At 50.9% G+C, this 71,276-nt stretch overlaps 1 protein-coding gene across 1 annotated transcript; it reads right to left on the reverse strand.

Moving 5' to 3' along the window:
• Positions 1-6,898: 6,898 nt before the first annotated feature.
• On the reverse strand, positions 6,899-58,177 carry C2CD2 (C2 calcium dependent domain containing 2). Its single transcript, XM_033125117.1, has 15 exons — positions 57,867-58,177; positions 57,082-57,781; positions 48,433-48,531; positions 37,823-37,942; positions 35,040-35,144; positions 31,331-31,453; positions 28,318-28,441; positions 25,368-25,476; positions 24,448-24,512; positions 22,229-22,353; positions 21,630-21,804; positions 20,727-20,840; positions 19,969-20,096; positions 17,825-18,143; positions 6,899-10,701 (listed from the first exon to the last, which is right to left on the reverse strand). The coding sequence occupies exons 1-15, from the start codon at positions 58,175-58,177 to the stop codon at positions 10,490-10,492; spliced, it is 2,829 nt and encodes a 942-aa protein (XP_032981008.1). The 3' UTR covers positions 6,899-10,489.
• Between the last annotated feature and the right edge of the window lie 13,099 nt (positions 58,178-71,276).

Below are 71,276 nucleotides of genomic sequence, written 5' to 3' on the forward strand. Positions count from 1 at the left end.
ACTGTCTACCTGACAGTGTCTTATGGTTTTGTCTATACCCTCCTTCTAGACCATTAGGTCCACCAGGCAGGGCCTTCTCTCTCGTTCTCGGCAGTGCCTGGCACATAACAGCTGCCTGCTGAATAAACACTTGTTGAATGAGCGGCCAAACGAATGAACACTCACACTCACGAACTGTTTGGGGTGAGGTGGGCAGGGATCATCCATACTTTACAAATGTGACAGGGAGGCTGAGAAAGCATTCAACTCATTGCCATCTCAACCTCTGAAATTATGTGCGTCGAAAAGAGTTGTCTTAAATCTCCAGTAAATTTGCCAAAGAGGAGGGGTGTTCTCTTCCTGGCCTTCGACACACATGATGATATCGAAGGAAGGAGAGGTATACCCCACGCAAACACAGTTCCCTCTTAAAAATAAGTAACCCAAGAAAACCTATTAGCCTGGAAATTGGGATTTTAAAATTTGTCTTCTGGAAAAAAAAAAAGTCCCTTCTGCTTCCAAAATCAAACATATTATTATATTCTTTGTTGGCAACTTTTCTGCAAAAGTATGAATCAAAGATATCAGGGAGGAAAAAAAAAAACCTCCATAAATGATACATTTTACTGTTTTCCCCTTTCCAAATCCAAACTATAGTTGTCCTATTTCTCAACCATTCACCATAAGGCAGTGATGTCAAGGAAATGCAGAGAAGCTGAGTGGAGCAATGAAAATGTGGAGAATGTGAAAATGTCCAGGTTTGAAACAAAATACGGTATGGTGTGTGTGAACTGGGGGAAGCACCTCACTTACAAAGCCAAGAGTCTGCATGGCCGCTCTCTCTACGAGGAGTTCTCATCCTTGCCTTTTAAGGTTTATCACAAAACCAGTTGCCCATTTACTTAAAAATACCTTCCGGAACCAAGCTGAGTTCTCCGAATTTATCTGGTAGGTCTGGATTTTATGAGAGTGGCTTAAGCAAGCGTGGTTTTGTGCTTCGGCAGCTTTACATACACACACAGCCACCTGTCTCTGGTCACACACTTGTTTCTACCATTTTAATCTGCCCTTTGGGGGTGGGGGTAGGGGGGTAGACAATTCCTGAGCATTAGTGGGGTAAACACCTCATCCACTACATTAAGAGCTTAACAAAGGTAAGCACATAACTATCAGGTAGATCGGTATTTCCATACTGAGTTCTCACTTCTGTCTACTCCAAACTGACCCTTACGGCGAGTATCTGTTCCTCTCGCCAAAGGCCACAGGGCCAGCACCTCCACCTGGCCGAGCCAGGGCGGGCCGAACCTCACCTGTGCGGCCGGCACGCCCCTTCGCAGCCCAGCCACCCACCCGAGGGCGGGCACATGTCACCTGTCCACGGATTCGACTACCTTCCCCATGGCCACCCAGGCGTTTTCGGAAACAAAACGCAGGGTGCTCTTGGGGGGGGGGGGGCTGGGAAGCCTCATCGCCCGCACTCCTGCTTTTCTAACCGCGAGGGCCGAGGCCCAGGGACCTTCCCAGTGCGTCCCCGGGGTCTGTGCCTGGGTATGGGGAGAGTGACATCATGGGGGGCCGAGGGCGACGAAGGCACCCGGGGGAGGGGACCGCAGGTCAGGGGCGGATGAGCCCCCCGCGCCGCGCCCACGGGCGAGCGCGGCCTCGCGCCCCGCGCCGGCGGGTAACGGGTGGGCGCCGGCCGGTGGGCGGCGGGCCCGAAGCGCCCCGGCGGCTGGGCTGGCGGCGGGCGGCGCGCAGGGCGATCCCGGAGCGGCTCCGGGAAATCCAGCCGGGTTTTGACTCCGATCGCCCACGGTGCCCGCAGCCGGCGAATGTAACAAAGAACAGTCGGCATGGCGGCTGGACCGGGGCGGCGGCTGCGGGCCGGGCGGGGCCCGGGCGGCGGGCGGGCGGGCGCGCGGGGGTGACGGGCGCGGGCCGGGCGGGGGCGGCGCGCGCGGGGGCGGCCGGCGGGCGCGGGGCCCCGGGCTTTACCTGCCTTTGGAATGTGCAGAGCGGGATCGGATCCGGACTCCGGGTTGCAATCCGCTCCGGAAACTGCGCAGCACCGGAAGCCGGGGGGCGGTGGCGGGGCATTGTGGGAGTTGTAGTTCGAGGCGGGGCGAGGGCGCGGGCGGCCTGGACCCGGGGTAGCAGGAGAGCGGACAGGGCGGACTGGGGAGACGGCGCGGGCGTCGTGGACTCGGGGCACGCACAGTGTGGACCCTTAGCAGGCAACGTGGACGGGGGCGTGGGGTGAGCTGGCGGCGTGGCTCCGGATCCGCGGGGAGAACAGGGTCGGGTTCCACTGCCCTTTCCCCAGAGCGGGAGGGGGTGTCTGGCAGCCACGCGCTGCCCCTTCCCGCGTGGCGCGGCCGGTTCCCGTGACCGCGACAGCGACGCGCGCGGACAGCCCCCTTTACCTGTCTTCTGGTGGCTACGTCGAGCTTTGATTTCTTTTGGGGGGTTAATTGGGGGAAGGGGGCAAATTTTTCTTTAAATCGTACCTGAGATTTGCTGCCCAGTCATAATTTCTGAATTCAGCCGATGGGCCGCTGCCATTCTTGGCTATGTGTCTAGTTCATCAGTAAACACAAAAGCGCTTGCTCTGCCCCCAACAAGCTCATGAAGGGGGCTGCTGGCGAGTGGCAGAGCCGGGCATTGGAATGCTGGCGGGGTCCGCTGCTAAGTGGACGGTCCGAGGATCGCACCCGCGTCTGAGCAGGGTTGAGGCCAGACGGCTCCGCGGCCCTGAGTGTTTCTATATCTACCCACTACCCCTACTAAGCTTGGGGGTTTTTGTGAACTCTTGACCCCTCCATCAAATGTACCTGTGGAAACAAAATATTAGAAACAGAAGGGACAAGTCCTGGCCTCCCAGATTCATCAAAGAAGTTGTCTTGCTCATTTCTGCCTGGCAAACACCTCCATTAATAAAGCCAAAGAGAGGTGCAAAGCTCTTACGAATGAATAAACAAAAAAGGTAACTAACCCAATAGAAAAACGAACAAAGTCTATGGACAGTTCACATAGAAAATACAGTGGCTCTTAAGCATATGAGAAACGATTCACCTGTACTGTAATGAGAGAAAAAGCAAATTGCAGCGAGATCATTTTTATCTATTACGTTAGCAATAAACAGTTTAATAGCATTATTTTGAGGAGACCGTAGAAAACCAGCTATCTCATGCTTTCCTGGCGGGAGAATAAATTGGTGTATAGTGGGAATTAATCCGACAGCCAGACCCACTTGTACGAGTTGGTGTATGTATAAGGTCAGTTGTAAGTCCTCATTGGAAGGGCGCGTCCATAGGTGGAAGGCTGAGGGAGGTGTGGAGTGTTGGCTGCTAGGGGCTCATTTCTCTGCCCTCCCAGACAGCCTGCAGTGGCTTCCCAGTGGTGCTTACCGTAGGTCTGGAGCACAACCTCCCACAACTTTCTTGGCGATCTCACCTCTGCCCTGCTCATACTCGCCCAGCCTGCTCTGGTCTTCAAACACCTTCTTGGAGCTTTTGTTGTCATTCCCTCTACCCAAGGTTTTCCACCATCATCTCTACATCATTCAGGTCTTTGCCCAAATGCTCCCCAACCCCTAAGAGCCCCAAACTGACCATTACAGCTGATGTGCACCACCCCCTTTCTACATACACACCCACCTTTCTAGTGACATCACTCACAACTCCCAAATGCCCAGATGGCCAGTTCTCTGGGCCTCTGCACACTAAATAGGTACTGGCATACATGAACAAAAGCAGGTCGTTTACAAACAGAATGGACAGGTCACAGCAAGAGCGAAAAACTGAACGTAGGCAAGAACTCAACCCACCTAAAGCCATTTCTCAGCAACACACACAGCATAAGGCTGCAGTTCCCATCACTGCACCTTCCAAAGAACGCTCAGCGTATTCAGTATTTTCCTTCTGTGAACACTGGATGGTCAAGTATTGTTGCTCAACGTGTCAAAATTTTGTCGTTTACAACTAATGCAATGTACAGTCTTTGAACCACAGGCAGGAAAAAGAGAAAAACCAGCTATAAAGAATGTTACTGGGGAAATTTGAATACGGACTTGGTACTGGATAATAGTGTTGCAGCAATGATAAATTTCCCAAGCATGAAAACTTAAATGTATGATATGGGGATGCCGTTCTTAGAAAATGTATTCTAAAGAATTTAGGATGAAACATATCTTCAAATGTGATAAAATGTAACAAAATTGGAGAATCTAGGTGAAGGGTGTATAAGTTATTCTGTAGATTTGAAATTTTAAAAAATAAGTTACAGAATGAAAAAATTAATGCAAAAAACCAAAGAGCTTCCATCGTTATCAGTGGGTTTTCTTGAGAACACTGTATTCTTCCCTCGCAGAGACTAGCTGTGGCGTTAAGATGTAATCACTCTACTGTTGGCCCCAGATTGGGGAGTGATGCTTTCAGCCCTAATATCGGCCTGTACTTTCCCACTGACACGTCTCAGCAGCTCTGGTCCTTTGTTAATTTAAATATAAATCTCCTTTAGTACTAGACGGTACGGAAGTACATATCGTAAGCTACTTCTCTGCACTCCCTCTAGCTTTCAGTTTTTAATCTGGCTAATTTTCCCCATGGAGAGAAGTCATCAGCAGATAATTTAATTCCTACTATGTGCAAAGCATTGCATCTCACTTTATATTATTCTCACCCATAATGGAGCGTTACACTTAACATTCAGAAAAGACCACATGAGGCTTTGAGTCCTTGGTCTCTCCACTTGACACAAGTAGAGACTCATGGCTTTGAGCATGGGTTTTTCAGCCAGACAGCCTGGCCTCAAATTCTGGTTCTGCCACTTACCAGCTGTATGATCTTGGTCAAGTTATCTAATCTCTGTGTGCCTCCATTTCCCAGTCTGTGGCGCTGGGGTAGATTATAACTCATGGGGTTATCTCAACGAGTACAGAAGTCACTATATGTAAAACGCTCGGAAAAATCCCTGGCACATAGTACGCGCTCAGTGTTAGCTGGTATCACTGTGATCTCAAGTCTTTCTCTAGACTTTGTACGAAATACCAAGTAGCTCAAGACACCTAAGCATCTCACTTGACCTTATCAATATCAATGACATCAACAATCAATAGCTTTGAATGCCTGGCAACTGCAGGGCACAGCTTGGCAGTTTGCGTTATGGACAGTCAGGGTACAGAGCCGAGGTAAGCTGGGTCTCTGTGTAAAAGTTGATGCTTCTAGGTCACCGTGGGAAGAGGGTCTGGCCTGGAACTTTCTCTCCAGGGAGGGCACTGCACTAGCTCTTCTGTCTGGTATCCAGCTCTCTGTGGTGAGATATCTGCCTCTTCTTTTCAATAAATGGTTTACTGACAAACACACAGAACCTTGCATTTGTAAAGGTGATCGAGGTCAAACACAGCACGTTTTTTTGGTCACTGCACCTCCTCTATGTCGGGCTCCAACCCTGGCCCTGGGCCCCACGATGGGCTAGGATGGGCGTACGCTGCATGTGCTTATATAATGCCATCAGCTGACATCGGTCAGGTGGGCACCATCCTAAGCCCAGGGGATATGGGCGCTTACATTCTCACCGGGGAGCGAACATAGGCGAGAGTGATAAGGGGCCAAGTTATCAACCTGAAGCGTGCTGACAGAAGTGCCCTGGGTCCTCCTCGGTGGCCAAAACCACTTCATGGAGAAGGCAGGGCTTGAGTTTGGTTAGATCATTAGAAAAGTGAGGGGTGTGTGCTGGGGATGAGGGGAACATTCCAGAATGTCCGCAGGTGGCTGAAGTAGACTACTTTGGGCAGTGTAGATAGAACTGGCAAGAAGACAGTGTCCGCCTAGAGGTGACCAGGAGATCAGGTTAGGGAAGCTGATAAATTGGGACAAGTTTGGTCTTCTAGTAGTCCATCCAGTCTCCTCTTGGAGTGGCAGCACAAAGTGGACCCCAGGTCGCACAGGAAGCTGTTCAATCCCAGGTCCGGGACACCTCAATCCTGAACAAGACACAGTGCCATCGTCACCTTGCCATCACCTCAGCTTGAGAATCCGAATCCGAGCCCCTCGCTTGGCTGGGGCTTTCCCTGGAGGTACTCGTCCCCGGAAATGCAAAGCTGTGAATCAGTCTGGGGAGCAGAGTGACCCAGCATGGTCAGGAAAGCTGAGAGGAAGGTGGGGGGATCTGGTAATTCCCCCAGTGCTTCAGTTCTCCAGATGCTTCCACGCTTGGGCACAGCAACAAGAATGCAGCTGAAGGAAACAGAAACCGATGAGCAGGAAGTGGGGGTGCCGGCAGGGGCAGGGGCTGTGCGGGACGTGGCTGTGTGTGCACAGCTCCAGACCCAGCTGCTCCACGCCACCCAGGAACTGCTATGAGGCCCATGCAAGTGCAGACACATGCCATCCTTCCCACAGCCCCACTGGACGTCCGTTCCTGACCCCGCGCTACACTCACCCATGGGCCACCGCCGGCTGGGATGTTGACAACAGGCATCAGTGGATGGATAAAAGCTTCCACCCCCAAGGGGACCTCGCCCCTCAGACGGTCCTTGGGGGTCACCAGGAGTCCCATGGCCACCTTGTGCCAGGTTTTGCAACTGGAGACCAGACCAAGCAGACCGACTGGTAAGCACACACGATGCACCACGACCCGGAAGCTCACAGCAAACGCTGACTTCCTAGTAAACGGTTCAGCCGCCCCAGGCATAAAACAGTGCTAAGTGGCTTAAAAAGATGTAAGGAGAACATTAGGAGGAAGGTCCTTGGCCAAGAACGGAGTAAGTTGGAAGCCCATCCCATTAGGCCAGCTCACCAAGCTAGTCACATGCAGTGACCGGTGAGGCACGTGAAAGGAGAAAGACCGTGGTTCTGAGACCCTCAGAGAAATTTGGGACCTTCGGGCCAGCGCGGGATTCAGCAAAAACAACTCGGTGTTTAGTGTTCCATGTGCACATTTATTTCTTTAAAGATCGTTCGCGTTCCAGCCACATCATGTCTAAATGAACCCCAACACACAGGGCTGACGGGGGACTGGAATCGGTGTTTAAAGTGCTACTGAGAAATACAATCATTGTCATGTCAATTCATCACCACACTGGATCACAAGCCAAACCTTCCCACATCCCTAGGAAACCTTTTATTTTCTTTTTTAAAAATGTAGCTTTGATGTGACATTGGGCAATAAAAACTACAAGCCTAAATTATAAGCGGTACATTCCTGACCCGTGGGAAGCTGGGTGAACTGGGCGGGTTAATGCCTCGTCACACATACAGTAGGAACGCTGAAGACAGGGAATCAGAGGTAACCTGAGTTTGCTTTGCAGGATGTCGCAGTGCATTGTCCCTGTGTCGCTTGCTTTGGTAATCACAACGTGGCAGGTTTGGGGCAGGGGACAGAGGGCCCGGCATCAGGGTCTCCGCCAACGCCGGGACTGTTTTCTATCCGGTAGAGACAAGTGTCCTGACCTCAAAGGTCCACGAACTTGTATTGAGGTTCCAAGAGCCGTGGGATCGTTACCCAGCAAACACCTGCGTTCAGTGGCAGCAGTATAAATTCATCTTTCCCTTTGTGCTCAAAAAGGAACTTTGCAACTTTCTTCTATCTGTGTGGCCAGTAGAACCAATCAAAAATCCAGACAGGCACCTAATTTGTGACTGGTTGGCAGCGACTGGCCCGATAGCCATCACCAGGAATCAAGGGCTGGTTTTGAACTTAAACTTGAGACGTGGTTATATAAAGTGCTCTATGCCTTCGTCCTCACAGCAGGCTTTCAGTGCGGCGGACAATGACATGGATTCTTTTGTTAATGCTGCATTAAATGCACTCACACTTAAAGCTCTTTTCACTCCTGCACAAACATAAGCACATCCGCACACAAAGCGGATGACAGAGCATTGCCAGCTCATTAAAACCAACGTGCGCTCCTGGTTCCAGACAGACAGACACGTGTTAACATTAGTGCTCAGGAGGAATCACTTTTCAAATACCACTGCAAAAATTTCATCAAGACCAGAAAACAAAACCAGAATCCCTCAAGCCACTAAAGTGTCTGGGAAAGACAAGGGAGGAGGTGATTTACAAATTAGCGGGTTTTGCATTTGGTGCATAATCTTAATTGATATTTAACTACCCTAACGAGATTGACTTTACCATAAATACCCTACACCATTAAAAAACAAAGCTGGATAAACAGCTTGGAAAAGACACATTCACAGTATTGATACAGCCCAGTCTCACGGTGCTTCCTGGTCCTTTGTAACTTCAGAAAAAGCCATTATGGAGACAGGGTGTGTGCCTCTGGAGGAAGGGCTCCGGGGTCTCACTCCAGTACACAGGGGCTCATGTGTACCCAACAGACACAAAGAACAGGGAGCTCCGTGACAACACTCTGCTTCCCTTCACTCACTGGCTTCACACGCGAGGAGAGACACAGCCCACTGGCGCTTTCCCAGGACCCTGAAGAGGTTTCAAGTCGCGAAGAAGTTGAGAAAGCAGAACCCTTGACGAAGGTATTAAACAGTGATGCTCTGGAAACGGCTGAAAACCAAATTTTTTTTTTTGAAAGAGAAAACGCAATCCAAAACTGATACTTTCACACTGGGATAAACTGAGTCCATCTGAATTTCAAAATTAAACGAACAAAAACTACTAAAAACTTCTGGTCAGTGCTTGATGTTCTGACACACAATGTCTTCTTGGAATTCATCCTTCCATGTCACACGTTCTGCCGACTGCATGAGAAAGCACAGCAATCCTTCAAGTAAAACACAACGTTCAAGTGACCGTCCATCCCCAAAAGATTAGCAGAGGACTACCAACCTGTGGGGACTAACGTGGTATGAATGGATGTTGTAATGCCAGATGCTATTTCACAATGATTAAAATGAGAATATAAGCTTTAAAAACAAAGGATGGTGAAGAAGTCATTTTACAGTCACTTGATAATTCCTGGGACACCTAAGACTGTTTTAATGCATGTTTTACATAGAATTCCTAATGTCATCTTCTAAATTCTCCCTCCATATAAAGGAAAAAAAATTCTATAATTTTGGTTTTTATAAAACTTTTTTGTTCACAATTAGTGGCTCTATTACCCCTGAAATACACATTTAAGGATTAACGAAAGCACCTGTAGGAAGGTGTGCACCCAAGTTCACATCTGTGACAAGGGTCAAGTTTTCGTAATAGCCTTTTAAATCTTGTTGGAGGAAAATGAATCTCGTAAAACCGTCAGAACCTTTCCCCCGAATGACAACTGCTTTTTAACAAGCACATGTCCTAAAAGTGGCACACACAGGAGTGGACCAACGTGACAGTTGTGAATGAACCTAAGTGGCGTGCTACTGTGGAAAGCGGGTTGAAAGACACGAAGGGATATTAAAATCATGTATCAAGTTTATCATTTTTTCCACTGGAAACCAAAACATGGCCATGCCAAAGTGTGTGAAGCATTCACAGTAGAATCTGAAGAGCTTCTGTAAGGAAGGGGCTTTGTCCTTCAACTTCCGTTCCTAAGGCTCACACCTGAGACATAAAAAGAATTTCCTCTTTTGACCTAAAAGTACTTTAAGTGTTTCCACTATTGGCAATATTTGGCAAACCAACCTTGGACCAAAGAAAATTCAGGCGTGTGTGGGTACCACGTTCTCTTAGCTGTCACTTATTGCTCCCAAGTTCACTGGACAGGCTTGCTGCACTCTCGTTTCGCAAGTGTGCCACACGGGGGGAAAAATCCGTGTGTGGACTGCTCCACTGGTATTATTAGAGTTTTTGACAACATAGAGAAAAATGTTAAAAACCACATAAGAATTCACGTATCTCCCACTTGCAAATAGGCTCAAAGTAAATTTAGAAAAGTGTTCAGCATACTATGCATGGGGTATATTCAGTATTTGCATAATTTTTCATGTCCTATGACTAAGAACAAAGGTAAGTGTCTTCTACGTTTGTCACAGTGTTTCCATTCCTATGTGATTTCTCTATTTACCGAAACCACCGACACCCCACCTCTCCGTGCTCAGGGCCAGCTGCACCATTTTTCCTGGAGCAGCCACTTCAGAGAGGTGACCTATGCATTCCGTTCACGGTGACAGCACAGAGGTTCGCCGGCTCCTTGTGACACGGCCCAGGCATAGACTCAAAATCCTACCCGTTGGAGCACAGAATGGGTGAGTCTGTCCCCAAACCTGCCCCATCCACAGCCCCTGTAGTATGTCCTTTAGTTCGTAATGCCAATCTCCTTCTGATAGGAAATGTCAGCTCTCCAATCTGAGCACAGCCCACGTGCAGGAGCTGTGGGGTCTCCTGTGCCTCTAGTGGCCGGCTGGGCGTTGTCAGTTCTCTCGGGGGGAACCTCCCAGCAGACACCCAGTTTTCCTTCCCCTTTAGAAGATGACACTGCTAGGAAAACCGCAGCTAGACAAGGCGGGCGTCCCACGGCTCGCTGGCACGCGCGCCGGTCCTGATGGGTGGTGACGCGGCCCACGCCTCCAGCGCAGCCGTGAAGGAGGCTGCCAACCCCGGCCTACGCACAGGGGTCCCCGTTCATGGCACTCTTGCTTCTGTGCCTGGACAGCAGCTTCCGGTTGAGGATCCTGGAGAGTGTCACCCCCTTCCTCCGGGCCCCCTCCGGCTGCTGCAGGAACACGAGGTCGTTGTGCGACTGGCTCAGGCCGGGGTCCTTCTGGTGATGCGTCCGGCGGAAGAACAGCTTGGCGCCTTTCCTTAAGAGGCCTCCTGGAAGAGCACAGCACAGGGGGCTGGTCAGGGGGGCTGCGGGCGAAACGCCGGGACGACTAAGGCACGTTGAAAAAGAAAAGGAAGTGGGAATGACTGTGATAAGAAGCCGTCGCTATCCCCATGCGACAGCTGCTGGACCCTGGCTGGCCTGGGCACAACAGCCGAGTTTCCAAGATGAAATGAAGACTAGGAGAGCAGAAGCGGGGAGCCGGACTACCATTCCCCTCCCAGGGCGGGTATTTAGGCCACTGACCTTCTCATCACACCAGATGCTGGCAGGCTGTCCTCGCCCGGGCCCTCAGGACCCCCAGACCCCCACTCCTCCCCCCCCACTCCCTTTCCTTAGGGAGGTGAAAACAGCAAAGCGGTACTGTATGCCTCCCAAAAGGCTGCTCAAGCTCCTCACACCAAATTAAGGGCCCTGGGAAGAATGGTATTCACTTAGGAAAGTTAAATAACATTTATTCTTTGTGGGAGTAAGACTTTTTTTTTTCATAACTCCAGATCCTATTGTAAATACGGAGGGTGCCAGAAAAATGCACACACATTTTAAGACAGTAAAAAACTATTAAAATTATAATACTCAATATAGACCGATAACAAAAGATGAATACAAGTCACGTTTGACTCTGCAATTATAAGAGGTGCTCCAAGTGGTGACCATCAGCGTCCCGACACGTCTGATTACGGCGAAGCACTTCCTGAGCAACGCTGACCAGTGTCCACTTGCATCCATGTTTTTGGCACCCCCGGTGTATCAGGCTACATCATACGCAATGTCAGCCACTTGATCAGTGTTGACCTACCAAGCCTCAATTTCATATGGTTTGAGCAACGTGTGTGTGAGGTCAAGTAGTGGAACATGGACTAGGAAAACTATTAGCAGCAGCAGCAACAATAATTTCAACAGCAGGGATCCCTCAAAGATCAAATGGAAGCTACTACAGTAAGGGGTCTGGGAGGGAGGAACCCACTAACCTGCTCACCCTTTCTCAGATTCGCTTAACACTCACCAAGGCAGCGAGGTCAGGAAGCCTTTCCAGCTAGCCTGTGAAACTCATTACCGCTTGCGTGTAGGTGTTAATGACTTTGAAAGAAGATAGACCTGAGAATCACAGGGGAGCTTTAGAGCTAATCAGGCAATTCATGCTTTCCTGATAGACAGATGCCACAAATAGTTCAGCAGCCATGACACACACAACCCCCCCGCCTCGGGGTGGGGGAGGGGGAGCGAGGGGGTGAATGGAAAGCAGCAGTTTGTCCTTCCGTCCCTGCCTTGTCTGCAGACCTCTGGGTCATCAGCACTCACTGGGCAAAGCCGCACGCCCGTGCCTTTCACTCCTTGGCCGTGCAGTTAAGGGTGAGCCCTGCGTCCTGTATGCTGTGCCCAGGCTAAGCAGCAGAGCGGGCCAGCTCGAGAGCCCCAAGGAATGGACCGATTTAATTGCTCAAAGCTGCTGAGAAGACTGTAACATTTTTTTTCCTCTCTGGATCCAATCAAATAACCTATTCTGAAGGATTACTAGGACATTTTTTACACTGAGCTAAAGTCGGGAGCTGTGTGCAGAGTTAAAGGATGGCTGGGAAGGGCATGGAGTAGGAGGGTGAGTACAGACGGGTACGTAAGTGGCCTTGCTCTTGTCTGTGGGCCTGACGTGTGACATCTGTGGGCCTGACGTGTCCATTCCTGCAGCTCTCCAAACCCCTATAAGAGGCAGCGTGTCACCGAAGCCCACCGGTGGGGATGCGTTAGGACACGGATCACTACCGCCACGTGCACTTGACTTTGGCCAGTGGGTGCAGGCAGGGGTGCTCTCTGTTGAATGACCTGGCGTGATCAAATGCTTGCGCGCAGTGAGGGGCTCCCAGCCTGACCAGGTAACCTCAGGTTGGGGGCCTGGGAGGCCCATCTGATCTGTAGGCACCTGCTTTTGGTTAAGCTTGGGGTCCCCAAAGAACACAACGTGGGGTTCTCACTGGAATAGAGGAGAGGTGGGAGGGGCTGAGGGCTCACTTAGCGAACCTGGACCCTTCTAACCCCACGTCCCACCCCGATCTCCCCAGGGGGAATGGAGTCTCCATTTCCGAGGCCCATTTCACGTATGTCCCTGCACTGAAACCACTCTGGGGTCTGGAGCCAGGGTCCAAGGTGTGAGCAGGGCAGGGTTATGGATTGGATTACGTCCCTGCAAAATTCCTGTGTTGGGGTCCTAACCTCTGGCCCCTCAGGAACCTCTGACCTTGTTTAGAGACAGAATCAGCACAGAGGTGACTAAGTTGCAGTGAGGTGACTGTGGGGGGCCCTAATCCAATCTGACTGGTGTCCTTATAGACAGGACATTTGGACCCAGACACACACAGGGGACACCATATGAAGGTACAGACAGAGATGGGGGAAGGCCTCTACAAGCCAAGGAGCATCCAAGAGGGACAGCCACCGCCAGAAGCTGAGAGAGACCTGTGACAGTTTCCCCCTCACGGCCTCAGGAGGAACTGACGACTCACCGGGCCTGTGTTCCCCTAACTTGACGTGACTTGTCATGGCTGCCATGGGGACAATATCGGCTTCTTGGATAGAGGACAGTCACATGAGGGGAGGTTTGCAATTCTACAGGCTGGAGCCCTGGATGTGCCATCTCCCACTGCCTCTGAGGGAGACCTTAGCCCTGGCTGACAAGTGAGGACGCCGAGGCTCGGACAGGTGATATGCTCTGCCCGACTGGCGTGGCCGGAGCAGGACGCCTGTGTTCCCATGCCCGCTGGTCTGTGCTGTTAAGGATGGCATCCATGCTGGGAGGGTTGGGACCCGCTCCTGAGAAGTGGCCAGCAGGTGTGTAAAGGGCACTTCTTTGGGCAGTCAGTGGAAAGGCCTCCGGGAGAGCGGGGTGAATGGCACCTGTCAGTCAGCGGATGTCACAGAGCAGAGCCCCGCACCCACGGGAACTCAGACAGGCTTTCTGGAACGACAGAACTCTCGAGAGGCCTGCTGGTGACAGGTAAGACAGGGCAGTCTAGTGATGCAAACCCACCTCGGGCCCACCGTTTAACTCATCAAACAAGAAAAGTAACTGGCATAAACAGATGTCCTTGTCATTTCCAAATTTAAAAACATTAAAATGTGTTTAAACTTGTCCATGGGGGGTGTAGGGCGAAGGGCCAATGAAGACAGGCAAGCATGCTCTGTCTCTGTCGTCAGCAGGGAAATAATCCTAACGGGAGCTGCCTGGACGGACAACGGCTGTGTGGTCACTTGTCGGTGTGAACTTGGCTGGAGCGCCTGGCCCTGAGCTCAAGGAGATGACCCTGGGTAATTAGAGGGGCTTCCTCCAGTCAACCAAATGCCTAAAGAACAAAGGCCAAGGTCTCCTGGAAAAGACGACATTCTGCCTCGAGGCTGCAGTGTCAGCTCGGCCTGGAGGGCTGCCCTGCAGACTCCACACTTGTCAGCCCAGAGTCATGTGAGCCAATCCTTTGAAAGATGGAGCCTATTGGTTCTGCTTCTGTGGAGAACCCTGACTAGACAATATCTACGTCTGGTGTGCCACACCCAACTTGGGGCCCACAGCATCTGTCACCTGTGCTGATAGGGAAATTCATGTCACCGGGGCAAGAGGACCTGAGGCCGCCTGGGCTTTATAAGCCTGACTCCTCTACCCCAGGCCATCTTATCCACACCAACAGGCAAGAAGCAAGATTCAGACCTCACCCACAACCTGAAGGATTCCTTCAGGTAAAACTGGGAGACAGGTTGTGTGAAATTTGAGGCAAACAGCCAAAGTCTTAAATGGGGGACAGGCACGAGGAAAAAAATCTTTCCTTGGTTCTAGCACAGTGAAAAAAATCATGAGAAGGCTGAAGAATAAACAATATATGAAGGAATTAAAAATAATTATTCTAAATTACAGCCTTCATGCCTTTATTCCTTTGTCTCCGTAGAGTCTCACAGACGTAGAAAGCTCCTTGAAGAATCTGAAATCTGCTAGGTAGGAAAACAGCGACCGAAAGCAACCTTATCAGTTGTACTTTGCTGCCCAAAGTCCACCTGGAGATTTCAAGTCGAACCATAGACGGTCCGTTTAGGAAAGTGACTACTCTTTAGCACTGGAGGACCAGTCTGTGTGTGTGTCACCGCGACGTTTTGTCCCATCACGTAACAGAGCCGTGCCCTCCGCTGACCAGCCGAGATGAAGGTGCTATTCTAACCTGACCAGTGCATTTTCAGGAGGAAAATGGGGACATTAGCACCCTGGGAAGGGAAAACTAGAAAGGGAAAGGAAAACAAGGGAGGGAAGGGGAGCAATTCCTGCTTTGTAATAATCTATGCTTTTCTCATAGCAAGGCTACACTTAATTTTCTAAAAAAATATGAGACAAAAATAACTTACTGTGTAGGCAATTAATTGTGGTTGGCATAGCGGTCCTCTTAGGTTAAAAGGAATGAGCAGGAGATGAAGAGAAGGAAGAGGTAAGAAGTACGTGAGCGCAAAATAAGAACGAAAGACAGTGAGAGTTTGGAAGCATTGACGTTAATCAAACATGAAATCCCTGTGCAGGACATTCGGCAAGGTTGTTGGGTTTTTTTTTTGTTAACTTATTAATCTTTTTCCATCAATATTTTTGTCCTTAATTGCGGTAAAATACATGTAACATAAAATTTACCATCTTAACCATTCCTAAGTGTACATTTAGTCATGTGAAGCGCGTTCACTGCACCATATTAGCACTTTATTAAGCTAAAAAATAACCCTAAATTTGGGGAGCAGATATCCTGTATTGGCTGCAGCATCATGACACATACTTTTACAAATGGCACAATCCCAGAATTCTACCTATGCAGCCACTCTCAGAAACCTAGTACAAAACTCCTTGCTATAGTAGGAAGTACTCTTGCTACAACAGAGGGCTCTTCGGCCAATAAAATAAGCGTTAGTTTAAAAATGAGAGAAGACTCCACTGAGCTACTCCCTATATCACCAGTTTTTAAAAAAAAAATTTGGGGTAGAAAACGAAAACTACTCATATTTGTCACCCATAACACATAATCATCGAAGGTTCTGATGATGCTGAGAACAAATCTCTCTGCAAACACTGGAACGAAGAAGCAACTTTAAAACAGTGTCGCATCTGCCCCTCTAACAGCCTGGAGCCCATGGAGCGTGAGGAATGGAAGGCACAGCAGACGTGACATCCTCTTGGCGACCCCAAGCGCCACGCCTCAGAGTGTGAGCTGGAGGTGGCCCCCACCACACCTGCCCAGCACCTTGGTCCCCCAAAGTGCCTTTTTGAGGGATGTCACCCACCTGGTCGGTGATAGGAAAGGAGCAAGATGGCCATGGCACAGCAAGGAGGGAAACCCAAGGGTAGAACTGTCTCCAGAAGGAAAGCAGAGGGAGGAAGGAGGAAGCAACGGGATGAATGAACAGTGGTCCCTGAGTGGACCCGGGGTCAGCGAGCGTGGCCTTCAGAATGAACCAGGAGGGAGGGTTGGGAGGTCTGGGGTCCGTGAGGAGAAGAGGAAACGCACCGTTGGTGGCAGAAGGGAGGCAAAGGGTGCCCCACCTGCACCTCCTTGTTTTCTACCTTTCCTGGTGCCCACCTGCCTTCCTCAGGTCCAGGTGAGCTCCTTTGGGCTGCCCTAGCCCCCAAAAGAAGACCAGACCAGAGGGGGGTGTGCTGACCTGCGGGCTGGCAGCCAGGCCGCCTCTTCCATAACCTTGGCCGAGCCTTATGGACAGAAGCGAGGGAGTGCCACAGAGGTCACTGCACAGGTTACAGCTTCCCACGCGGCCCCAAGTCACCAGACTCTGTCCACAGTGTAACACACGCCAGACCCCACAGCAAGTGGGCAGACGGCGGCCCATGGTCCCATCCTCATCACGTGATCTGGAAGCCACACCCAGGAACTCTTCTCCTTTCTCTCTTTCCTTCTTCTAACTTACAGCTCCTCACTCCTCTGTCCCTGCTCACTCCGGCCATGGGGTGGGCCAGGGGGCGGAACACAAAGCACACAGGACAGAAGTGGGTGAGGACGAATGCAGACCCTCTACAGTGGGGCTCCAGCCTTGGCCCCACAGACACGGGACCATGTGATACTATGTGGGGCACTGAGCAGCACCCCAGCTCTACCTGCCGGGTCCAGCAGCACCCCCACTCTCAGCTGTGACACTGTAACCGGTCTCCAGACACTGCCAATGTCCCCTGTGGCACAATCGCCCTGTCTGAGAACCACTGGTCTCGGCACCAAGAACAAAGGAGCAGAGAGGCCATGGCAGAACAGCTGACCAAGGATCCCGACCAACGGGGGTGGCCTGCACTCTCGGGGAGCCAGGACTTAGCGCCAGTCACAGCTGCCACTCCTGGCGGGGCTCAGGGTCCGCGCGCGGCTCCCATTCTGTCTTCTGCACTGGGGACTCCTCCCTGCCTGGCGGGTGGGTGCACACTCGGAGGCACATCCCCGTTTATGGAGGAGGGAGCTGAGGCCCAGTGAGTCTTGAAGTCTCACATCTGGAGGTGACCCCCAGTCCCTAGACTCCAGGTGTCTTCAGGTCACTCGCATTCAAAGGGCTGACACAGTGAAAAAATTCACAAATTTGAAGCACTGATTTAGAACTAATGAAAACAAGGGATTATTCTAGTAAAAAGATCACCTCATCACTACACACATACTAAGTCAATTGGTTAACTTTCGGGGCAGCGTACCTCCCCGTGGATCCCATTAGGTCCCAGCGGGGAGGTGTGGTTTGCTTTTACGATAGTTGGCACAGGAGAGTCTGAGGCACAAACGAGCAGAGGTGCCAATCTCTGAGCTGAGGGGAACCCAGCCACTGCCCAGCTTTGTGGGGGAGTGCTCAGACAGAGGAGGGCGCCCTAGGCATGCCCCCAAATGCAGAGAGACGACCCGGCCACTCACTCAGAAGGACTCTGGTGTGCCCACCGCATGCTGCCCAGGCTCTAAACAGGCTCAGCCCTTCAGCACAGGTGTTTGTGTTGGGGATGCTGAGAGTAGGACAGGGTGAAGAGAAGGAACAGGAAGCAGATGGGAACGAAGCTTGGAAAGCAGCCGGAGAGCAAAGCAGCCGGAGAGCAAAGCCATCGGGTGGGGGCGGGGAGGGGGTGCGTACCTTTATGCTTTCTGGCAGCGCCTGGCTCCGAGACACTCAGGGAACTCTCTGACAACTCATCCCCATCGGGGACCCGCGGGCCTTGGCCGTCCCACACCTCAGCCTGCGACTCCTTCTCCAAGTCCAAGGAGACCAGCTCGCCATCCTGGACCAGCTCGGGCTCCAGGACCAACGGAGCCCGTGCGGAGGCTTCCTCCTCGGACCGGGCAGAGGACACGGCTGCCGCCGGCTGGGACAGGGCATCGTCCTCGCGGGTGTTGTCCATGGAGGCCGCGTAGTCCAGCATCAGGGCAGCGTCACTGTCCTGACATAGCGAGGTCTGTCCAGGGACAGAGAGAGACGTGTCAGTAGGAGGGAAGATGACCTGGACACATGGACATTGGTGTGGAAAAGCCCGTCCTAACCCCTGACTGGTGATTTCCAAGTGTAGAAGAGGCCGGGCCCCCAAGGAGGCAGCTCATGGAACAGGCAGCTGCACAGAAGGGGCTGGAAACAGCACCAGGTCTCCACTCAGACCAGAGGGTGGGGCTACCTGGCAGCGAGGGGGAGGCCGAGTTCGCAGTGTGAGGGTGTCGCAGAAACAGGTGACATCCCTCCCCCAGCAGATGGCCTGGCTGGAAGAGTTGTGGGGAGGCCCAGAGGTGAGATGGAAGAATGAGCACAGGGTGAGCGAGGACGTGAGCTCAAAGCTCCAGGTTCAGGTCATTTGTGAAGCTTTGTGCCCACGGCCAGTAGGAACTAATCGGTACACACTTTGTATCCCAAGGATTATACTTGTGTGCAAAACATGTAGGTGCTAAAGTAACCCACAGGGTGGGAGTCAGGAAAGGGGCTCCCTTGACGGTGGGAGAGTGACAGCAGGGGACATGGAGCCAGTCTGCTGTTGTGGATCTGGGGGCAGTCGCACAGGAGTGCCTGCTTAGTGACAACTGACAACTGCACTTTTCTGACTTAAGTGCCAGCTTGCAGAAGTCCCCACTGACTCCGATGGGGCAATTTCAGCATCAGTAGAAATAATAAACTGCAGTGGGTTGGGAACATTACATGTTAAGATCTACGCATTACTAATGATTCTAAAACAAAACCTTAGAGAAAGCTTAGGGGAGACTGGTCATAAGTGTAATCCTTATTTCATTCACATTCATTTAGAACTAAAAAAACAAAACCACCCTTCAGTCCTTGGGCCTGGGCACTTCCAGAGACGCCATCGCCGCCTGCTGGCTGCTGCTGGAAGTGCATACAGGAAACCCAGAGGCACCACCTGGCTCCTCCGTGATGATGCTCAAGGCCACCTGCCCGCTGTGCCTGTTGGGACTTGAGCACTGGCCACCCACACCCTGAATATAACATTGGTGACACACCTCTGGCACCTCCTGTAACCCATTCTGGCCCTTCTCCCAGCAGCTGAGAGGTTGATTTTCAGTGTGCCCTCCTGTCTTATTCTCTGGGTGCCCTCAAAGTATCAATGCGCCCTCAGGGTTCAACAATTCTTCCTCTCGGCCCCTCCCTCCATCAAATCTCCCAGCCGTCCCTCCATTGCTCACACTCTCCTTGTTCATTCTGACATGTTAAAAAGGAGTAAGGGACTGTCACGTGGCCCCTTGCCCTGGGGCTGGCCTCTCCAGCACCCTGGCCTGCTTGGCACCCCCAGGGATGGCCTCGCACCCACCACCTGCTCTGGACAAACATCACAGAGCAGGAGAAAGAAGGAATGAGGGTCGGGATATGTTCAAAGCTAACTGGGCTTCTCTCTGATTGCAAAACGCATAAACATTCATAGCAAAAAATTGAAATGGTTTGGAAATGTGTAATGTGGAAAGTGAAAGTTCCCCATAATCGGGTGGTGAGAAGGTGGAGGTTTTATCGCAACGGGGAGTCTTATATCAGGTCGGTCTTTCTCTTTCAGTAACTTTCCTTCAAATGATTCACCAACTTCCCAACCTCCAAAGCACCCCCCGGTCATAAATGTTCAAGTTTCCTTCATAAACAGGATAAGCTGTGTGAATAAATTCCAGGGACCGCCCCCTGCTGGGTGAGGGGGAGGAACTGACATTTGTAAATGGAACTTTCTGGATGTAGATCAAGAGCTACAAGGGGAGGGGCAGCAGGCCACTGACAGCTGCCGGCGCCCCCTGTGGCCGCACCTTGGAGACCCCTGATATGATGATGGTGCTTTTCTTCCGTGGCGACTTCAGCTTCAGCTTCGAAGATTCACTGAGCTGTCGAATGGCGACTTCAGCCACTGGATCCGAGCCATTGAGCACCAACAGTTCTGCCGGGGGAACGCAGTGTGGACACATTAGCAAAAGTTGAAAACTCTATGGAACCTCACTCTACAGCTGCTGGTCTGTGTGGTCACATGATACGCATTGACATGTATATTTAAGATCAGTGCATGTCTGTGTAAGTTATACCCTGATCGAGGTGATGAAAAACAACTATTGCAACTAAACAAACAAATCTCTAACCTTTGGGGAGATTCTGAACTTTGAAAGGCAATACAGTCATTCCTTTCCCCTGGCCAGAGTGGTTAACCACCTACGATGGTGTTTCCTGGGACAGTAGAAACACAAATAAGGTCATCTTTATGAGTCCTAGTTGCTTTATGGTATTCATGTAACTGGCACATTGAACAAAATGGGCAGAAATTTTATAAAGTGAGGCGTAAGCTGGGTTTTATGTTTATTTTTTGTTGAAGCGCCCGCTGTCACTCAGGCAGGGCCCCTAACGCCACCCCTGGTCTTCAATCAACTTCGATTTCCATTTTCTGCTTCTGGTTCTTCAATTACTCAAAAGAGCTTCCCAAAATCCCACGGGAAATGCACACTTCTCATCAGACAAGACGCTGTGTGTGAGAGGAGCCCAAAAGAGGGGGCGACGGCGACAGCGTGCTTTCCGTTACCTGTGTCTGAAGAAGACAGTGTTTTACTGACAGGAGCGCCGTGGCAGGCGACGGCTTGGACGGAGATGTCCTTCTCAATCACCTTCACCTTGACAGGCGTCCTCAGGGGAGACTCTGCCAGGGAAAAGCCCTGATTACAATGGCCTCCACACGTGGCCTGAATCTACAGCTACGGGGAGGTGAAATGGCACCTCACTTCAACTCTACTTCACACCATTGGAAAAGGCACAGGCCCCTCCTTCAGAACAACCTCTCTTCTTCTTTTTTCGGGAAGGGAGAAGCAAAAAAGGGTGTTGAAGCTTAGGTTTAAATACAATTTCAGAAACGTTTTAATTAAGCCAGAATTTCACTTTCTGTTTTGCGTTCAAGAACTGTGCCAAGCCATTTATTTTGGGAAGATAATACTTCTGTACAAGCAGAGACAGTATATATAAAATAATGAATCATACACTGATACAGAAGTCACGTCCAAGGTGTTATTAGCTATGGGCACAGGTACCAGTTTCAGCTGGATCTGAAACGACTGCTCGTCAAGCCTTCTAATAAATGATGTTTAACATAAGAAACTCTGTGTTTCAAGACAGTATGCTATCCTCACGTACACATAATGGAGTCCTTAATTTAACTGTGTCATCTAATATCTACATTTTAGCTTCAGAATATACTACAGGGTTGAACCTTGCTTCGGCGTGTCACGTATTCATTTGACAAAATTGAAAGGTAATTTTTAAAAAAAAAAAAAAAAGAAAAAAGCTACACAAAAATCTTGCCAATGACCACTCTCCCTGTGCCATGAGATTTTCTTAAAACAACGGCCCACGGCCTGCAGTTCAGAGACAAGACCTTATAGGGAGAGAGAGGGGCTTTCGAGCTCCGGCGGGGAGCCGGTTTCCATTCTCTCACCAGAGCTCAGCGGGGACGCCCTCCCTGCGTCGAAGCGAGGCTTGGTTTTCACGGCAGTGACAGTAGTGACGACTGTCCCACATGGCATCACCGTGCGGTCTTTTTCTATCTTGGCAGCAGGAACAGGCGGAGGCGTCTGCCAGGATTTCGCTTCCGTGGGCTCTACATAACAGAACTGCAGAAAAGGCCGGTTACGTTTCCTAGTCGGTGCACTAATTTCCCCAGTTAGGGCTCCTTCGTATTATCACGAACCCAGATCGTGAACCCACAATTGACAGAGGGCGATGGAACCCGAGCTCCCACCCAGCGACACGGAATGACGGGAGCAAACCGGGAAGGAGCAAACGACATAAAACTGCCCTTTCTGGGTTTGGCCCGTGTGAACCAGCCTCACGGAGGTCACATCACATGGCAGACAGACTGCCCGACAGGGTCCCGGGCAGGAAGTGTCCGGTCCAGTCTGGAAATGCAGGGTATGAAATAGCAGCTCTTCTCCGATGAGCTTCGTGCTTCACATTGAAGCCAGAGCAAGACTCTGACAGGGAGAAACAAAGATGCCCTTCATCTTAAGTGGGTCGAGCTGGGACTTGGCCACGTACCTCTGCAGTGACGGACCCCAACACCGGGCTGCTCGCCGAGGGCCCGCCGGTCAGCGTAAAGCTTTGTAGCCCGGAAGGCTGCTTCTTAAACAAATCTAACGGAACAGTTGTCATCGCCAGCGGAGCTAAAAAGACAGGAGACAAGCAGTGAGCACCGCGGACATTTCCATGGGGCTCCACGGGGTCCCACGAGCGCCAAAAGGGCGGCGTGAGCTGCTGCAACCCAAACAAACTCCAGATTACATCCTGTTCACTTGAAAACATCTGACAAATGTCAGTCATAAAAGACAAAGAAGGCTAAGAGATGTGAAGATTACGGGCAATGTCTGAACCTGTACTACAGTGGAAAATATACACAAAACGGGGGTTCTACAGAAAGTAACCTCACAGGGTGATCTGATCACGAATTCCTAGCAGGGCAGGCAGGTCGTGGTGGCCAATAGTCAGGCGCCTGGCATGACTTCTTTAGTAAAAGGCTTATCGGCCTTAAGCCAGCCCCGTCCATTGTTTCTGTGCATCCAGGTTCACATGCCTTTGACGTGCCTCTTTCAGACCCCCTCCTTCTAACACCTGACCCTTCAAGAGGCCACATAACCACCCTGGAATCCGATCCCCACCTTGCTTTCCCACCTCCATGTAATCTTCCCTTCTTAACCTCAAATGCATAAAAGAAGCTGCAGAACTGCCCGTTTTGGGAGCATCTTGCTTCCTGGCACACATCGTCAGTAGCTCAAATAAACGCTTATAAGAATTCTCTACAGGTTTGGATGTTTCTTACATTGACCAAAACAACTGCTATGAAGGACATCAGTGGGCCAACTGATGAAAATTGGAATATGGGCGGTGGATGGAAGACTGTATCATTGTAAATTCAGGAAGCTGATATGGTACCGTGGACACACGAGAATATCCTAATTTGTGGGCACCAAAGAATGTAGGGGTAAGAAGCCATGCTGCATGGAATTACCCTCAAATGTCCACACATCTATGTGCGTGTGTGTGTGTGTGTGTGTGTGTGTGTGTGGGTATGGGTGTGGGTGTGTGTGCGTAGAGAGAGAAAACGCACAAGCAAGAGTGACCAAGTGTGAGCACAAATAATAAAGGAAAGGGGCACATGTTAAAAATAAGTGAGTCTGAGTAAAGGTTATGTGGTTCTTTGGTTTGCTTTTTAAGTTTGATATTTCACAGATCCCATCAGGCTAGACAGGAACGAAATTCCAGTGGAGCCAGCAGGAGTGGGGCCCCAGCGATGGACCAGGCAGCTTCTCCCCAAGCAAACCCCGGCCCCGCCCTGTGTTCCCACACCTGCTGGCTCTGGGAATGTCAGATCTATCTCAGGAGCAGCCCAGGTAGGTATCTCAAGGTCGCAGATCAAGGAAGTTGCCTCAGAATTCTTGCTAATAACCAGAACCTCGAATGGCTTTTTGCTGTGTCTTTCTAACGTTAGGAGAAAACCGAACGACTTGGAGGTAAGGGTTCCCCCCTCCATTTTGGTTTGTTTATGGGGATTTTTTTAAAAACCTAATAAATGTTGGAACGACTGACTTCCACGCAGGCACACGTACGGTCCACATTCACCTCAGTGAATTTCCCTCTCATGATTGCTTTCTTGTACCTAAAGCATGTATCCAACTTAAGCCACTATGGCTTATTTTACAAGAACAAGCCAGTTAAAATCCACAGAGACAGAAAGTAGGATGGTGGTGCCAGGGGCTGGGGGAGGAGGAAATGGGAGGTGTTTAGTGGGGACAGAGTCTCAGGGTAGCAAGATGAAAAGCGTTCTGGACATGATGGTGGTGATGGTTGTGAATGTTCTCAACGCTGCTGAGTTACACTCAAAAATAGTTAAGATGGCACACGTCATGTTACAAACATTTCATCACAGTTTTTTTAAAAAAGGTCTATTGAGGCTAAGAGATTTGAGAACTGCTTCCCTAAGCCAAGAATTGTTTAATAAAAGATTTTGGATATTTGCTAAAAAAACAAACAAACCAAAAAAACCAGTTGAATATACTCTTTCCCAAAAATGTGTATGACCTTGTTAACAACTGAAATGGACTTTCAACCAAACATTCCCTTGGGGAGACCAGGAGCGGTTTGGGGGGAGGGCCCGGCCTCCTCTGGGTCTCCTGCTCTCCCCAGCTTCCCAAGGTCATGCTCCCAGAAGATGAATGACACTCCCAGAGAACAGGGTCTCTGTCCACCTGCTCACCACCCACCTTCTGAGGGGCACCCGTCCTCTTCAATCTGTAGGTGCAATTCCTTCGACTTGGCATTCAGCTCACTGTGGAAAGGAAAAAGAGCAGTGAATCCTTCAAAATGCTTTATTCGTTTTTGAAATAGTATTATTATCTGATTATAAAAAGGAACAAAAAGTCATCATCAATATTCTTAAAAACTAGAGAGACATATATCCAAAACTATAAAAATTGTGTGCAACCTCACTATCTGGAACTGGTTGATTATTACTTGGTGATTAGTTTCCCAGGATTATTGGATAGAACTTTCTGGATGATGATGGAAATAGTCTATATTGAGGCTACCAAATACGGTGGCTCCTAACCACATATGGCTTTTGAGAACTTGAAATGTAGCCAGTGCAAACTGCGGGGCTGGATTTAATTTTAATTTCAGTTACTTGAAATTTAAAGAGCCACACGTGGCTATTAGTTACTTTATCGAGAAGGCTAGTGATGTAATTTCTAAAAACAAAATAGAGAACATAACATCCCTCCTTCCATCTTTGTAACCTATTCTTTTCACCTGAGATATCATGGACATCTTTCCATGTTAATACCTACAGAGCAACACCATTTTTCATAGGCATCTAGTATCCGCTTACCTGGCCTTAAGAGATTTTATTTAGCCAATTCCTTACAAACCAACCTAATAACAGTTCTCTCTTTTCACGACAGGGCATGGGATAGAGGTGAGGAGGAAACTGATACTAAGAGCTGCCTTCAAAAAGAAATCCATGTTTGACTTAAAGCGACCGCAGATAGTCAATATGCTTTAAAAAAAATTTTTTTTTAACTTTTTTTTTTGGTCTGAACAATGCGACAAAATGATCTCAGGATTTGGCAGTCTTGAATAGGTGTGGCTGTGGAAACCCAAGCCTATGGTAACAGGCTGTACGCACAAGGTGAATTCTTCTTCCCAGCTGAGGTCACTAGTGTTTTTCGGGAGGGTGCTGGACAGCTTCTGAACAGGGTCGTTCAGCTGAACTGCACACAGTAGGTTCACGTTGCCTGTAATCAGAGGGCCAAGGATAAGCTTCTATTTTTGTTTCTTAATTGCTGCAAGACATTTTTACATATAAAAGGAAGGCTGACTAAAATGCCTAAGGTCTCGGCTCATCCTTCTGAGGGGTGATTCTTTCTTTCACGTGCCATTTACAAACTCAAAGCACCTCACTCATTTGGGGTTAAAGATTGTCTACCCTCAATGATGGCCAGAGCCCCAGACTGACCCCAAGTACCCCTGCTGCCTCCTCAGTTCTGTCTGCAGGCACGGCCTCTGGGTGGAAGCTTGTATTACTACAGCAGAGACGTGGCCACCCCACTCCTGGACAAGACTAACGACTTGCCAAAGAAGGGTATCTGGGGGTGCCTCACAGAGAACCCACTTCCTTATGTGCAACAACTGGGTGTTTTTATACCTGACTCAGCTCGGTTATAACCTTTTCTGGGGCGCTTGATCCAGATAACAGGACATGTCCCTATCGAGTGGTTGTCTCTGCTTTCAGACCATGTTTGCCCCTTGGCATAACGCGTGACTACACTGTGTGCTCAACAATCTTTGCAATTTATTGGCCCTTTACCGTGTACCAGGTGGTATTAGGTGCTACACACAGAATCTGCACAGTCACCTTCCAGGGAGACGCGAAACCAGGTGGGGACCTGCCAGAAGAGGCAAGGAACGGGGACCCTGACCCTGGCGAAGGAGTCCAGGGAGCCGGCTCCCAACCGCGAAGCATGGGCCTTCAGAGGGTCCCCAAAACTGTCACCTACAACTAGCTTTGCAGAGGCTTGGTTGTTAAATGCGGCCTGTCTGCACATTCAGAGCCGGAAGAAACTCCGTGCAAACAAACGTAAGAAACCCCTAACACTGTCAGACACCAGGAAAGAACTCATTCCCATTCTCGACAAAGCCGAGTGCAAGTGGAGAGCTGGGTCCTGTCCCATGTCCAGGCTGCTGCATCTGAGGTCTCGGCAGACTCGGAGCCCCCTGAGAAGTCACCCGTTCTGGGGGTACCTTTTGTCATCGCGCAGCAGCATCTCCTTGCACTGAAGGGTCCCCAACGGGCCTGAACCCACAAACCACCAACCTGGCACCTCTCATTCTAGGAAAGCAGGTCAGTTGGGGAGGCTTAACATGTATGTACAGGTTCAATAGGAAAGAAAAGGGAAGGGAAGGAAAGGGAAGGGAAGGGAAGGGAAGGGAAGGGAAGGGAAGGGAAGGGAAGGAAAGGGAAGGGAAGAAAAGGGAACGAAAGGGAAGGGAAGGAAAGGGAAGGGAAGGGAAGGGAAGGAAAGGAAAGGAAAGGGAAGGAAAGGGAAGGAAAGGGAAGGGAAAGGAAGGAAAGGGAAGGGAAGGGAAGGAAAGGAAAGGAAAGGAAAGGGAAGGAAAGGGAAGGAAAGGGGAGGAAAGGGAAGGGAAAGGAAGGAAAGGGAAGGGAAGGGAAGGGAAGGGAAGGGAAGGGAAGGGAAGGGAAGGGAAAGGAAGGAAAGGGAAGGGAAGGGAAGGGAAGGAAAGGGAAGGAAAGGGAAGGAAAGGGAAGGGAAAGGAAGGAAAGGGAAGGGAAGGGAAGGAAAGGAAAGGAAAGGGAAGGAAAGGAAGGAAGGGAAGAAAGGGGAGGAAAGGGAAGGGAAGGAAGGGAAGGGAAGGGAAGGGAAGGGAAGGGAAGAAAAGGGAAGGAAAGGGGAGGAAAGGGAAGGGAAAGGAAGGAAAGGGAAGGGAGGGAAGGGAAGGGAAGGGAAGGGAAGGGAAGGGAAAGGAAGGAAAGGGAAGGGAAGGGAAGGGAAGGAAAGGGAAGGAAAGGGAAGGAAAGGGAAGGAAAGGGAAGGAAAGGAAGGGAAAGGAAGGGAAGGGAAGGGAAGGGAAGGGAAGGGAAGGAAAGGAAAGGGAAGGAAAGGGAAGGAAAGGGGAGGAAAGGGGAGGAAAGGGAAGGGAAAGGAAGGAAAGGGAAGGAAAGGGAAGGGAAGGAAGGAAAGGGAAGGGAAGGGAAGGAAAGGGAAGGAAAGGGAAGGAAAGGGAAGGAAAGGGGAGGAAAGGGAAGGGAAGGAAGGAAGGAAGGGAGGAAGGGAAGGGAAGGGAAGGGAAGGGAAGGAAAGGGAAGGAAGGAAGGAAAGGAAGAAAGGGAAGGAAAGGAAGGAAAGGGAAGGAAGGAAAGGAAAGGAAAGGGAAGGGAAAGGAAGGAAAGGGAAGGGAAGGAAAGGAAAGGAAAGGGAAGGAAAGGGAAGGAAAGGGAAGGGAAAGGAAGGAAAGGGAAGGAAGGGAAGGGAAGGGAAGGGAAGGGAAAGGAAGGAAAGGGAAGGGAAGGGAAGGGAAGGAAAGGGAAGGAAAGGGAAGGAAAGGGAAGGAAAGGGAAAGAAAGGGAAGGGAAAGGAAGGAAAGGGAAGGGAAGGAAAGGAAAGGAAAGGGAAGGAAAGGGAAGGAAAGGGAAGGAAAGGGGAGGAAAGGGAAGGGAAAGGAAGGAAAGGGAAGGGAAGGGAAGGGAAGGGAAGGGAAGGGAAGGGAAAGGAAGGAAAGGAAAAAGAAGAGAGGGAGGGAACAAGGGAGGGAGGGAAGAAGTGCCTTCCACACTAGAGAAAAAAGGCAAAGCTGCAACTGTGTTCCTTTCCTCCTTCAGCCTCCACAAATGCGAAACCTGGGTTGTACTCTCCGGGTCTCGCAGTACTATTATGGTTTTCAGGAAGCTCTTCTTCACTCAAAGGCAGGGATCACACTGCAGACCCAACTGGAAGGAGCCCCAGGAGAAACCAAAGGCCGCCGAGACCCTGCAGGTTACCCTCCCCTCAGCTCCTGGTGCAGGACAGTCACTTCTATGGCCAGCCTAGTGACCCAGGAGCCCTGGCACTGTCACCCACCTGAAGCACCAGCATCATTTAGCAGCGAGGCTCGGATATTCTTCACCAGCAGCTTGAGTTCATGAGCCCTTGGAGGTTTGGGAGGGCAGGGTTCCTGAGGAGCGGACGACGTGCGCTGGAAACTCTGCAGGAAGAGGATGAGCAGTGACCTGTGGGCAGGCAGAGGACCGAGGCGGCGGCCGCTCAAGCACGAACCCCAGCTCTGCTGTGACTGTTCTCCCTTCTTATGGGAAGGGGTGCCATCAACCAGAGCCATTTCCCTGCTTGGAAGCCTTCTAGACCCCAAAGAAAGCAAGTGAAGCGGCCATTCACTCAGCCAGAATCGCACTGTAGTGGAGACGGGGTGACCACAAGGGTCCATGCTTGACCCAGACCAGGCGCTTGACACAGGACGCGACCAGCTGCAGGTGTCTGCGGCCCACCAGCTCCCAGTGGGACATCTGTCACACACGAATGGCCAGGCTCATTAGCCTGTGACCACGTCCCATCTTCAGGCAGACCCGCCACCCACGTGGGAAATATCTAGGTAGGACCCAGGTGTTGCACTAGCAAGGGGACAGAGGCAGGCACAGCTGGGACCAGCTTCCACCATCATGTCCTCAAAGTGGCATCAAGGCATTTCCAACAGAAAGCCTCCCCAAGTCTGGAGGACCCCACCGTCAATCTGGCCTTTCCCATGTGCAGGTGTTAAAGGGGCTCCTCAATTACAAACACGTGGGAATCCCGAAACGGCTTCTCAGAGATGTCCCCGGCCTCTACACAGTGAGAACTTTTCAGGGAGGGAATCTGGGTGCTGATGTGACGTCAGAACGCCTTTGGGGGAGGGCACTAACAACTTATACGACACTGGGGTTCTTTATGTCATCCTTTAGAAAACACTACGCTAAACCAGGGCCATGCCAACAGAGAGCTGCAGGTGGTGGGAGCCCAAGAGGTAACTGCAAAAACCCTTCAGATCCAGGTCCGTGATCACTGAACACAGCAATCCACAGGTCTGGAGTGGAGACCAAATGTTTTCTTCAGTTGTATATGTGTGATGGTTAATTTTGTGTCAACTTGACTGGTCCACAGAGTGCCCAGGTATTTGGTCAAACACTGTTCTGGGTGTGTCTATGAGGCTGTTCTGTGGATGAGATTAATGTTTCAATCAACAGACAGAGTAAACCAGATTGTCTTCCCTAATGTGGGTGGGCCTTGTCTAATCAGTTGAAGGCCTAAATACAGCCAAAGGCTGATTTCCCCAAATAAGAGGGAATTCCTCATGCCTGAAGGCCTGCGAGCTGGATTATCAGGTTTCTCTTGCCTTTGGGCTTAAGCTGAACACCAGTCTCGCTGGGTCTCAAGCCTGTGGGCCTGTGGACTGGGAATACGCCATTGGCTCCCCTGGAACGGCAGCTGGCTGACTCACCTCGCAGAACCTGGAACTGTCAGCTTCCATAATCAATTCTTTCTACGGAGACTGACTATAAGGAATTGGCTCACGCCATTATGGAAGCTGAATACAAGTATACTCGTATGTATATGCGTCTTACTGGTTCTGTTTCTCCAGACCAATACAATATCGGGGGTGCCAAAAATATGTATACACATGACTTCTATTCAATCTTTTGGTATCGGTATATACTCGTATTGCATATTACAATTTTAATCAAGGTTTTTCCTATCTCAAAGTGTGTACACATTTTTTTGGCACCCTCTGTCTATATGCTACTTTGATATGCAAACTCTACACATTTATTTAAAAGCATCATTCCACTTATGGTAGTTTGGGTCCTTTTATCTTCTGAATCCATGTATTCTAAAAGTATACTATTTTGCAAAGTTGCTCATATTTTGGCATTAAAAATTGATTGTCACATGCGAAACAGTCAGATACCCCTGATGTAAACCACCATTGATAGAATTCCTGAAAGGGAGAGCAGCTGAGAGGGGAGCCTGGCCTGACCCCCTCTCACTGCAGGGGGCTGAGCCTCCCACCCCCAGGAAGCCTGCACAAACACCCCCAGCACCTCACTTTTCTTGTCAGTTTCCCCAGCTGCCCCTTCTTGTCACCCCCAGTGCCCAGAGCTTATCACAACACACCGTGAGAACCTGACGTTTGTCCAACGAACCAAATGGATTGTCTGCAGACGTTCCACACTAACGTGGCACTACCGCCCTACCAGGAACCAGAGACCGAGAGCCTGCACCTAAAGATCGTTTTAGAAGTTATATTTTCTAAATGACTTCACCAAAACCTAATAAAGACGGATATTCTACCACACCACATAAAAATACCGAAAGTATGCATGAAAAATAACTCTAGGGACTACAAAGCCATGTTTTACATAATCGTAATAAAAAGATGAGCTCATAATTGGGAAAATTAAGTCACCTTAAGCAAAGGGTTTTAGATGTGATGCCAATGAAGGTCTGAGAGACCAAGGCCAGTATCCTGGACACGAACTCAGCCAAAGCAGCAGCATCCTAGACGGGCGAGGAAAACGGCCCCAGAATGGGGGCGGGGGGGGCAGGCAGCATGGAAAAGGGGGCCATCAGAGATCGCCTCGTGTGTCCACACGGCCTACAGGACACAAGCCTCCAGGAGGCAGGGCAGGTCATCCGGCTGTCCCCAGCCTAGGCTAAAAAGTGTCCACCCAGAGTGCCTGCTGTGGGGGCACATTCTCACTGCTAATTGGGTGTCCCAGGTACGTCAGTCATGGAAGAACGAGGTCCCACGCACAGGCTCTGAGCGGACAGTGAAAAGGCAAATTTTGACTCCTGAACAGCGGGGGGCAGACGATGCTGAGTGGCCCAACCACCTCTTCCTTCCAGCCCTCGGGGCTTTGGAGTCCTGTGCACTAAACTCAAGCCTCCTTCCAGGGCATGGTCTTTCTCGACCAGCAAGCATTCATGCAATCTTGCTCGATTATGGCAGGATGGGGGAATATTGTCAATGCACACACATTCTCCAGCAAGCCGGACCATGTTTCCTGACTGGGTCACGAAGCATTCACACCCCAAACCGGTGTACCTGCATTTCCTTCATGTTCGCAGGCCTGGCGCTCAGAACCACCGATGGGGAAGCGGAACTAACCAAGTGCCTCAAAATATCCTGGAGAGTTTCAGAGACTGCATTCACAGCAACCGCCTGGTCCTGCCGAGAAACAAGGAAGTCGCCAAATCATTTCATACCACGCACGCGTGCAAAAGGACAGGCAAGCGTTTGGCTCTCCTCACTACGGCCCCGAGACGAACAAACTTGGGGTCACCAGGGCTCCGAGAGGTCAGATTAGGACCCATGAGCTGGCCAGGAGAGAGGGTTCTTTCTACTGATCTCAGAAGTCATTCGGCTTATTTTAAAAGATGGTAAAAATAAGACATGTGCAACACAGAAATATGTTAATATTTCTGAATATATCTTTTCAGTCTTTCTCCCAAATATACAGACACGTGGTTTTTTTCTTGCCCATTTGATCATTTTTTTGAAAGTAAAAAGTATTCAAATAAATGGATAGGCCTGATAAGACAAACTTGCAGAAGTACAAACTTGGACGACTTACGTTGCCAGATGCCAAGCTCTATAAAGCTACAATAATTAATACCCAACAGAATGTTCATGCATTCTAGAGTGTTCACAATACCACTATTCATAACAGCCCAACTGGAAACCACCTAAGTGCCCATCAATAGCCACACAGGTCATCAAATGGACTAAAGGGCAATGAGCACAGACACACACACACACACTCACACTCACACACACACACACACACACGTCACACGATACGGATGGATCTCATGGACATAGTGCTGTATGAAAGGAACCAAACACAGAAAAGCACATATTGTACGATTCCTTTCTATGAAGTACCAGAACAGGCAAACGAGTCCCTGCTGTTTGTGGAAGGCAGAATTCTCAGAATTCTCCCAATGAGTCAAGCCCTCACCTTGAGAGCAGGTAGAACCTGAGACTTGCTTCCAGCCAATGGATACGGCAAAGGTGATACAATGTCAAAGGTTATGTTATACAAGACTTCCTCTCAGCAACCTGGAGAAGAGAGTCTCCTGCTGGCCTTCCACGTGTGAGGGGCCACCGGGCATGGGACTCAGAGGCTCCTGGGAGCCGAGAGCAGCCCCCAGCCGAGAGCCAGCAAGGCATCGGGACCTCAGTCCTACGGCCCAAGGAACCGAGTTTTGCCAACAACCACAGGAGCCTGGGAGAGGATCCTGCGCTCCAGGAAGACGCAATCAGTCAGGACCTGAGTACAGCCTGGGACCCTGAGCAGGTCACCCAGCTAAGCCGTGCCCAGACTCCGTGAAGGAAACGAGGCAGTAAATACGAGTTGTTCTACGTGCTAGGTTTGGGGTAATTAGTCACGAGCATAGGTAGCTCATGCACGCTGGGAGTCAGGAGCATGGTTACCTCTGGTGGGGGTGGGGGAGAGAGTGGGAGGGGGCAGCGAGTGGGAGGGGGCAGCGGGGTCCCTGGGGAGCGGGCCCTGTTCTGTGGTTGAGCTGGGTGCTGGGCTCTCGGGAACGTTTGGTGTGAAAGCTCCAACAAGCTGGACACTTACAATAGGTGTACTTTTCCGTCTGTCATATCTCAACAATAACGTTTTTTAAGCAGGCAGGATCTATTTTCTGAAATCTCAATTAAAAGCCTTCCTTAAATATTATAGCTTCCATTTTAAACTCTTAAAACCTGGCTCTGGGTGGATCCGGGCTAACAGAATGTGTCACTCTGCTGGCTGCACTGGCATCCATGCCGTCTGTCATTCCTCAGCTTTGGGAGAGCCTCTGCAGTGGAGTGGGTGGTTGCCAGCGCCTGGTGGGCCTGGCCCCAGGTGTGGCTCTGCCACTGACACTCCCAGGGCTCTCTGCTGTCCCTCGTCACCTCTGATAAATGCCTTCACCGTGGGGCTCCAGCCCATCCCCACCCTGCTCAGGGAGCCAGGACACTTACAGGACTGGATTTCCTCCAGGGCTGCAGACCCACTGAAAACCTGCCGACTTGTGGGCTGGAAGTGATTTCGGAAATTGGTCTGCAGTGCCCCAAGGACAACTGGCTGGCCAGACCTTGTTATAGCAAACTTTGGCCAAAACTGCCATTTGTTGAAAATCTACTCTCTGCCAGGAATTCTAAACTAGTAATAATCAAAATAGCTAATACTTACATCACTCTTAGGATGTGTCAGGCTCGATTCTATGCACTTATATGTATTAACTAATTTAATCCTCACAACCACCTTGAATATTATTGTCCCAGTTTACTGATGAGGAAACTGAGGCACAAAGAAGTGAATGGATATGTGTAGGACTCGTAAGCGACAGAATTAATATATGGACAGCTCGCGAGACGCAGAGCAGGGAGTCAAACCCGGGCAGTTAAGGGGCCAGGGTATGCACGTACAACCCCTCTGCCATCACCTTTCTCTTCCACACATCCTTGATATACTGATTTTTTTTAATTGAGGTGAAATTCACATAATATAAAATTAACACATTTACGTGGCACTCAGTACATTCACAGTGTTGTACAACCATCACCTCTGTCTAACTCCAAAATATTTTCACCGTCCCCCAAAAGTAAACCCCTTACCCAGTAGCAGTCATTCCCCACCCTTCTCCCCACGAGCCCTGGTAACCACCCGTCTGCCTTCCGTGTCAATGGATTTGCCTGTTCTGCACATTTTATAGAAGTGGAATCATGCAACACGTGGTCTTGTGTGTCTGGCTTCTTTTGCTGAGCATGATGTTTTCAGGCTCATCCGTGTTCCAGCAGGTGTCAGAACTTCCCTCTGTTTTATGTCTGAACGATACTCCATCGTACGGATGGACCTCATTTTGTTTGTCTATTTTTATCTTTTTGAACCCCCACAGTTTCTCCTCACTTTACAGAGGAGGACACCAAGGGGTGAAAGACGGGGCTTGGGGTGCTCAGATGTCAGAATCCATCACAACACTTAATACGCACCCCTTGTATACCTAAACAGTCGGGCAAAAATTGCACTTCTGATGTGTGTAAGTTAAAATAATTCAAACTCATTGTCTTAAAAAACAAAACAAAAAACTGCTACATCTAGATCAAGGCATGAAAGGTTAAAATATTTACAGACCAAGAAACTATTAAATTCACACATTTCAGCGGGGATTGAACTATCACAGTAGTTGAACAGTCCAAAAGAGGGTAAAATTGCAAGGAAATGCCGTAAAAGAAACCGCAAAGGAAGCACCAGATAATCTAAGCCTTTGGTATAAAGGATTTTGCATGATCTTTCCAGGACCTGGAAGTGGCGACACCAACGTGACTAGCACCCCAGCTCCCTGCTCCCGAATTCACTTCTCCAAACAGCTAAGACGGTGGGAGACAGGGAGGAGGCTGCCTTCAGATTTGGGGTGCATCTTTGCACAAACCATGGAGAGAAAGGAGGACATGGCTTGGGAGCCAGCTGGACTCGAGCTGCAGGTGAGCACCTCAGGTAAGAGCAGGTGTGATGATCAGGTGTGCTAGAACCCCGGGGAAAACCTGCGTTTCCTCACTTCGATGACTCTCAACCTCAGCAGCACGAGTGCTTTAAAAAATGCCCAGCCCAATTAGAGCTGGTGGGGGCACCCCCAGCAGGCTTCCAGATGCTTAACAGCTGCCAGGTGCTTCCAGGTACAGCCAGGAATTAATCCGTCATAACATGACACATTTGCATGTACGTCGATGGAGGAATCATAGAAACCTGTGGACTGACCTCCCCGGGTGCTTTGGGCTGGATCGTAATGGCCATTTCTGGCACGCTGACGAACGACCACCTGATCTGAATGTCCTCTCTCTTCTCTTCCATGGTGAGCTCCAGCTTGAAAAAGAAAAAACATAGGTCATTGGAGGGCTGCTCTCTCCACCAGACCTCACCGTGCGTGTGTGTGCGTGTGTGTTGATTTCCTTAGACAACTGCTTAGCCTGTGCCATACTGTGCGCTTTCAAAATGGAAAGGAGGGTCCCAAGCTCCTCTCGACCTCCCCCTTCACTGTATGTACCTTGCCCCACCCCCACCAGCGCTGTCCTCTGTCTCCCCCTACAACTCAGAGAGGAACCTCAGGGTTGGTGGCTGAAAGCCAGATGTCATTGAAACTCTGCATTTTCCTTTAAATGAACAGTTCTCTGTCTGTATTCTGCATTTCTTTTCTGGAAGTGTCACCAAAGTGTAAAAGAGGAGTAACAGAAAGGAACCAGGGTGCCTGACCCAACCCACGCTCACCCGTCCCCCAAGGGCTGTGCACAGAGCACATGGGTTCTGACCCTCTCCTGCCTGGGCCACCACACATCTCACTGGACTCCGATCTGTCACAGCACCCCATCCAACCCTCCCCATCTGACGTGGCAGAAGAATGGCCCCCCAGAGCTGTCCACGCCCCGATCCTCAGCCCTGTGACCATGTGCCGACATTGCAGGTGTGACTAGCAGAAGGACCGTGAGATGGGGAACTCATCCGGGGATATGCCGGTGAGCCCGGTGGAATCACAGGAGCCCTTAAATGGAAGAGGCAGGCAGATGACCATGCCAGAGATGTGACTTGAAGATGAAGGAAGGGTGCCAGCCCCAGCGGTGGGGCTGCCTCTAGAAGCTGGGAACCGCCTGCAGCTGACAGCCAGCAAAGAATCAGCCCTCACACATACCATGCAAGGAGCTGAATTCCGCCAACCACTGAAGGAACAAGGAAACAGATTCCCGCCCCAGAGCTTCCAGAAAGGTAGGCAGCCCCCAGCACCTGGATTTTAGCCCTGCTGCACACCAGACCTCCAGAATGGGAATCTGCTACTCGTACGTTAGTGCTCTTTTGAGCTCAGTTTGTGGTCATTTGTTTCAGCAGCCATAGCAAACTAAGACACCAGCCTTTGTTTCTCAGCCAGAAACAAAACTCTTAGCTCTTCCCATCTGCATCCTTCTCCCCACCACCCAACAGACGGGAAGGGAAGGATGGCTTCAGCCTGTGTTTTTAAAGACTCGGGACTCAGACCTCATGTTAGCAAGATGGCGAGAGAAATGATGCCCCTTGTAACTCCAGAACAAGTTCACATGCATTTCATTGCCACAGGTCCCTGAGTCGTCCCCACCGGGGTAGGGGTGGAGCAACAAGCCCTTTGTGCAGCTTTTATCTGAAGAACAGAGAAGTGGAACGCCTCTTGCCTTGGGCATCAATAATTCACCCACCTCCAGCAGCTGCCTTTGCCTGGAGAGGCAACCCACAGGCTGCTTTCCAACTGTGCTAAGGGATCAAAGATACTATCGTGTTAACCGTGTCTGAGCGGCTAAAATGACACATGAACCCGTCTCAGAAACCACACTGTCTCCGTTAACATTCACGGTCCTTGCTGGACTCAGTCAGTCCTGAAACGTGCCCCAGACTTTGAAGATATTTTCTAGTCACATTGTCCAAAAAACAGGAGGCATTAGCATCTGACAAGTCCAGAGATCAACACTTAACTTCTTCAACTCAAAAAGGGGGTGTTATTGGAGTGGGGTTGGGGGGGGGGTCTAGATTTCAGAAAAAAAGCCATTTTAGGTGGCCAGAAAAATCTTGTTTGCTCTGCTTATTTAAAACCATGTCTTTGTACAAAAAGTATATAGAGTATCATCTTCGCTTGTGGGCAAGAATCCTGTATGACTTGGGCTCATCGCCCAAATTAGAGCGAAGCACAAGGACCCAGGAGAGGAAACACAGGGCTGAACCAGCAGTGACCCTAAAACAGACCCAGAGATTTGCAATGTTTACACACCAGCTAAACGGGACCTGCGGGGAACATCTGCTTAATGTGAGACGCACAATTACGTGAGGGTTCAGACATCCAGAAGTTTCCCTCATAAATCTATTATAATTAATTAGGGTGTGTGTCCCTCTACGTACTTGTTATGTATAATTATGAACATTAATATGTAACTATACATACATTATATGGTAGTTGTATACGGCTATTAGAATGACTATAATATAGACTATCTGAAAAACAATGGCATACTCATTTTTTAACATATACAAATAATAAAGGGTCCTTTCAACTTGAGTTTTTCAAAAACTAAACAGAGGAATGCACCCCCCAGCCCCCAAGCTGTCGTCTGTCCCAGGCTGCAGTTGACTTCCAGGGGACAGATCTGATTCTAAAACAGACACTTGCGTCATCTCACATGCCATTTACCTGATTCAACCAGGAGACCACACCTGATTTGTTTACCTGCCTGGAAAAATAACGTATCTCCCATTCTTGATAGATGGGCAACCTCTAAATTCATTATATATACATTGTGTGTATACACATGTGTATGTGTGTATATATAATATACATATCACACACCCTCTTACTTCCTTCAGATACAATACAGAAGGTTACGGTTTGAAAATTATGAAATGAATGGCCGGTCATGAAAACATGGGTCTCCACTGACACCCCAATAAACTTTAATTAAAAAAAAAAGAAAACATGGGAATCCACAGCCTTGTGATCACACCATGCTTGAGAACTGTCTTCCTCACTTTACCTGTAAATGAAATGGGGACAACCGCACACCATACTGCTGGCGCCCAGTGTCCTCGGGAGAGGCTGGCCCGGTGCTGACGACAAACTGAATGGTCTGGCCCACCACGTGACAAGACACCACCTGCAGGAGGAAAGAGATAACAAGCTTCAATGGAATTTTATATGAGAGAGAGAGAGAGAGAGAGAGAGAGAGAGGAAGACAGGGAGAGAGTTTGTATCACAGACATCTCTATTTCATTGAACAAAATAATCTGGACTTTATAAAATCAGCAAGGACAAGAATTTAGAATTTCAAACTTGGAAAAATATCCAGATTCACATCTTTTCCATTATGTAGTGGTTTGAAAACTAGAAACAATACTTCTTCTCTTCCTGATGGGTGTCTCAGGAGCTAATCTCTTTCTTGCCCAGATCTATTAGGTCGGTGCAAAAGGAATTGCAGTTTAAAAGGTTAAAAATAATTGCAAAAACCACAATTAGTTTTGCACCCACCTAATAGTTGTTATGCTCTTTCCACAAGTAAAGGTTTTTTTCTTGCACGATTGCTTTGTTCTGTTTCTCCACACCGGCTGATTTTACATTCCACCCCAGACATTTCCACATTCATACAAGTGAAAGCCATTGGCCATCGTCAATCACTAAAAATGAGCCTTAAAAATAAAATAAGCTATAGATGTTACAAGTAAAAGATAAAAAATGTACCCAGAACACAAGAAATTATTTCTCCCTAAATAATGTTTAACCTAGCGTGATCTTCAACAACGTGGGGATAATTCCAAGAACATATGAAATATTAAACAGTTAAGAAATTATACAGCCTTAACCAAAACAGAAGTATAAAATGAGCTCGTTTAAGGACCTCTAAGACGAAGACAAATAATTACCCCAGGCAAAACCAGGCCACATTCTCCATATAAATCACAAAGCATCTCAGAGGGATGACTGACTATTGTAACCACACAGAGAAATATCCAGTTCCTGCCACAGAATCCCTCTGTAGGCGCAGACCTCCTAGAACGAGGTAGGCCACCCTCCTGGCAGAATGCCAAGCAAGCCCAGGGTAGGATGACTTCCAGGCCAGGTACCAGGTGTGCACGGGCTGGGAGGAGGGGTGGTGGGGGCGGGGGGAGGGGAGCTAGCAGGCAGCACGTGTATCTTGCAGAGTCCAGCCATCAGGAGGCTGAGAGTAAGACAGGACATGAAGGACCCCCATATTCCCGAGGGAACTGACACCCACATTGGAGGATGTCACTTGGGAAGGAAGAGAAAAGTCTTTCGTTCTCTGCTGGGTTTATCAGAATCTAAAGTACCAAGTGGAAAGATGATCAAAACAGTACCTTTGTCGGGCCTGCTCTTTCACAAAGTTCAGGCTAGAACGTCTGCCTTCTCTTTCTTATCCCTGGCTAGCTCCTTCCTTCCCACGTCCAGCGTCTCTCCACTCAGGGCTCGCCTGCCCCCTCAAACAAAACCTGCCCTGTACATCGGGCCCCATAGGAAGGGGTCAGTTTCCAGTGGCCACTAAAAGACGTCGACGGCACAAACCTAGAAAAAGGAAATCTTGCCTGTTCTTAATACTGGCAGAAAATTGCACAACCCTTATTTTCTTCCATTCCTGTAGGCTGCTCTCAGAAGATGGATTTACGTGGATTAATTACAATATCTTCATGATGTTATTGCATCTCCAGAGTTCACAGAAGGTTGGAATAAAAAAAAAAATGTTTGTATAAGAAATGTCATCTATTCATTTTAAAAATAAATGCTCTATAAACAATCCTTCTTGGAGGGACATATTTTGATGCTGGATGAGTTACACACACAAATGACATGACACAGAAAAAGTTCACTCTCCCTTATCTCAACAGCCCAGGCCTTTTTTCTGCATAACATAGAAAAACAGACAATGACTGGTTTATTTCTGTTCTTTCTTTGTAATTTTCTATACTGAGTTCATTAGAATTTTACCAAGAAAACTGACAGCTTTACTAGTACCCGGACTCGAGCAAGAAAGAGTTGGTTTCCCTTGGATCCATTCTTCAAGAAGCTTCCCCACCACTCCATTCCTTGATAAATAAATAGCTCAGGCACTTGATTAAAACCAACCAACCAAACAAACAAACAAAGAAATTTAAAAAGACTGTAAAATTTCTGGAATAGAAGACTCCAAAGGTTACAATTACCATTTAAGTCACGTCAAGAAGGAAAGTGCCATCACTAAAAATGGGGCATCCACAAGCCCGAACGTCTTTTCATTGAGACCCCTGGCGGGTCTTCCCAGCCCAATGGCTTCCCAACCCTCTAAAAAAAGCCAGTCACACAGACCAGCCAATTCTTGCCCTCTCTTGACTGTTCAGTTGGTAACGCTATTCTGATCCTGCCCTCAGCATATCAATATGGCCAAACAAAACGCCGCCACCGTTCCCGTGAGTCTAGTAGGAGGGACAACGATTAGGGCCACATCCTTTTCCAGGGCAGAGGCCTGCCACCCTGAGAACAGTAATGCCCCATTTGTCAACTGGATGAGAACAAAATGGAAAGGAGGTTTTAAAAATAAGTAATCTTCTTTTAGTGCATTAAGGTGTTATCCACAATGGAGATTAAATTCCCTCACCCCAGGCGAACAGTGGCAAGGCCTCAGCGTCCCGAGGGTCCCCCTCTTGGAACAGCAGCAGACAGCAGCATCTGGTGCAAGACTGAACAGGCCCTTCCAGCTAGCTAGCTTTCCTAAGTGGCCAGAATGTCCGGCGTTGACAGCTACCTAAATACTAGCGAACAGGTAGAGACCCTGACCTTATCCCCAGAGTGTCCCGACCCAACACACATGGTGTTTACGGGGTTTCCTTCTGAATTTTCCAGGTTCACTCCTCAGAACGTCCCAGTCACAGGAGCCATTGCGTCCTTGACACTCGGGCTTCCCTCGGAAGCAGTCTGATTGTGATACTCGATCTTCCCAGTTAAACAGAAACACTATCCAGTGTCTGCAACGCGACTGCGGACTTCTCCAAGAACAGAAGTGAACCAGTGGGCCCCAGAGCAGGACTCATGGGGCCGACAGCACATGGCTGAGCACTCCTGAAAACAGGTGCCACGAACCCACCGGCTTTATTCTTGAGATACTGTTTCCAAAGCAAGCAAACAACTCCTTGGTTATATAAACCATCTCAAAATCAAGCACCAGACGGCTGAACTGTGCACTCCAGATAAACCCCCTTCCTCTCTACGTGAGAGCGTTTTATGGAGGGTGGGGGCCCCAAAGGGGACAGTCTGGAGCTCAAAAAGCATGTTGACAAAAGAACATCCAAACCTGTAGAGAACTTTTCTAAAAATTGATTGGAACCAAACAGAGGATCCACCTGGAAGCAAGATCTCAACAGACTGAGACGGAGGCTTCCTGGAACGGCAGTCTGCAGTTTACTTTGTGCATTTGGAACTAAGGAGGGAACAGAAGATTATAAGGAGGTGGGAGAAAGCAAGGTGGGGCTAGGATTACAGGAGAGGTAACAAAATCAACCCCTTTAGAGATCAGTTTTGAAAAGAGGAACTTCCAAGTTGTGTTAACCTGGGAACACAGAAACACGGACAGAGCTGGCTTAAGGCAAAGATAATAAACCTTTTATTGAAGAATTCAGATGCCTGAGGCGTGCCACCTTCCCTGACCCGCCCAGGTGGGGATTTATGATCAGGTCACCTGTGAGGTCACCTTCCGCAGAACCCCTTTCCATCCACAGGCACCTAGGCTGACACACTGTGTCCGTGTGTCCATCTCCTCATGACCTGCACCTAGGTATGGAATGGGGACCCCTGCATTCACCTTTCTGTGCTCCCTCCAACTCAGGATTTTAAATACTCGCATCTTATGCAAATGGATCTTATCTTGAAACTCTGTTCCGAGGCTTAGACGGTAGGACTAAAGAATTCCAGACCGGGCACTCCCTGGTTTTGCTATTGTTCACCAGCCAGAAAGTCCGCTAATTATCTTCACATCCCACTGCAGTCTTTCCACTTTCCTTTCCAATTCAGCATCTTGTACAGCTGTCTCAGCTCCTTCTCTTAGAAAACTCTGGAGAACTGGAAATAATTTAATTACTTTTGTCTCCCAAAGAACTCGAAACACAGCCGAGAAAAATGCATCTAAAAGGGTTTATGTCATTGAATATTTTTCACTTTAATCACGCTCTGTAACATCCAGAGCAGAGAGCACCAAAATTAAGTAGAAGACCCTTCACGAATCATTTAGCGTTCCCAGATTTCTTTCCCAGCTCTGCAAGCTAGTCTTGCTCGCCTCTGTAGAGATTCCTTAAGAAAGCACGAATCTGATAGAAAATACCATTTCTACTCTGGAACAGAGACTCAGTTTAAAAAGCAAAAATCCATTAGGGCGAAATATTATCAGAACATCTCCTACTTGCCCACTCACTCACAACATATTGCTGAAGATGGATTTGTATACGGAACCGTCCCAGTGAACTGAGAGGGAAGATGGCAGGCAGGCCAAGGACTGCTGGGCAGATGCCCTACGTAACGTGACGGAGGGGTGTGCCTTGGGCCCCACAGGCTCCGACACCCCACCCCCAGCAACAGCACCCATCCCTTCTGTCGGGAGGCTTTAAAATGAACAATGAGGCTTCTGGGAGGTCCTGTCACTACGTCACAGGGCTTAACACACACATTCTTTAGCTTCAAAATCTGTGAACATGAAGTTCTTAGTCGACTCTCTGAATAAGGGAACACATGCAAGACATTGCCTTTCAGGTGAAGGGCCGGCGGGAATTGAGTCTTTTCCAGGAGGGCCTATCTGCGGCCAGGTCACTCTGTCACACCTAGGCCAACGCCCAGGCTCTGGATTCAACATACAAATAAAAGCACAGCTTGCCAGTGGATCCCTTCACCCTGTCTTCTCCAGGTGAAGCCAGGCAGCACAGTTCTGTACTCTGTAACCCAAACAAACAGGTGGCTGTCCCAGAAGGCCTTGCTCCCTTCAGGGCAGCCTCCACCCTGGGTCACAGAGGGTGGGGCCTCCCCAGAGGAATCCCTCTGCCTGGTCCTTGGTAAGCCCTGGTTCAAAACAATTTTACAACCTGTTAGCATTTTAGCATAAATACTAGGTTAATGGAGTACCTGGAATTTCAAGTCATGCAAAGAAAAAAAAAAAAAAGTCAACAACCAAGCATCCTATTTGCAACCAGAGACGAAAACCAGAGATGGAGCACTTTGAAATGGGCTAGCCTTGCAAACCAAGGGGCCCACCGGGGTCTGGGAAGAGCAGAGGAGACCCCGGAAGCTCGCAGAGAATATCTCAGTATACAAATGTATCACCGACAGCCTTAGGGAGGAAAAAAACCTGTGTGCACACCATGCCCAAGACACACCCAGTGCGGCTGCAGGTTCCCCGACACACAATGCACAACGATTCTGGGGGAAATTCCATGCAATCGCCTGAGTTTATATTGCTCTGGCTGTACAAAAGCAAAGGCTGCTTAGTGCCTTTCACTTCTCTTTTTCTACCTTCGTTGTCTCTTTCATGTTGAGGGTGGGAGTAGGGGCTTAAGTGAAATACTAACAATACAAAAATAATAGCAACGGCACTGGGTCAGCGGTTGGAGCTCATCTCTGGGGGTCGACTGGGGTTCAAATCCAGCCTCTGCTACTTAGCAGCTCTTGGCCACCTTCGCTAAGAGCCTTAGCCTCTCTTTGCCTCAGTTTCCTCCTCTATACAGTGGGCACGATACATGTTCAGGCAGAGGAGTGTCTGAGCACCATGAGAATGGACTGGAGCCATGGCCCAGAGCGGGTCACACCTGATAGCCTTGGCAGTGATGACGTGGCAGGTGCTGTGCAGGTACTGCACAGGCTGGCGCCCTCCTAGCCCTGCCAGGGAGGAATGAGTGCTTTACAGACAGAACCTGCAGCTCAGGAGAGAAGGAAACGCCCCAAACAAGCCCAGATCCAACTAATCACCACTTCTGGGCTTCCCAGCTGGGTCCCCATGTTGGGTGGGTTATTACGTTTATCTGAAACTTTAACCGACAGTTGATCATTATTGATTTACAAACGGCACTGAAAACAGAGATAAGGAAGTTTTCACGGGACACCTGGCCTCACACCAAGAAAGCCGACATCGCTCCCCACATTTTAATGGGTAGGCTGTCCAAACAAACGTTACGCTCAGAGACACTTACCCTGCTTCCTAAAAGAGGTGCACGGCTGTCTCAGAGAGCACCTCTCACAGCGCAACCCCCCAAACCCTGATTCACGACCGAGGAGGTTCCATGCACTGAGTGCGTGGCCCTCACACCTGCACTGTCACGGAGCCGCACGGGGGACTTCGGGGAGGTGCTGGGAAGGGCTGCTGCTGCATCGTGTGGAGGAAGAGCTGGCTGGCAGGCCACTCGTGATATGGGTCACAGATTCTGGAGAGAGCCTCTCCCAGGATGTGAGGAAAGAGAATGTAGGTAGAAACTCACTGCTCTGTGCAAGAGCATAATTACAGTCTGACAGAAAAAAGAGTGCTCGCGCATGTCGACACTGGACTGGGAGGCAGGGGAGCCCGCAGAGGAGTTTAAAGGTGACAGCTCCCACTCAGAGAGCCCCACCGGGAACGCCTGTGCCTCTCGGCACACCCGGGCCCTCCTGGCCCTGCCACCCGGCCTGGGTGCAGTGTGTGTCTACACACAACAAGCCATGGTGACAGGGGCACCTTCTGAAAAGATGCCCCGCCAGGAAAGCCCAGGTTCCATGCAGGGGAGAAGTCCTTCAGGAAAATGCCACCACCCCTGCAGGGCTGCAGCTGGTGATAAACAGATCGGGGGTCTTTGTCCCCAGTTCCTGGCACACAGCTCCTAGAGCCCTGGGACTCTCTCCAGGGGTAACTGTGTTTTGAGTGCTGGGGGCTGGGGGCCCCTAGATGGCTTCAGGAGGGGGGCTGGTCACCAGCAAGATCACGCCAGGACTAGAGGGTTGCCACGTTGGACCCTAGTCCCGACCTCCTGGGAGGGGACAGGAGCCCGAGGTGAGTTCAATCCCCAATGGCCAGTGACTTACCCAGTCGTGCTCACGTAATGGAACCTCCACAAAAAACCCGCAACAATGGGGTTCTGAATTGGACAGCACGAAATGGTGCTTGGGAAGGTGCTGCCCCCAGAGCGGGACGGACGCCCTGTGCCCCTCCCCCTACCTGGCCTGGGCATCATTTCCACGTGGCGGTTCCTGAGTTATATTATAAACTGGTAATAGTAAGTGAACGGGTTTCCTGAGTTCTGTGGGCTGTTCTAGCCAATAATCAAGACTGAGGAGGCAGGGGGACCCCCGACTTTATAGCCGCTTGGTCAGAAGTAAGGGTGGCCCAGACTTGGGACTGGCGCCTGGAGTGGGGGCGGTCTTGTGACCTGAGTCCTGAACCTGCGGGGTCTGGGCTTACTCCAGGGTAGTCAGTGTCTGAATAGAACTGAGTTCTCAAACACCCAGTTGGGCTCCAGAAAGTTGGAGAGCTGGTTGTTGGGTGGAAGAAAAACCCACACTTGGTGTCAGAAGTGTTGTGAGTAAACACAGTTCCTCCAAAGCTTCAAGCTATGAATTCTGCACGTATCACGGGTCCTGACAGACGACTCCAACTACTGGAGGCTCCTGTGCGAGGCCCACTCTCTGTGCAGAGCACGGGGTGGGGAGGGTGCTCATGGACCAGGTATTTGCAAAGGCAACCACTTTGGCCCACAGAGGTCTTCAGGGCACCGGCAGAGCCGGGCAGTCAGGGTTCTATTTCTTGGGGGTCTGCAAGGAGACTCAAAACCAAACACAAGTCAGGAAGATGCCCACAGGGGCAGCCCAGAGCCCCCATTCTCATCCAGGTGATCAAAGACGTGACCACACAGCAGACCCCTGAGTCCGGGCAGGCTTGCCCGTCATTAGCTCAGACGCCAGGCGCATGTCCCTTGTCGGGGCTGAGTTAGAGAGATGAGAAAGATACAACCTGACGCTATGGAGGGAACTTAGAAAGGGGGGGGATGGCCTTGAAACCACATAACTGTGTTTATTTAAGAACATTTGTCTATGGGCCTCGGATTCCTTCTCAAGAATTATGCAGAGTAGAGAGAACACATGACGATGGATTCCATATACATTGTGGTTTAGATACTAAAAGGACCGTATTGTCAGCGTCCTGCCCAATATGGCAGTCGGAGAACAGCAGCTCCTGGGACAACAGTAAAGGGGCCTCACGCATCCTCACCTTCATTAAATGTACAGATGTAAAGGGACCTCCCGCTGGGGACGCATTATGAGAGAAACTCTTGATTAGCCAGGTTGAGTCCCTTTGCAAAAGGGCACCCTGAAATGTGCTGCGGCCACCCAAGGTGCTCGGCCAAGAGTGGAAAAGGCCGTGTACAGGATCCAAGCACCTGGGCAGGCCCACTCCCGACTTCCCAGGAACCAGGCACATCCCAGCAGGGCCCCGTGCGTTACGGCGACACTCAACCCCACTGGACCCACTTTCCCACACTGCGCGGGGGCCAGGGGGCCTGTCCACCCAGCTGGCCAGTGGCTCGAGGACAGCACTAGCCACAGCATGACGAGGCAGTGACAAGTTCTTATTTCCTCATCTGGCCAAGAAAACATAACAGTCACGAGCTGTGAAGAAACTTAGAAAACAAAACGGGACGGTGTGTGTACTCTCCCACCTGCGTGTGGTTGCCACAAAGCCTCCGAAGGAACACTGGACAGTGGGCAGCGGTCCCACCCGGGGACCAGAGCGAGGAGGGCTCAGTGCCGGGACCCAAGGGCAGTCTTTAGGACGAGAAAGTTTATACACTTCCATGTTGTTTGGCACTACTGCAATTGTATTAAAACAAGCAGCTAAATCATCCACTTTCAAAGGCTGCTTCTCTGGCATTACATATCAAACTTTTAAACATGGTCTACGGCTATTTCCAGTCTCTGCTCCCTCCTCTACACCCCCGGCGCGCCCCCCTTCTCCTCTCCCACAGGGTCAGAAAACACCAAATGGACACCACCACCACAAAGGGACGGTCCCTAGTATTTGCCCGTAATAGAGAGAGCGCTCGCTGCAGCGGGAGGCTCGTCCCTCTCAGGGGCCACTCTAGGTCAGGCCTGCAGGGATCTGTGCGTCACCCCCTGGTCTGTGACACTCAGGCACTGGACCACCTGCTCGCCGAGTACCTTCCAGCTCTAAGGGCGGTGCTGGGCTCACATCCTGCGTTGTTGGCACTGGTTTCCTCCTGTAACCTCAGTATCTTCCAGAGAATTCCCCACACTTGTTCCCAGATTATACGGAACTGTGCGACTCCAGGGTTGGCAAGGGGATGAGGAAAGGGCAGAGTAAGCTGGAGCGGCACTTTGGGACCGGTTCTAGAATACTGGGTCAAGCTGGAGCATGCATACCTACCAGTCTGCAATTCCATGCCTATCCTTGACACAGTCCCGTGCTTGTGCCTGAGGGGTTAGGACACAGTACACACGCAAGTCCACTGCAGCTCTGCTGTACTGGAGCGAGCGAGAGACTAACCTCCTGCTCCATCCACAGAGAATGCAGAAACAAGCTCTGGTCCGTCCAGAACCCTGAACGGTAGTTAAAGCAATTGAATACAGCTAATGTAAATCAACAGGAATGACTCTCAAAATTATCAAGTCCTCTAAAGAGGAAGCTTGTGGGAAAAATGTACATACAAAACGATAAGCATTTTAAAGGCAAACAATACTCTAGCTGAGGCAGGGAGGGCGGGGCTGGCAACGCCCTGCTTCTCCACCTGGGGTCCCAAAGGGCTCCCTTCCTTGCCATCTGCTAAATGGTACGCGTTTAACTTAGTAATAAAACATAGAGAGATATGAGGGTAAGACTTGTATTTAAGAGAAAGTTGTTTTAGGATTTTTTACAGATACTTTCTATTTTAAAAAGTCATTCAAATTATGTATGGTATTTGACCAGCCTAATAAGTAATTTCAGCCTGTGAACTGTTAGCAACCAAAAAATGAACTCTGCATAATATCTAAGCGGCTCAAGCTGCATACACACAATAATATCAATGTATATATTTTATTGAGATATAATTCACATGCCATATAATTCACGCATGTAAACTGTAGAATTAAATGTTAAATGTGTTTAAAATATACTTTACAGAGTTGTGTAAACTCTCCCCACCATCATTTTTAGAACATTTTCATCACCCCCAAAAGAAACCCTGTACCCAGAGCAGCCACCGTCCATTTCCCCCTAAACGCCACCCCCACCAGCCCTGGCCACCGCGAAGCTACTTTCTGTCTCTATTGAGTTATCTATTCTGGACTTTTCATATATAAATGGAATCATCCATATGTGTCCTTTGTATCTGGCGTCTTCCACTGAGCCTAATGTCGTCAAGGCTCGTCCACATCGTAGCCTGCGTCAGAATTTTCTTCCTTTTTAAAGCTGAGTAATACTCCATTATGTGGATATACCACCTTCTATTTATCTGTTCACCAGTTCAAGGACCAGATTCCTTTGTATGCAAGGTGTCCGCATTTTCAATAATTCTAAGCAGAATCAACTCTCCCTCCCAGCAGCTTTAAATTTGCTTCCTCGGTAAGGAAAGGCCCAGCACAGGTGACCACACCCCAGCTCACCTTCTCCTGGGCCGACCTGGCCACACTCGAGACCTGCTGCACGGCCAGCTCCAAGGGTGGCTGCAGTGGGTCCTCCTCGAAGGACAGGAACAGTGGGCCCTGGAATGGAAAAGCACAGTGAGCGGGGTGCACGCACAGCGGGGCCGCTACAGAGCTCTGCAAATCTAAGAAAGTGTCATACGGCTTCTTTTTGTTAAATCTGCGCTTCTAAATGGCAGTGATAGTCAAGTATCAGTAAATTCACACGCCTGGGAACCAGCTCAGACTGGATGGCGCTCGGGGGCAGGACTCAGTACGAGAGAAGAGAAGGGTGGGAAATGGGAGAAACGCAGGAAGGAAACCAAAGCTGTGTCCCTAAGGGCGGTGAGGGGTGCTCAGATGTAACGACGCCCGGGCCCTGTGGGGAGCTGCTCGGGCTGGTCTGTGGGTCTGGCCGCGCACAGCAGGGCAAGGGCAGCGTCCTCCCCTTCTTCTGGAGAAAGCCCTGTTTCTAGACAATCACCTCTCCCTGCTCCCTGGCTGCTGGCTGCCCACCCCCTTCTCCCACTCACTGAGCAATGGGTGCACAGGAACCCCCAGGAGCCGGCTGTCTCTCCTGGAATTTAAGATTCCTTGGCTGGAAAGGAGCCAGCCTGGTGGCTGTGTCCAGGGAGCAGGTTCCCGAGTCCCTGCTTCGCAGACATCTGGAGCTGCCCGCCCCTGCCCCCAAGGCCTCCTAGTTCAAGCCTGCCTTCAGCTCGTCCGTCCCACTCCCCAACCACACCCCACTCCTGCACCCTTTCAGTAAACTCCCCCGAGGCTTGTCAGCCTATGTCCTTTTAGGTTCTTGCAATTAAAGTCTCCAAGTGAGTCAGGTGTGTGATCAAATTAGTATGCCCCAAGGCAGCCAGACTGATGTTTTATAAAAGAACAAATCAGGGCCTGGATGGCAAAGCAGGTCTCATCCTTTTTAAAGAAATTCCTCGAGAGGCCAAACACTCAAGCCAACAATACGACCCTGGAACGAAACTCTTCTTAAAGGGTTCCTGACGGGCTGTAGAAAGTGTCACAGACAGGTCAAGAAAAACTTGCACCCACGGCTCCCACCACTCCGGCTCCTACCACTCCTCATCTGTTTCAGACGCTGCCCGGGGTGGTGAGCCGGTTCCAATGGCACACAGGTTCCGGTGGAAAAGTGAAAATGCTGCACAAGGCATGAAAGCTCTTCTGGCACGCACGGCGCAAACGAGCAGGCAATAATGTTATGGGGGCTGTTTCTTAAGAATTCCCAAAGACTCAAAATAAAACTAAAAGGTACAGAACGTTTTCGTTTACATGCTTGTAACCTCATCCTGTTTTAGCAACGCCTATCTCACTCCCAAAAACTCGTCAGGGGAGAATGAAATCTGCTCCTCAAGAGTGGTGAAATCCTAGTTTCAGAACTGCTCCACGGCTGACAGTGGCTGTGATGTGACCTGCTGACCAGCGGCACACCATGAGCTTGGGGTGCCATGGGGCCACGGACCGGGCGGGTGGCAGAGAACGCACGGAGCCCAGTGCCAGGCAGGGAAGCGACCCACCAGCAGGAGTGGTCACAGCTGCCGGACCGCGTGGCAAAACAACGCACTTTCTGTTCCAGCCTAAAGAGACACCATTGCTGTGAGCAGCCCGGATGCAGCCTCCTGCCCCGAGCACTGGTGGGTGCAGTCGGTCGCCTCTTACCTACAGCACCTTCTGGATTAAAAGCCTGAAAAGATTCTTCTGGGAAGTTAACATCAAGGGGTAGTCTCATATAGGAAGTAAACCAATAAGTGAAAACGAGGACCCCTTTCCTATTGCCTGACGCGGAGCTCCAGGCCACCTGGCACCGGCAGAACACCAGCCACAAACTCGCGTGTAGCCCGCACTGCCCCTGTGCAGACAGCCGCCGCAGCAGACGCCACCCCGCTCAGAGTAACAGCCATATGGGAACGTGACATGCAGGAATTGCCAGGAAACCACGGAAAAAGGAAAACTGTAAGGGGACCTAGCCCTGCCAGACACTAAAACACACCATTGACCCCAGTTCAAACTGTGTGGACCTGGCGCGTGAACACGCAATGGGCCGGTGGACAGAACAGGAAGTCCCGAACAGACCCAAACTACGCGTGCAAACTTAGCCTGGGACAAAGGCGCACCCCCAGACCCCTGGGTAAAGATGGATTCTCTTTTTAATGAGGATGTCGGAGCAACCCCAGGTGGAACACAAACACTAACAAACACACTTAACTGCATCACTAATGAAAAACACAGCCATCCTAAGACACTTTGGGAAACAGTATCCCAACTGCACATAAACGCTGTAATCTAGGCAGTAAATGTGTTTGTCACAGAGCGACAGGTCAGCAATTCAGAAACTACTCTATGCGTCTACAAGAAGTGACCAAATAAGTAAACACACTCCAGACAGTCAGTACCTGGGGCCTCCCTCCTGAGGGAGGAAGTTAAAACATGGAAAGAGGAAAATAAAATGAACTCTGCACTATTGACCTGGAGTCCAAGGTATCAGTATAAACTTTATAGTCAAGGCTTTGAAGATACAGACAGATAGAAAGATAGGCAATACAGACGTGTGCATGAGTGTGTCAGTATTCACATACATATTTCCTAGCTCTGTCCACTCACAGGGTCTAGAAGTGAAGAGACCCTGGCAGTAAAGAGCACAACTGATGCCCAGATCCTGATTTCTAAACACTTTTCCAATAGACGGAATCAGGGCTATTTGGAGAAATGGATGAATCCAGGGCTGGAAGAGAGGAAAATACAAGATGAGTCTAGAACAAACATCTTGTGGAACCACCAAGGAAGAAGGGCTACCTGTCTGTCTATCTATCTATCTAGTCATCTAAAATCTTGATGGAAGACCACAAAGGCTACTACTAAAAGAGCTCCTAATGGCCAAAATGAGAACAATTTAAGCAACAAAATAAATAGCGATAATATTGGGATTTCAACCCATAGAATAAAATAAATGCCCACGAGTCCAGACTGATAAAAATAATCAACAAAATATATCGATGGAGGAGAAGTGGCAGCTCTTTCTTGCAGTAGAATGCCAATGAACAAATGTAGGAGATGGAAAACAAAAAAGTCGTCATCAAGCAAACTCCCCAGAAATAACTTTTGCAGACTCATCACACGGATGGATGTCAAAATCAGTGAGCCAAAGTGGAAGGAGTAACAGGATTTGTATAGTCTCAAAGTATCTCCCCAAATTATTTAACTTCGGAGGGAATGATATAAGAGGAGACATAAAATAGAAACCAGCAGAAACCCCCTTAACCAAGGGATCAAGGCCAAGGTCCCCAGAACTAAGTTACACTGCCCTCATGAACCCTGGAATATAGTACATGGAAAGGGGCACATCTCTGCTGTGGTTTGTATAACCTCAGTCCAATCAAGGTCATGAAAAACAAGGAAAGAGTAGGAAACTGTTCCAGACTTTGGGAGACCAAGGAAAAGTAACAACTCAATGCCATGTGGGAGCTGAATGGGACCCTGGAACAAGAAAAGGATGCTGGTGGAACACAGGTGCAATGCAAATAAGGTCTTCAGTTTAGTTAAAGACCAATGCTAATGTTAATTTCTTAGACTGTTACAATGTTAACATCATTAGACTGTAAATTATATCATAGCAACATGTGTCAATGTTAATTTCTTGGTTCTGATCATTATTCTATGGTTAAGTGAGGCAGGGTGAGGAATATAGGAAACGCTGAATTATTTTTGCAACTTTTCTGTAAATCTAAAAGTAGTGAAAAATAAAAGTGTTTTTTTTAAAGAGATTTTACAAGAAAACAGCCCACCTTTACTGACTTTATTTTCTAAATGCCTTACATAGATCTCATATGGAGTGGATTCTGTTTTCCGATTGAACCCAAAGTTATCCTCTTCTACAGATGAAGCACAGAGAGGTCAGGAGTTTCCCAAGGTCACACAGCCCCAGAACTTTCAGCATAAGTGGTGAACACACAGCTCTTCCAGGCTCAAGTCCCCTCCCAACTCAGCAACCCACAAGGGGCTGATAGGAGTGGAAGTTAGCTTTGGCTGCATTTTAGTTAAAACTACGCCCACTCTTCCTTCCCCTGAATTCCTGTCTCTTTGGGAGAATGGGTGAGTGCAAAGAACAACCTGAACTAGCGCCTATTCCTGAGTTTTGGATCGACAATTTGCAAAGTCATCAGTGAGACTCCTTTAATGTTGATTCTTTAGAAATGAAAAACAAAGCACATTAAACAGCTTGTTTTGCCCAGGCCTGGCCGGTTCCCAAGCAGGGAAGGCTTGTGTCCAGACGAGATACTACACATGGCACCGCACCCGCGACAAGTTTCTAATAGGTCCTGCCATCCATCTCTGACCCCTCTCACCCACTCCTCCGCCCCACCCGGAGCGCTGCCTGCTCTGAGCCAGCCTTGCGATGGGCACCCCGGTGGTCTGTGCCTGGACAGACAGGGCTCAGGCCCAGCTCACAATCCCGGGAGCTGATGCGACACCAGTGACCACAAGATGCCAGTGTGATTCAGGGCCAAGCACAGGCTGCGGGGTGGGGGTGGGGGTGGGGGTGAGGGTGCGGGTGGGCGTGGGGGTGGGGCAGCATCCTGGCAGAAAGGGAGGATGGGGACCTTTGTCTGAAAGGTTTACAGAAGTTAAATAAGGAGGAAGGTTAAATATGTTTGAGACAAAAGGAACGATCTGTGGGAAGGCCCCACACAGGAAGGAACCCTGAGTATTTGAGCAGCAGAAAGGACACCTGTTGGGGGGTCACAGTGAAGGGTGCAGGGAGGGGCCCAGACAGGCCCTTCTCCAAGGTCTCCAAGGTCGCCTTCCCATTCTTCCCAACTGACTGCTTATTTGTGGCCACTGTTGCTGGTCAACGAGTTTGGATTTGGGGGAGCACCACTCAAAGCTCCTTACACAGCAGGAAAACGTGCCACTTTGTTTACTTTTTAAATTGCAGAAGCTCATATACAAATCAGAGCTATTAAAAACATGTTCTAAGTGCACACAGCATCTTTTGGGAGTTTTTTTTTTATGAAGAACACAAATCGTCCTACACGGTCCTGCTCATTTCCATTTAGAATATCCTTCTGAAGAATCTCCGGGGCAAAGGACTAAAGAAAGAAACAGCTTTGGGGTGGCCCGCTGTGACAAACCCAGGACGCGACCCACCCTCTGGGACCAGTACTCGCCATGCATGGGCTAGGCCACGTCACCCTGGGGAGGGAAGCCTGTCCACCCCTCCACCCCCGGCGGGGCCCACGCCAGCCACAAGCGCCTGGAGGCCAGAGCCAGTGAGCTGCAGTGGAAATGGCAGCCTGGAGCCTCCCGAGTGGGTGTGTGTGTGGGGGGGGGGAACCATCACTGGGGTAAGTGACTGTAACTGTCAACGGAAGGCAGGGGAACTTCAGGGAAAAGCTCAGCTGTTGCCTTTGGATAACAGCATAACAGTTCCCAGGCTAGCAGCGACAGACGCAGTTCTGGGACGTCCGTTTTCCATGACGGAACTGCGATCAGAACAACTGGAATCAGAGTGGAGAGGTGTTGTTGGGTGAAGGGGACTCTGGCGTAGGGACAGATGTGTAGCTGGTGGCTTCTCACCAGGGAGAAACTAGCTTGGAGAACTTGTGAAACATACAGTATGCTCCCTGCCCCCTGCCAACCTAAGTCTGAATTGGAGGGGGGCTGGCACGTGTATTTTTTCGAAGCTCTCTAGGCAATTCGCCGGTGCTTCCCAAACACCTGGCATCTACCGGGCTGGCTGGCAGAGCAGCACAGGTTTCCTCTCGTGTGTCTGCAACTCACCATCCTAATTTAAAAACAGTTTCGGAAGGATCAGAATCACAGAGCCCCTCTGACACAGGGAACCTGCAGTAACACGGTCAGGGGTCATCCAGAGTCCAAGGAGACTCGGTAGTTATGGCTCAGTCCTCAGATTGCTCAGAAACGAGTTCCATTGTTAGGAATGACATGTGAAACAATCAGACCCTTTTATCCTTTCTTGCTGAACCTCAGTTAAAGGGAGCATGTGGGTCTCAAGGTGGAGTTTGATGTCCACAGGGAACGTGACCGCAGACGTGGACGGACCATAAAGACCCCACGGTCCAGGGCAACCCTGGCCAATCTCTCCAGCTCATGGGCTGTCTCCCTCTGGAGAAGGAAGGGGCTGTTAGAAGAGTTCAGGGTTCCTTCCCATATTGAAATACAAAGCCAGGATAAGACTTAGAGTGGCAGGAGTTAGCATCTCCACTGGAGAGAGAATTCCACCTTTCATGAAGATGCTGGATATGTTTAAGTTACTTCCAGTGAGTCCACAACCCCTCAGTGACAGGCTGAGAAGTGGTCTCCTGGGCAGGGCAGAGATAACAGGCCAGGGCCAGGCAGGAGGGGCCACTAAGCTGTGGCTCTCTGGGCCGAGAGCAGGCATGGAGCGTCAACCCTAATCCGGGATTAGTGGGAGGGCAAAGAGAAACTGCAGGGCTGGCAGCCGGGTCAGGACGCCCACACGAAACACCAGCCTGCTCAGCCAGGCTGTCATCGGTGCTGCAACATGATGGCCCAGGACGGGGGAGGGGGTGTGACAAGTCAGTAGCAGGAGCCGAGTTCTCCAGATCCTACCTGCCTGCAAAACTTTGCATCTGAATTCAAATCAAGCAACACTTGCAGACACTGGGAGAGCAGCACCTGACACCACAGTCAGACCCAATCCACGTCCACGCAAAACTGGCTGGGAAGTCTTTGAGCTTGAGCCCCGCCATTATGGCCCCTTCCAGGCAGGAGTCTGTAGACACTGTGGTGCCCAAGTCTGCAGGGCCTGGTCAATAGCAGACAGAGAAAAGAGAAAACACAAGCCAGAGCTGTCCCCACCCCCACCTCCCGCTCCAACAGAGCCAAGTGATTGGGTAAAAGGTTTCTTTCGAAACTAGTTGTTTCCTTCAGTGTTCTCAGCTTCACCTGACCTACCACACATTCCAGAGAGGAATTTCCTCCTTTCTCCCTCCCTCAACACTCCAGGAACACGCGCAATCTGGAAGCACTGTGTCTAAGGGAATCCTGTTTCCGAAGCCAATCAAGAAATGTCAGGAAACAGGCAGAATGGGGTAAGCAGGGTTCTCCCAACTCCAGGAGGTAGGGTCAAGCCTCTGCACCTGAGACTGTCAGGAGGCCCAGGGTTAAAAACCAAAAGGATTCTCCAGGTCCTCCACGCAACACTCCCTTGAATTTTAGACAGAGCAGGGACAAGGCTCAAGCCCACTAATGCGTCCACCCTGAGTGGACTCAGCTCCAGAACCTGGTCTGTGATACCAGGTCGATCAGGGGTCAATGACAGTAGCTTGGTGGGGAAACAAATCTGTGTTTGTTCCCATGAGGTCACATGGCTGTAGGGCTCCCACAAGAGATGGAGCGGGTGGGCGGGCGGGGGGCGGGGGTGGGCTCCTCTGAACAGAAGACGTCCAGCTCTGGACAGCAGGGGCACAGATTCTAGGCACCAAGACAGATGGCAGTCACCTGACGTTGAAGCCTTTTGTCAGCCAAAAGGTACAGTTATTTTTTCAATAGTTCAGAACACGGTCTTTCAAGTTGTTAGATTTATGCTCATTTATACGCAAAGCTTTCTTGTTTTCTAAGCCCATGGCCATGTGAGTCAAGGCCATGGCACAAGGACCAGGCAGAGGGCCCGCTCTGGAATATTTTGAAGGTTGATGGGTCCAGGCACGCACCATTCACTATTTCCAAAGCCCGTGGCCGTAGGCTTCTCCGCTGAGCTGCACACGCAAGTGCAGGACCGTGGAAGCAAGGAGTATGGACAAAGGCTGGGGGGCACCTCCCCAAACACACCAGGCCCTAAGTGCTCCTTCGGAATGCCCGGAAATAGTACATGCCAGGAGCTTGTCATTAAACTAAGATGTCTTAAAAGTAAAAGTAATTCACCACGTCATTGACCATGGAAGACACAAAACCACAGAGTGTGCTGCCGCAGAGTTCGGCCATAAGCCCCTGAGCTTTGGGGTAGGAGGCAGCTGGGTTCCCATTCCAGCTCTGCAGTCCTCAGGCTGTGTGACCTTGGGCGGGTTACTTAACCTCTCCGCGCCTCAAGTCCTCACGTGTAAAGTGTCAGGAGTTGTGAGGATTCAGAGATGATAAGCCACCAACACAATGTCTGGCAAGTGGCTCGCCCTCACAAAACGGTCACTAATTTTATACGCCAGGGAATGCACACCTTTTGGAAAAACATTCTGGGTGAAACTCAGCTCTATAGCTGGAAGCATATTTGGGTCACAGTTATTCATATATCAGATGCAAAAGGAAAAAGTGTCCACTGGGAACCGGCCCCACCTGGGACTCCAGGAAGGGCAGGTATGAGCTGGAAGTGGAATGGCCCCCCTGACAAGTCTCTCCCACAGCCAGGACTCCGCACACCTGAAGTGTGGGAATAGGTCTAATCGTTTTGTCTCGACTCCCCATTATGGATCGTCCGTTCTCCAGGGCCTTTCTCCTAACTTTCAAGGATGCCCTGCTGCGGGGAAGGTTCACGTGGGATCAGTCCAGGGCTGCGCGAGGCTGACGGGTCCGCGGCTGGCTATCAGCCGCACCCGGCCTGGCAGCTCCACCACCGCCCTCACAGCAACTTACCCCTTTCCGCCTGGCCTCCTGATTCAGGGCGGCCACCCAGGCAGCCTGCCACTGGTTCCTCCAGCTGTTCAGCGTCAGGATCCAGGCGAGCAGCACGTCCGACTCGGGGCGCTGCTCCTTGCCAGGCTCGGCCGCCCGCCGCCGGGGCCGGGGTCGCGCCCTGGCCAGCGCCCACTGCGCCAGGTACAGGCCCACCGTGCCAAGGGCCACGACGAAGAGCGACACCAAGACCAGCCACTGGACCTCACCGAGCCACGAGCCCAGGCGGGACATGGTGATGGCGCATACCCGGCGCGCCTCGCCCCACCTTCCCAGGGCAGCCCGGGCGGGGCGCGGAGCCCGCGGCAGCGAGCTCAGGACATCAGCTCGCGGCCGTCCGGGGGGCGTGGAGGGGCGCGGCAGGCCGGATCCGAGCGGCTGGCGGCGCGGGCCCGGGCGCGGGGCCCACGGCGGGGAGGCCGGGCGCGGCGAGCAGGAGGAAACGCCGGCCAGCGCACGGCGGCCACCGCCCGGGACTGCGCCCCCAACCCCGCACACCTGGCGATGCGGACGCGGCGGCCGGCGTTCCGGACTCGGCGTCGGGGCAGGTCCCGGAGCCGCGGCCAGGCGCGTTTCCTCCTGCGCGCGCCGCCCGGGGCGTCCAGCCCGCGGCCCAGCAGTGGCCGGAGAGGCTGGGCCGGGGGCGGGGCGGGGCCGGGTCCTGGGGGCGGAGCCTGGGCCTCTGGCGCCCCGGCCGTCTCCGCCCCCTTAAAGGCCCTGCGCCCCGGGCCCCTCGCGGGCCCCACCCTGCTCGCGGCCCGGGGCTCACGCCCCTCCACGTGCGCGCGCCGCGGGTCCCCTGCGATGACTTCCCGAGGGCCGCCGCGGCGCGGGGTCCCGACTGGGCGCGCCCAGCGCGGCTTTCCCAGCGCTGGTGTGCCCCGGCGTGGCGACGCGACAGCGCGGTGCGCGGGACTTTCCAATTAGTCAGCCGGACCCCAGGGCTACTGTGGGGCTGGCCGGCTCGGCTTCCCTGTGCGAGTGTGCGCGCGTGTGCACGCGTGTGCACGCCTCTGTGTGCCTGTGCGGGTGGCAGCGTGATTTCTAGGATCACCATCCACCCTCCAGAAAGACGGTGTCTGGGTTTCACATACTTAGAAAGTCCCTAGAAATCCACGACTTGCACCCCAAAGCCAGGTGGGCCTAGAGACCCACCATCTTCGTAGGGATGTAATTTGTGAAGAAGTCTGTAGGCACGCATGTGTGTGGCACGCCCCCTGTGCCCCTCGCCTCGCCCTCAGCCCCTGTCCTTAGCTAGTGCCGCAGTAACACTAGCTGGAGAGTCTCCAAGACCTAATGAAAGGCCTCAATCATAAAACAGTGATTCGCTGGTGTTTCGGCCCCTGTATGAAGGGCATTTGACCTCAGATTGGATGGGCTCCCATTTTGTTATCTGGCCAAAGTCTGCTGATGGACCTGTCTGGTTGGTCATACGAGTGGGGCTTCTGACCGTGCCAAGGCAGCAGACTGGTCCTCTCTCTGGCTGGTTCCCTCTCAGTCCCTCTCTGCCACTGCGCCGGGTAAAGAGAAGTCTTAGAACCTGGCTTGGGGAGTTTTCTAAGAAGATGGGCTAGTTTGGCAGATCTGAGATTAGGACCTAGACCTGCTTCACAGGCTTATTGACACCGATTATGCAAAATCCCTGGGAAGAGCAAAGAGAACCACACAGGCTGTGATGGAGCTACCTGGATACCGAGTGTTAAAGATGGGTGCCAGCTGGAAAGGGGGAGACGGGTGTAAGACATGTTCAGAAGTGTGTGTGTGTGTGTGTGTGTGTGTGTGTGTGTGTGTGTGTACAAAGGCCCTGAGGCCTGCATGTAGCTCAGTACCCCGGAGGCAGAGAGTACAAGGGGATGGGGTGAGACTTGGAGGGAGTCAGGGATGGGGCAGGGGCAGCCGGTGAGTTATGGGTAGTAGACAGAGCCATGGAAAAGGAGAAGCAAGCTGTCTTAAGAGTGAAAAAATGACATTTTATCATTTCACTCCCAGCAGCAGGTGGAGACTGGGTTGGAAGGAAGTGAAGGGGCAGAGAGCTCAGCTAGATGGTGACCCTCAGGGTCCCTGAGAAGGGTATAAATTAGGCGGAGAGCACTGGCAGGAAGAGAGGGATGGAACCTCACAGGAGAGGTTCTTTCTTGCTGAGAGGCTGGAGGCCAGGAAATGAGGGTGGGCGAGTTGGAAACTGTGGGGCCGGAGCAGCAGGAGGTGGAAAAAGTTTACACCTGAGGGCCTGGATTTATTTTGATTTGAGAAGGAGGAAGGAATGGGGAGGCAGCTGGACTGAGAGCCCTTGTAGGGAACAGAACAGGAAGCTGGCAGGGAGCCGAAATCATTCAATTGCCCAGGTGAGCTGGGCAGGGAAGGCGGGGGGTGAACTAGCCCTTACGAGGTGGGTCTGATATTAGAAAGTGGAAGTAGAATGGTCCTATCAGCTTTCTGCGAGTTACCTGGTCTTTAAACAGGAGCTTGCCTTTCAGCCCACAGGCACTTAACCGTTGGGGAAATGGCTCTCCTTTCCTCGGAAATCTCCTCTTACTTGGAGCAAACGTTAGTTACTTTTGATCTGTAGCCAGATCTGTGTGGTTGAATAAGTCAAGTCCTGCTGGCCCCCTTGCCAGAATAACAGGGATAACTAGATACCTTGGGCTCACGTCTCCCCGTTCCAGCACGGGTCCATGTGCACACGTGTGCGTTGGCTGTGACCATGTTGGCAGTTACAACACGGCCCGTCCCGTGTGACTGGTGGAACCAGTCTCATTCCTCACGGTCATGTCTCCGAGGCACCCCCCGCCCCCCTCATTGAGAGCCTTGTGCATTGAATACCATCCCTGGTTTGGAATTTTTACAAAGGAATGTACAGATACAGGCATTGAATTCCTTCCACGTAGAAGCAAACATTGGGAGAGCAAGGAACGACATCAGCTTACAGGAAAATGCAGTGGGCCAAAATGTGCAATAGCAACAGAGACGTCTTGTGAGTCTACGACAAAGACCAGGCTGCCTTCACTTCTGCTCCTGTGCGTGGAGGACACCGGACAGCTCAGCTCTCCGGTAAGGGCAGCATTTTCCCCACACGTGGTGACATTCTTTGCCCCTGGCACGCTATCCTCTCCTGCACCCCATATTCCTCCAATCCTTCATCCAGATTGCAGCTCTGCCCAGGGAGGACGCTGTTTGTCACCCACCAAACCTCCCACTGGGTGGGGTTCCATCACGCTCCTCTCTGTAGAGGTCGTTTGCTGGTTCTAATGCTCCTAGAAGGAAACCCCTGTGCTTTGAATCCTCCAACTAGCTTACATGAGCTTTTGTGAGCAGATGGGGTGGAGGTCTGGGGGTCTGGACGCTGGCCATTGTCCCCAAGAGGGGCTTTCACACCGGGGTGCTGGTGATGGTGAAACCAGCTTGCAGGGGCCCAAGAGAAACCATCTTCAGATCAATTTAGGGGGCTCACCAGAAGCAGCCACCTTTCTGGAATATTCCAGAAGGTATTGCTCTGAGCCTTGGACCCGCTGGGTCCCATGGGGGCAGGGAGGAAATGGCAGAAACTTTGTATTCCAAATTCCTCCTCAGAATATCCTACAGTAACTGCTTGTGAGACCAGAGCACAGGATGCAGGAGGAAAGGCTCCATTGTTCTATTTTTTGTTTTAAAAATGTTTCTGAAACGTTCATCATGTAGACAGGCATTGCTTGCTGGGTGATGTGATCTTCGTCCAGCCACCCAGTCCTGGGTGCCTCATCGGTGCATGCAGGGTGGAGTATTTCAATGTCTTCTCTAATCCAGCCCAGGAGATTCCGTGATGATGTCTCCTTTTAAAAATTAATAACTACGTCTAGTGTCATCTATGCTTCATATCTAGCCAAGTTATACTTATTAATACTAGAAATTAGTCATTACCATTGAGCAAGATATTCTTTTGGGTTTATAAAAATACTTTAAAAATTGGGATATATACATAAATACCTGTACAAAATTTTGTTGATTATCGTGAGTTTCTAGGAGCGGAAAGGATGAGGTCCAGGAAATTTGCATTTTGTCTCTAAGTTGGCGAACCTTCTTCTTTACCCTGTAGCAGTTTGCATGATGGTGGTGAGGATGGCTTGAATTATCAAGTTATGCCTCCAATGCCCTGATGGACCTGAGCCCCAGGCCCCAGCAGGTCTGTGATGGGAGACCTGGGATGGACGACCTGTAAATAGAAGTGGTCAGCTTCTTTCAGTGACCCTTGAGAAAAGACATTCCGAGAATTCCCTCTTCGCAAAAACGCTTTTAAGATTTGGCTCCGTGCCCTCAGTAGTGGGGTCTGTGGGGACATTTGACCCAATCTCCTTGGCTACAGTCGCGCAGACTTAGTCATTTCCACCATCTGAGGCTCTGGGGTGCTTTGAGTCCATTTCCTGTCATGACTGTTGGGCGATTCGGGAAGCCTGCAAACCCAATCAAAGGTCGCGGGCAGCCAGAGCCCCGCCTGCGCCAGAAGGGGCCTCCTGCTCCATAAGCGACCTCGGATGCTCCTCCTGGTCACTTGCATGACTTATTGAGACACTGTTCATGGAGCCTTCCTGGGAGCAAAGCAACCATCCTGCATAGCTGCAGAAACTCTGAAAGCATCCGAAGGGCTGGGAGGAAGTTCCTGATTCTGCAGACCAGGACACATGCCAGCTGACCCTGGCAGGAGCGACTATGATAGAGATAGAAGTCATGATCCAGCAAGCCCCTTCTTCCATCCGTGTCACTGCAGGTCCCTGGGCTGGGTGTTCCCACAAGTGCACCCCCCATGGTGGGCAGCTGGCAGGTGGGCACCGCGGTTGTGGCTGTGTGTACCAGCAGACACATAGGAGGCACTCCACTTGATGGGCTTACTTAATTTTCATGGCAACACTCAGAGGATGGCATCATCATTTTAAAAGTGAGGAAACTGAGTTCAGAGAGGCTGAGACACTTGTCCAAGGCCACACAGCAAGAAGTTTGACCCCAGGGGCCATTGACCAAAGCCCACGTTCACTCCATGAAGTTTTATAAAGCAAACAAATTCTACTAAAAAGAAAGGAATGTTAAAAGGAGGGAAGGAAGGGGTCCCTTTTCTCATGTCCTTGACCAAAGATCTGTCTAAAGAAGATGAATTCCCTTTTGTGTTCTGACATCCGGGAGACATGTAGGCTTTCAAACCCAGAGGAGAGGAAGTTCATTTAGAGTTCATTCGAGGGATTTGTATGGAGCTTCTGCTGTGTCCCAAGCCTTTTCTGGGAAGATACAGATGGGTCCCCCCCAGTGCCGGCCGTGGAGATGGCAGGCCAAGCAGATGGTCATCCTGCAGGTGCCCCCGACGAGGGCCTTCCAGGCTGCCTCCTCCCACCGAAGAGTGAACAGCCAACAGGATGTGCCCTCACCTCCCGCCACCCCCCAGGAGCCTGAGTCATGCCACACTGCAGGGAGGTGGCTGGGCAGGGTCACAGGCAGAGATGCCAGCTGCTGCGGGCCAGCCGGCTTGCCAAGAGCCTGCCCTGGGCTACCCAATGACGCGGTCCTTACAACTCTGTGCCCATGCCAGGCCGACAGAGGAATGTGACCCAGATGGCAGACTTCATCCCCACCAGGTGGCTCAGTTAGGCCTCCTTAGAATTGTGCAAGAGCAAGGGGGTTTGGCAACTTTGTCTGCATCCCAGGCTGGGACCAACCTTATGAATGAAAACATTTAACCTTGTATTTTCTATATGCTGAAAAAGTACTTTCAAGGAAGCGGTCATCCAAATTGTCTGTTTTCCCTGACTCAGAAGACTGCTGAGCTTGCACTTGTCCGGTGATATCTGAGCTCGCTCTGCCGGAGGGTCCCATGTGACCACCCTATAGAAGTCGGGGTCTAGGGGACTCCTCAGGCGGCAGTGGGAGCCTGGGGGAGAGCACCCTGAGGAAGAGAACGATGAAGGCACTGAGGACAGGTGCCCCACCCCCGCTTTTGCTGGGACTTTGCTGGGGCTGCATCAGAGGCTGCAGCTGGGGCGGTGGGGGTGGGGGTGGGTGGCCGTGGGGGCTTCTAGCTGGGGACAGACCCCTGGGCTGCACAAAATGACGCTGTGCTGCTCCAAGGTTCTCAGAAGCTGCTGGATACGCCTGTGCAGTCCCACTGACTCAGCCATTCCTGGTGCTGACTTCGGAATAACGTGGGGTCCACGTATGGTTCAGCTAGAGGAGGGCGTGCTCCTGCTGGTAGGCCAAGCCCTGCGAGCTGGAGGGAGAATCAGGGGACCCTGGCAGGGCACATTCCGTGTAAGTAACATTTGCCTGCGTTTTGGCCTAAAATTATCCTTTGTGTTATGGTTTTGTTTTGTTTTGTTTTTTTAAGGCCTTGCTGGGCACAAGGATAGAATCAACTAAATATCTGGAGGGATATTTAGCCTCTTTCAGAGTTAAAGGAAACTACTGTTAAAGGGCTTTAAAAACAACCCAGCAGCACCTGTCCTCCTGCAAATCAGTAAGGGGCTCTTTACAAATGACTGTTACCCATTCCAGGAACTCACCAAAACACCCAATGATACAGAATGAACAGTTCTGCCGGTCCAGAAAATATCAAAGCCTGGAAACAACTGCTCTTTTGATTAAAAGAGGAAACATGCGTGCCTTCCGTTTGCCTAGCACATAGCAAGTGCTCCTGTAATAAGTAACTCACCAGGGGCAACGTGGCTCGAGGGTGGCAGAGCCAGATGTGGGCCCAGGGGTTCCCAGCAAGTCTGTACGATGTCCCTGTGAATAAAAGTGCAATTCTGTGAACGAGGCTCGTTTTTCACTGGTTCTGATGAAGTCATCCTCTCTCCCTTCTGCTCAGGATGAGAGGTGTGACTGTACCTGTGAACACCTGAGGTCATCGCAGGCACTCGCTAGATGCATCATTTCCTGGCAGAGTCCCTTCCAGAAGCTCAGCCAGCTCCCTTTCCGGGAGCCCCCTCTGAGCCCGCGGTGGGGGACAGCAGAGCAGGGGGACAGCACCTGGGCCCCCAGGTTTCCTTCCCCGTCCGGTCCGCTGGTTCTCCTCGAGTTGAGGGGTCACATAGATGAAGCCAGGAACTCTGAGGAGGGAGGCAGCCCAGAGCCTCACCCTCCAGTCTTTTCCCCAGATGACAGCAAGGTGACTGATGGGTCCCAGGCGAGAAAAGGGTCCCTCTTAACCCCTCCCTTGCTGTTTGTGTGAGCACTTCATGGTCCTGCCTCATGTGTGTTTGAAATGCGTGTATTGTTTTAATGCCATACTTCTGTGTCCAGCAAGAGGGGGACAAAGTACCCTGGGAACTGCCCTGTCCCCACACTTCTAGGAACGCTGCAGAGAACACACCAGCAGCCCTTCCAATGCACAGCCAAGCTCCACTGACACGGGGTCTCAGGGTGTCCCCACAGGAAAAGGAAGAAAGAAGACCAGGTGATTTCCGGGGTACCTGCCCCCCTTGCTCTGGGGCAGGAAGGGATAGGCTCGGTGTCCTTGGTCACCAAGGAGCAGCAGCCACGTTTCAGGCCGCAGAGATCAGATGAGTGGGGAGAGGGTGGGAATGAGGCTGTTGCATTGAACAGACCCTTTGAAGGGAAACCAGGACATACATGTGCGGGGAACAAGGGGTGACATCAGGGAAACTGGTCTGCGTTTATACCAACTGCACGACCTCAGAAATGCATGCAAACATTCAGAAAAGGGGGTGTCGGGCTGGGGACACTCAGGGCCCCCACAGAAACCCCTCCGCCTGGCAACGTTGTTTGTGACCCCGAAGACCTCTCGGCTGAACTGCTTCATGGAACAGAATCCAAGATATAGAATCCCTGGGAAAGTCACCAGCTGAGACCACAGAGCATTTTACTCAAGTCAATCGACCTTAAACTAACCCGTAGGTAAAAACTTTAAAGGGGATTGAAAACGTGACGGAAAGTGAGATACGGCCGCCTTTTGATCTTAGCTCTCAGGATAATGCGGTGAAGTGGGTAAAACAGGTGATTATTGTCCCTGTTTTGCAATAGGAAGCGGAAGTCCAGAGAATCCCGGAACGTATGGAGGCCCAACGATTGTTCCCAACACAGCTCAGGGGCCACAAGTGCTCGCTCCTCACAACAACCCCTTTCCTAGCTGAGAACAGACTTGTCGAGACAGGTGACCATAGAGTGGCCAAGCCTTGGTCCGAGCGCGTTTTTCTCAGATGTCAGTTCATGACATACGTAAGCCTTTGGGACTCATTCGCTGGTTAGGCCCCAGCTGTTGGAAAGGGCTGGGTGGCATTATTTGCTCCAATAAGAAAACCATACATATTCATTTTTAAAAAATCATCATAGCTGCTTTGTGGTGAGAAATAAAAAGTGCCCAGGCCCTACCGTGGGCCCCACCAGCCAGCTCCTGAGGGCAGAATCGGTTGTTCACAGCCCTTTATTCAAGTGCAGTGATCCAACTCACTTGGGGAGGAAATGGTCTTTTTAAAATTACTTGTCTGTTTAAAAAAAAGTTGATCTATGAAGTGGTGCAAAATTGAAGGGACAGGAGAAAGATGTCTGTCTACGTGCCGTTCCGTTGTTGCCACAGGTGTGTTTAGTGTGGAAATGTGCCCTTCTGAGGGGCAGGCGGTGGTGGGTTGTCCAGCTCTGTGTGCCGTGTCCCCGAGGCCTCCCACCCGCGGTCCCACCCGCGTCCACCTGTTTGCAGCTGCAGGGTGGGGTGTCCCGGACACTGCGGCTTCGAGGGCTGGGGCCACTGTGGACAAAGGGCTTTCTCTCTCTCTCTCTCTCTCTCTCTCTCTCTCTCTCTCTCTCTCATCTCCACAAGGGTTCCCTCTGTGAGGTCCAGATAAATGACGTGAGCAACCGAAGTTCCTCTCTCCCAGACCACGTAGAGAATACACATGGGAGAGGCTTCCTGTGCTGGGTTTATAAGATTTGAAGATTCTAGAGAGAGGAGGTGACAAAGGGAACATCCTTTTAGGATGCGGAAAGCTGGGCTAACCAGTGCTGAGAATGATAAATGAGACTCACAGACCGGTGGCCATCCAACGAGGCCATTAGAGGAGCTGTGCTGGTGCACGTGGCCACGCGGCAGACCTGCTACTCTTATTGGTCCACCCGTCATATTTAATGAGCTCTGTCCTGAGAAGGCTGAGGGGGCCAGGCGGGCGACGTGGCGGGAGCTGCATCCTCTCCTTCGTCCTGTAGCCCTGGGACCAGCCAAGAGACTGTAGGTTCCATTTCTATCAAATGTCCAGGACAGGCAAATCCATAGGAAGCAGGTGAGCGGTTGCCAGGGGTGAGGGTAACTGCTGATGGGGACAGGATTGCTTTGCGGGGTGATGACAATATTCTGGAACTGGATGGTGGTGATGGCCGCAGTACATTTTGAGGGCACTAAAGGTCACTGAATTGCACACTTGAAAGTGGTTCAAATGGTCAACTTTATGGTATGTGTGTTCTACCACAACTTAAAAAAAGAGATTGGCTGACGATTTAACAAACGTTGGGAGGAATTTCTCTCAGTTAATTTTAATCATGTACCTTCAGCTTTTAATAAGGTCCCATATAAAGAGGATTCATTTGAAAAACATTTTTGGTCCTTTAAAAACCCAGAAGACTTTGTTTTTCACCGAGGAGTCTTCAGTTAAGTCTGCAGTGGCTTCCCCCTTTGCGGTCTGCTCAGGTCCGTCTCCCAGTTAACCTAAGATGTGACCGAGTTAGGCCACCACAGCCATTACCTGCCTCTTGACTCAGAGGGAAGTCCAACAACTGTCCATCTCAAGGGCCTGCTCCCCAGTGGTTTCAGTTCAGTTCGTAGGTTTTCAACTGTTCAGGTCTATATTTAGTATACTTTGCTCATGTCCTTTATGAGAAGGGAACCACAACTAGAGGTTCAGAAAAAGAAGCAAACTTGGAAACCAAAGCATCTGGGTTATTATGAAAAATAAAATTCAGGTAGGAGCAGACGTTTGCCAATCAAGGGGTTGCCTGGGACCTTCTAGCTTTGCACACGTTGTCCTAGGGCCTCGGGGATGCTAAATATTCTCTTGTCACCCCAGGAGAGGAGGGAAACCATGGAATGCTGGCTGGGGGGCAGAGGACAATGCGTGGAAGTCATTTGTAATTGTGATTTGGTTTTTGTTTCACATATTCACATTTCCAGGTTTTTAAAGGAAAAAAGAAAAGTCCATGTTGGCTCTCCTTTCTCTTTTTAGTCAGCACCTGACTGCATCCACATCGTCTTCTCGTCCCTTCGAGCTGCCACCCCAGCCGGCCTCCCAACTTCCACCAGCATCGTGCCCCCCACACATTTTTGGAAGTGTTTCTTAACGCCCTGACACAGACAGGGGTCAGTGGGATTCTAGAGTCTCCGTTCACCGACCCTAACTTCCGGCCCAGTGCATAAGTAGTTCTTGCAGAGATCTTGCTTTTTCCTGCACCCCACTAAGTGTTTTTTTTCTTTTTAATTTTGGCTTTGCCGACGATCTGTTCGCTATTCTTCCAGCTTTGATTTTGTCTGCACATCTGATCGACATCAGCATGACTCCCAGGTCTTCGTTCCAGACGTGGGTGTCAGCACTGGCGGCGGCATGGCAACAGTGGAGACTCGCCAGCCGCGGCCCGGTCCTCGGCCTCCTTCTGGAGGCCGGTTCTCCAAGCGGCTATGGAGATTACCTTGATTATTTCTCGGGTTATTGTTCTGACAACCGGAACCACAATGAAAATGAGGCTGTTTTCATTCATTTCTTCCTTTCTTCCTTCTTTCCGCATCCCTTGGGCTCACAGCCGGGCCGCAGGCTCTGTGCCACGTGCTGCTGTCCCCGCCCTGGACCACGCCTGAAGAGTCGCATCCCTGCCTCGTGTCAGGTGACTCAGGCCCCACCTCCTGTCCTCCTGACCTGCTTCTCACCTCAGCCCCGCTCTCTCACCAGCTGTGCCCAGATGGAGCCTGGTAGTACTTTGTCTCAGCGGCACCAGGCATCTCTGCCCTGGGTTTGTCTGTTGCCTCTGCCTGGCACTGCCACAACCATTCTGGAACATGTGGAAATCTTGAAATGACAGACCGTCAACATGCCCTGGGACAAGCCTTGGCCAGGGTGACAGGAGATGGAGGGCAAGCACTCCCTTTGGTGTCTCCCTGCTCAGAGGCACAGCCCGCCCCACCTGACTCTCCGCAGAGGGTCCCAGCGGGAGGAGTCCCCCAGGACACAATACCTTCCTACTGGGTGGCCCCTTCTTCCCTGTCTTGCTCTTCCCAGCTCCCACCTGCTCCCTGGATCACTTCCCCCACTAAATCAGCAGGGAGCGAATTCTTGTTCCTTGCGGAGACCTGGCTAAAGCCTACACAAGAGGCTCACAATCTAGTAGGATGGACAAAGGTACCCCAAGCCATCAGTCACCAAGCAATGTGGTAAGGGTTAACGGGAGCCACTTTACAAAGCGTGGGTGCACAGAGCAAGACAGCCCCGACTCTGTTAGGGGGCAGTTGTGGGCCAGGGAAAGGTTGACCTGGGTCTTGAGTGTAAGTAGCAACAAACAAGGTCGAAGAGGAAGTGGGGGTGGGAGGGACAGCCAGTCTAGATGGCATGTTCAAAGGCCAGGAAATGAGAGCAGGCTGTGCTCCGAGGTTCTGCGTACATCTGGTGAGATATTCAAGTGTCTGGTGGGGCCTGACTGAGATGAGTTCGCACATGAGGGCAGAGCCTCGTCAAAGTGACTTGTAAAGAGTCTGGTTTTATCCGAAGGGGAACTATCCAAGGACTAGGCACAGAAGCGGCTGCATCACATTTGTTTATCACTAGAGCTTCACTGTTTAGAGTGGTTTGGAACCCGCGGCTTCAGCACCACCTCGGAGCTTGTTGGAAATGCCCCAGGCCTGGGGAATCAAAACCTGCGTTTTAACGAGAGCCCGGGGAATCTCAGGGCACGTTAAAATGTGAAGAGTCCTGTCCCAGGACACTTTGCAGTGGATGCTTCTGAGTGGCGTGGGGATGGGACTGGGGGTGGAGGCGGGGCACTGCCATGAGACATGAGGAGGTGGAGGGCTCACTGGCACCTGCGAAGGAATCCGGCCGAGTGAGACAGGAAGGAACCGGGACACCTGGCAGGGCTCACCCATGGGTGAGGTGACATACTTCATGTTATGTAGGATGAGAGCAGCTTGGAGGGGGTGTGGATGGAACTCTGCGGGGGGAGGAGACATCTGCAGTGCCTCGCTGCGGCCTGGAATGCAGAAACCACAGGTGTGGGCTGGCAGCTGATCGGAGTCAACTGCCAGCTGAGAGGGAATCTGTGCTGTTTTCTAAATCTGCAAACCATCTGCTTTGTGATCTGGTCTAAACGGTGGTGAGGGAGTAACGGCTACCTTACCAGGCTGAAATTCCTGGAGACTATCTTGTAAAAAAGTGGGACACTGACACTGTCCCCTTTTGTTCGCACCTTATATTGGGATCTCTGAGTGCTGCCCCCAAATAGCACCCCTCTTTCTAACCGGGGTGCTAAGTTGGGAGTGAAGTAATGAGTAAACAAGGGTGCAGACTGTCACCTTTAGTGCTGGTGAGCTAAACTGAGGACTTGGCCCGAGGTCTCTTGGCCCAGTTGGTTTGTTAATGCTGAGCCCCCCAAATCGGGTAGATCCAGGCACCCAAACCCAGGCAGGCCTGGCGGGCAGCCCCACTTCCTGCAGGCAGCTCCTTCCAATCACGCACACCGTTCCTCAGAATCGGCTGCTCAGAGAGCCACGTCCCCTTCCCAGGGGCAGCGTGGGAAGGTAAGGAAGGGACCCAGGAGGCCGGGAGCTTCATTAATGGGGCCTCCAGCTAAGGGGGGAGACAAGGGCTGGGGAGAGCTTTCCCACCGCACCCCTGTCTCTGCTCAAGGGCTCCGGGCACACCTGCAAGGTGTGAGCGATTCTGTCACACCTGCAAGTGCTCCAGCATCTTCGTGTGGACCCACCAGGGCCTGAAGACCTGACTGCAGTGCCAAGGGCTCTTCTCCAACTACACGCCACAACCCGTCCACTGAGTGTTTTAGTTTGTGTCTTTGGTGAGGAAATCGGAAGGAAAATCGGAATAGAGACGCGGCCCTGCAGCAGAGTGGTGAGCGCTCCCTGGTCCCTGAGCTCCAGACCCGCCTCGACACAGGCGAGGAGGTCCCGGTTCTGTCTCCAGCTGGTCCAGTGATCTCGGGAGCTCTGTGGAATCTTCCTTGAGCTGAGGGGGTGTCTCTGGGTCCTGGTTTCCACTCACCCACCCCCACTGTCTCCCAGGCAAATTGGAGCGGTGCCCACAGAGGGGCCGCTGCCCAGCGTGGAACGTGCCCCCAGCCCTGGCCGATTTCTCCTCCCATCGTTTTTAAAATTAATTTTTTAAAAAAGCAGCTTCGGAAATTCCTTAAGCCAGCTTTCTCATTTGAAAAAAAAACAGTGAATTCCAAGGAATTCTACGGAACCTGCCTAAGAATCCCCCGGGTGCTTGTTAAAAATGCAGGTTCCCAGGCTCTCTTAGGGACAAAAAGGAAATGGTTTAAAGCTGCTGCTCCGAGTGTGCTCCTGTGCTGGAGGCGTGGGCTTCACAAGAAAGTCGTTCCTGGGAGAACCAGAGGCAGAATCCTGGGTGCCGCACAGACCTGGGAAGGCAGAGCCTGTGTTTTCCCAGGATGCCCAGGAGGGTTGCATTCTCAGGAGTCTGCGAGGCGCTGCTCTCGGGCAGCCATTCTCGACCTGGGCTGCGCGGTGGGGTCCAGTAGAGCCATCCGAAGAGACAGCAGAACTGTCTCCTGCCTGGGGCTCCCAGGGCTTCTGATTGGCCTGCATGGGGCCCCCGCATGGTGTACTTTATTTTTGCTTTTTGGATGGTTACCGAAGTAGAATATACACAAATGAAAGTGCCCGCATCATGCATTCAGCTTCCTGAGCTTTCACCAATGGGCCTCACCCCTGTAACCCAGATTAGGAATCAAAACATGACCAGCACCCAGGACCCTGCAGACTCCCTTCCTTCCAGCCACTACCCCTCACGCCTCCAAAGATCATGACTTCTCACAGCCTAGGTCTTGGTTTTTTTGTTGCCCCCTTCTTCCGCCCCTCCGCAACCCCCACACCCCCCACTCGGGTTCAAGCCGTTGGTTCTCAGTCTAGTTGTGTAGGACACAGCTCCCTGGCCCGTGCTGGTGTTATGAGCCTTGCG

This window comes from Rhinolophus ferrumequinum, chromosome 2 (genome assembly GCF_004115265.2).
Source record: "Rhinolophus ferrumequinum isolate MPI-CBG mRhiFer1 chromosome 2, mRhiFer1_v1.p, whole genome shotgun sequence".
In the NCBI taxonomy this organism is placed as follows: Eukaryota; Metazoa; Chordata; class Mammalia; order Chiroptera; family Rhinolophidae; genus Rhinolophus; species Rhinolophus ferrumequinum.

Excerpts from the sequence above, each read along its gene's own strand:
- C2CD2 (XM_033125117.1), bottom strand. The coding sequence starts at position 58,177 with ATGGTGATCCTAGAAATCACGCTGCCACCCGCACAGGCACACAGAGGC. Across the intron at positions 22,354-24,447 it reads GGACGGGTGCCCCTCAGAAG|CTCCGCTGGCGATGACAACT; the intron begins GTGGGTGGTGAG and ends CTGTCTTTTTAG. Across the intron at positions 10,702-17,824 it reads CGCTGCCAGAAAGCATAAAG|GAGGCCTCTTAAGGAAAGGC; the intron begins GTACGCACCCCC and ends GTGCTCTTCCAG.